At 34.4% G+C, this 72,089-nt stretch overlaps 1 protein-coding gene, 1 non-coding gene and 3 pseudogenes across 2 annotated transcripts; all 5 read left to right on the plus strand.

Annotated features, from left to right (window-relative positions):
* Positions 1 to 12,501: 12,501 nt before the first annotated feature.
* On the plus strand, positions 12,502 to 12,620 carry LOC112476373 (annotated as a pseudogene).
* A 24,308-nt stretch (positions 12,621 to 36,928) lies between these two features.
* Positions 36,929 to 37,047, plus strand: LOC112476401. The gene has a single exon (XR_003045051.1). It is a non-coding gene; the product is annotated as a 5S ribosomal RNA (ribosomal RNA).
* Positions 37,048 to 45,109: 8,062 nt separating this feature from the next.
* LOC102896418 lies at positions 45,110 to 45,406 on the plus strand (annotated as a pseudogene).
* Positions 45,407 to 48,939: 3,533 nt separating this feature from the next.
* Positions 48,940 to 50,787, plus strand: GK2 (glycerol kinase 2). The gene has a single exon (XM_006907620.1). It carries the CDS (start codon positions 48,941 to 48,943, stop codon positions 50,603 to 50,605), a length of 1,665 nt encoding a protein of 554 aa, XP_006907682.1. The 5' UTR covers position 48,940; the 3' UTR covers positions 50,606 to 50,787.
* Positions 50,788 to 65,132: 14,345 nt separating this feature from the next.
* Positions 65,133 to 65,489, plus strand: LOC102890397 (annotated as a pseudogene).
* The last annotated feature ends 6,600 nt before the right edge of the window (positions 65,490 to 72,089 follow it).

Genomic DNA, 72,089 nt, shown 5'->3' on the forward strand with positions numbered 1-72,089 from the left:
TTGAATCACCCTCCTTCCTTTACTTCTTCCTCCATGCCCTTGACACCGTCAAACTATAGTTGCCTGAACGAACACAATTTGTTATTTCAGGACCAACTATTCTCTCTGCTATAAATTCTATTCCCTCCATAACCAATTTTTATTTAAAAACCTCTTGACAACCCAGGTCTGTTATCACTTCTATTCAGTTTAGTTCAGGTAAGTAGATACATGTGGATCAATTTTTAGGCTGGACATGAGACTGGGTCTTGGAGGAACTAATAATCTAATGGAGTATTAGAAAATTAAAACTTCCACGGCAGTACCATGCCAAGAATTATGTGAGAAAGGCCATTAACCCAGATAGGGAATTCAAGGAAGATCTTCTGGAAGGAGTTTGTCATCAGTCAAAAGTAAGTCATGAATGAGTGGGATGATTTATATACTAGGAGAAGTTTAGTATTTAAATCATTTATCCCTACGTGTCTCTCTCTCCCATCTTCCAAGAATTAGTTGAACACTCCTTATGTACTATATCCTCCTTTAACATACTTTCATTGTTGTGTTTTGTACTATTAAGTGGATTCCTTTTGTTTTAATTACTATATTCTTTATTTGATTCTGAACTTTCAAACGTTAGGACTAAATCTGAATTATCCCTGTAGCTCCAGCAGTCAGCATGATTTTGGTAATTTTATAGGTGCCCAATAATTGCTTCTTCTTTTATGTAAAGTCAAGTTTATGAAGGTATAATTTATATACAGTAAAATAAAATTTACATACAATAAAATGCACATAATTTAATTGTACAATTCAATGAGTTTAGTTGCTCCTTGATTACATTATTTTGCAATCATTTGTCATCTGTTATTTCATAGATAATAGTCTATGCGTAAAAGAGTAAGGCCCAACCACTCACATGGCTATTTGTACATTGTAGGGGCTCAATATTTTTAATAAATAAACAAGCCAACAAAAATATTTTCATACTATCACTTCACTTTTTACAAAGTAATAGAAATAATAAAACTACTTCTATAACTGAAGTAAAAATTGTAAGCATTGTTACAGTATACAAGGAAAATTATCTTGAATAGTCAAAAATAACTTTCCTATGTCCCAGAATCTAGATTGGTCAAAATATTTTAAAATTATAATTGAATTCCTTGGCATTTATAAATTTATGTAGTAATTTGTTTGTAAGCTGCTTCAGAATCAAAATATCACTTACCTTCTGCTAACCACAATTTTAGAAATTATTCACAAGTAGAAAATTACCTGTGCCAAAAATCACCTACAAAAATTTTGGCTGGGTTTTTGCCAATCAGTATGCCAATTAATTATCCTAAAAGGGCTGGTTGGCCTTGGATCAAGTAAAGCCTTATTAATATGCAAAGCCACTCCTATCAGAGAGAAGATTTGGAGGGGGGGGGCGGGCGGAGAATAAGACACTTAGATCAAGGAAAGCTGTGGTAGAAGAAAAGCTATTTCTTTAATGTTCTTTAGAATCTTACAAATTTCTAAAGAGTCTAGTCCCACCTGAGTAATCAGAACTGGCACACAGACTGATCTTGCAGATGGATCAGGCTAACATCATCTGAAAGGAAAGCAGAGACCGTAGCTGCTACACAGGTGTTTGGTACTGGGTTTGCCCTCAAACAGAAGGTAAACTTGGGTGATGGTAGTGGAAGGAAAGAAATAAGCTAGTGACATAAATCATAATTTTTTAAAGTGATATATGTGTCAATTTTCCATTCAAGATAAACGAACATTGGGAACCATTATACTATGGGGTTGACCACCCTTTGAGTCGTAATTCATTTTTGTTATAATGGAAGTTTTGGATAAAAATGGTATAGCACTTTGCTTTTATCTAGTGTATACCTGGGGGAAAAAGACTAAAGTGGTTCATTTTGTCTATTCCCCTTCCTATATCATCATATCCTTTTATTCCTAGAGAACAATATTGTTCACTTGCACTGTTTATGATTTACCAGAGCCATTTTACCATTTTTACCAGTGCCTTTACATCCAAATGCTCCCTTGGTATTTTGAAAGGCATTTCATTTTAATAAAGTCACTGGAAACCAGAAATAATTCAACAATTCTGGCCTCTACATCCAAGTTACTCTAGAATGAAACCTAGAGAAGATATATGAATAGGTATAATTATAAGGAAAACTTTTATATTCTACCCATTATAATTATATAGAAATTAACATAAGGATGATTTATTTATGCATGCTGCAACTTATTTTTAATAGGAAACAACAATAAGTAATTTTCTATTATCAGTAACCTATTCCAAAAAGGGAACTTAAGAAATGTTACAGACTCCTCCACTAGACTGAAAATTTCTTAAAAGAAGAGAAAATGTGTCCCCAGTAATTTCATAGTTTTTATCATATAATAGATGCTAAATAAATATGAAAGAATGAATGCTAGAAGTGCATATTTAGACAAAAGGCAGTTTGTGCTTCACTGTACAATAAGAAAGTGAAATTAATAATGCTCTATGAATCAAAGACAAATTAAAGTGCAATGTATTTTTCTGACAATTATATTTTATCATCAGAAGATGTCCTTTACTTTATATACATATAACTAAATGCTCTATACAGGTGATCTTCTCATCACACACACACACACACACACACACACACACACAATCTGATCTAAAAGTATATTTAAGTCACCTATTTCTCACAACAGAGAGAATAGTTTGCAGTTTCAGAAAAATATATTTCATTTTTTCTTTCTTTTTACTATTTTCTTTTATTTCTTTATTTTTCACTTACAGTTGACATTTAATATTATATTAGTTTCAGGTTTACAAACATAGTGGTTGAACATTTATATAATTTATAAAGTGATCTCCCCCAATTAGTCTAGTACCTACCTGACACTATACATTGTTATTTCAATATTATTGACTATATTCCCTGTGCTGTACTTTATATCCCCGTGACTATTTTGTAACTGCCAATTTGTACTTTTTAATCCCCCACCTTTTTCATCAAGCCCCCTAACCCCCATCCCATCTGGCAATCACCAGTTATTTCTCTGTATCTATGAGTTTCTTTCTGTTTTATTTTGTTTTTTAGATTCCACATATAAGTAAAATCATATGGTATTTGTCTTTCTCTGTCTTACTTATTTCACTTAGGATAATACCCTCTAGGTCCATTCATGTTCTTGCAAATGGTAAGAATTTATTATTTTTATGGCTGAATAATATTTCATTATATATATGTACCATCTCTTCTTCAAGCAATCATCTATTGATGGACACTTAGGTTGCTTCCACATTTTATCTATTGTAAATAATGCTGCATCTATCTTTTCAAATTAATGTTTTGCATTTGTTTGGATAAATACCAAGAAATAAGATTGCTGGGTCATATGGTAGTTCTATTTTTAATTTTTTGAGGAACTTCCATACTGTTTTCCATAGTGGCTGCACCAATTTGCAATCCCACCAGCAATACACGAGGGTTTTCTTTTCTCCACATCCTCGCCAACACTTGTTGTTTTTTGATTTATTGATGATAGCCATTCTGACAGGTGTGAAGTGATATCTCATTGTGGTTTTAATTTGCATTTTTCTGATAATTAGTGACACTGAGCATCTTTTCATATGTCTATTGGCCAGAAAAATACATTTCTTAGCTTCTGCAATTTACATCAGGTTTTCAAAGATTTAGAGGGCCAGATTTCATCAAGGTGCCAGCTCAGATTTCCATAGGTTTCCTTATCTTCCTTTTTGTTTTGCTTGAAAGAAACTTCTTTCGAACATATAATCTAGGAAAAGGAACTGCACTCTGAGATAGTAACTGAAGTCTATATCCATTCTGCATCTTGCTCCACAGATATCTGACTTTTTCTATTTGTATTAATTTATAGAATACACAAAATTATGTAAGACAGACACAAAGTTATACACTCTAAAGGAAACATGTAGTAAAATTTTAGATGAGAATTCATGAAAACATATGCATATACACAACAACATACAAATTAGTCAGCATCATATAAAAGCAGAATTATCAGGCAACTAGAGAGGAAAGAACACTCAGGATTCTTTCGCAAAACATAAAAGAACAAGAGCCAAACTCAAATTACTTGTCAAAACAAGGTGGGCAAGTCAGAGTCCAATGATATGCAAGAGTGCAGATTAGAGAAATTAGAAGCTCATAAATTAAGGTGTACACACACAACAACCAAAATGTTCTAAATAACATCTGGCAGAACAATGAGGAAAATCACTCATTCAAGTATATCAGAACAGGACTAATCAAGCATTAAGATTAAGGCACTGGTAAGACATACAATGAAAGCTCAGTCCAAGAGCTTTTATTTACTTCTGTAAAGAAAATAACTAACTTGAATCAACCATGTAAGTGGAAGACTATAGCTAGAGTGAGAATGAGCCAGGGACAACAGAGTGAGCTCCAGGCAGAAGTAGGAACTGACAGGCTGGAGCACAAAACACTGACTCTGTTACCTAGGGAAGAAAAGGTAGCATAGGCTCAGAAAAACATTCTGCCCAAGGTGACACAACATGCTCACTAAAGCTGAGAAGAAAACTTTCAGTATTCTATCCCATAGATCACCCCATCTCACCTGAATAATGCTCTCCCAATAAAAACCCCTTTTTTTGTTTAATTTTAGAAAAAATGGAAAGCAAGATTTGAAAGAGAATTTTGTCATGACTAAGGACAACGGCCCTCCTCTGTCATAAGTAGAAAGGTACATTTAGGTAAAATGGGACTGAGAATTTATTTGATAGTGGTGTTAAGCACTAGTTCTTGAAATTGTTACTGTCTTCTGATGTAGTCTGAGAAAGATATATTGAAGCTATAAGCTCTGACACTTGGGTGATTAGCAGCCATTACAGGCTGTTTTGGAGCATTCACAGGGATCTTATCTCACACAAAACAATCTGCAAAGAAAATCACTAATAAAGATGATCTATTGCTGAAGACCTTGTCACCTGACAAAAAAATAGCCTCGTGTTGACATTTCCATTCAATGATTTATTAAAAAGTTTCAAGATCCTTTAAATCCTATTTATTTTATTTGTGTTTTAAAACACCAAATACCATTGGAAGAAAGGCTGCATTTTAAAAATCTGACTTTGAAATTGCATAATTCTATTTGGAATTTCCACTCTGCACCAAAATAAAGTTAGTAAAATTTAGTAACAAACGAGCAAATCTCACTCATATATCCTTCTGTACAGCCTGACTGTACAAGCAATAGTGCTATTGGGAATAACATTAAACCAGTCCAGTAAAATATATGGAGGGGATTATAGTGTAACAAAAAAAAATAATCATTTAATTTCAAAATACTTTATTTAAAATCGAAATGAATATATATATTTTTTTATTTCTACAACTGCACTATTAGAAACATAGTTGCCTCTAAAATGAGGCCATTTCCCCCAGCTTCCTTTCATCTTTCCCTTCTTCTCAATAAAATCCATCAGTTCCTGAAATGATCCTTCAGTGACTATGCTAAAGAAGTTGAAGCACTCTCCTCCGGCATCAAACTATGTGATTCAAAACCCTTCTCCAACAATTAGCAACTTAGGAGCTTTGGGAAAGTCACTTAATAGTTCCAAATTTATATCTGTAGTGAGAACTAAATAATATCAGCATTTTTTACATATAATAAATGTTGATCATTATAATTAGGTACTATGGGTTGAAAACAAACAGGGTTAGTTTGTGTTTGTCTTCTAGGAGGTTACTGGCTAAAAGTTTATACAAAACAGCATAGAAATAAGTGCAAATGAAATAGATAACTGCAAAGAAGACACCAGAGCAAAGAATGTTTTTTTCAATACGTGTGGTTAATTTAATCTTGGAGATCTTATTGAAGCTCGTGGGCATTCTTCCACAGTACATTGCTTCAAACTCATGACACCTGGCTTTTATTCTTAGGTTTGTCGACACTAAAGCTTGACAGGTTATAGGACATATTGAGATTTCACTCTGAGCACATACAAAAGATAGAAATGTAATGTCCAGTGAAGCAAACTGACTGATGGGAGATGGAAGCAGGTGGACAAATTTTCTTTCCTTCCTCCCACTGAATATGTGGATGCAGGACCTTGATAAACATCTCAGAAGAGTTTCTCCAAGACTGAGCAGTCAGTTAATCATGAAGTTATACACATCTTGGTACTACACGTATATTTGTTCTTTCTCCTTCCTACATCATTTCCATTTGCTCTCACACCTGGGATTGTGCTGACTAATGAAGTGTTACTATAAAACTTTTGACTCAGGTTCTAGTTTTAAGAAACCCAGGTTAAGACAGTGGAGAGCAAGACTGTCCCTAGAAAACAGATAGTCAAATATTTTGGATTTGACTCTCCCACTAGACTGAAGGATTAATATACCTTGTCACTAACAGTAGGTGAGGTGGTAATAACATTTGTCATTAAGTTGTGGGTAATTGGAATGAGAAGTTGAGTTTATGGGATATGCAGAGGATGCCATACTTGTACTTGACGGGTGTGGCAAATATTGTCACTGTCCCATCCTCAGGTTTTCAGTGTGCTCTGTTGTCTTCCAAGTGACAATATTTGCATTTGTGAGTCTAGATGCAATTTTTCCGAGAATGATGGGAAGCCTCGATGCTTTTGTGTGCGGCAGATCAGACATGTCAAGGAATGAACACTCCCACCAGTAGCTTTCAAACAAAGACTCTTGGAACTATTATATAATTACCTCAGCTTCCTGGTCTTTGGATGGACTAATCTGGGGCATGGATTCTGCAGTTTCCCAGAAGCTACCTATGAGATTAAGCTCCAAATGCCTACTGTGGTATTTGACTTAATAATACACCCTTTATTTTATATATTTCCTTTGCTACTGGTATAACACGTGCTCCTAAACAGGATTCTTTCACTCAATCCTGGTCTCAGGGTTTGCTTCTGGGAGAATCCAAGATAAGATAATCAGTTTGGGGGAAATAATGATCATAAGGAATGTGATGTAGGCTGACTGCTTCTGATGGCATTGAATGCTTTGTGGGAAAAAATATATACATAAACCAGCTATCAGTTAAGACACATTGAGAAAGCCTGAGGCCATCTACAATTGCTTGTCTTTTTCAGGCTGGAGTTGATTGGGATGATGTCATGGAATTAGGCTCCCTAATATCTAAACTCTTAATCATCATAACACTATTAAAGACACAGTGAGCTTCTTTGACATTCAATGTTAGTGTAAACCACACATAGGGAAACTGATCCAACCCATTTACTAGATAACTTGAAAAGCTGTCAGTTTCAAATGTGAGAGAGGGTTTAGTCTATGTAGGTTTTGTTGCAAGCTGCACTATTGTCAGACCATGTGATTTAGCATATTAATCATGCTGGAGCAATCTGTGATGAATAGGAAGCTTAAATCTCTGGCAAACCCCTATAGGAAAGCTACAGTATAGACATAGAGGGTTCTAGAGGAAGACCATGACTTCATTTCCATGCAGAAAATTCATTCTATAAGTAATTCTGGCTTGCTAATGGATCTAAATAGAACCTGAGAACCTGAAAATGGGATATCAAAGTAGAGTTGCCCATCATGAGCTGAGTATTATCAGTTTTACCAAGTCATAGCAGGAATTCATTGTATAATGAAACTGATACATTCATGATTAAATCTAGGCAATTCAGGTAGCATAAGTAACTTACATAACTAAGTTCCCCACTCTGCCTCTGTTGTGGCAAATCTCTTCCTAAACTTGTACCTTTGCTATCATTAAATGTTTCTGTGATGGAGGAAAGGCTGGTTCACCATTAACAGCATATATTTTCACTAGCTGAAAACCTCATTATACCTCATTAAAACCTCACACGGAGGTGGCCCAAAGTCCAAGGAAGAAGGAAATTCTGCCATTATCTCCTTTGTCAGAGATGTGGGCAGTACATGTAATCATTTACTTCATATGAAGATAGAATTGGTTAGAACACTATTCAGTTACTACTGAAAGCCCAACCTTTCATCACAGAGACTATTGCTAAGTCTTATATGGACCATTCCTTGGAGACACAAGCCAACCAACTGTCAAGTCAATTATATAAGACCTCTACCACCCAGAAAGGTGTAATAATTTGTCTTCATTGAAATCAGTACTCATATATGTTTGCCTTTCCTGTTCATATTGCTTCACCCATAACTGCCATCCAAAGGCATATAGAATACTTGATAAAGAATATCATATCTCACACAATAATCCCTTTGACCAAGGGACTCATTTTAAACTAAGAGATATAAGATAATGGTATTCACTGCCCCACCATTGTCTATCATCTAGAATATGCCAATCTGACATACTAGTGGAATAGCCTACTAAAGGCTCAGCTAAGATACTAGTTCAGGGACAACATGCTGCCATTTAAGATTTTGCCCTAGGATTTGGTAATGACCAATGTGTTTTGCTAATGACCAATATATATGAAATACTAAAAAGTATTGAGTCCAGAAAACAGGGAATGAAAGTAGGCTTGGTCTCATCTCATTATTACTCCCAATGTCCCACTTGTAGAATTTGTGTTTCTTGACCCCAAAGCTTAAGCATTGTCTGCTTAGAGATTTTGGTTCTGAATAGTATTCCTTCTACTAAGAGTCGCAGTAAGGGTTCCATGGAAATGGATGCTTCAAATACTGTCACCATTCTGGGCTCCATTGTTGGTAGCAGCCCAGCAGACAAAAGAATTACTGTATTGGTAGGAATGACCAGCCCTGGTTATCATAAGAAGCTAGGATTGCTAATACATAACAGAGAAAAGGAAGGGTAAGAGTAAAACCTAAGTAGTTTTAAAACCATTTTTTGCTTCATTGCCCAGTAATAACAGTAAACGAGTAACTGTAGCAACCATAGACAGACAAGGACAATGCAACTGAGAGGTCAGACCTCTGAGAATGAAGATTCGGGTTTATCCCACCAGGCAAGCAACTTTAGCCCACTGAAGCACTGGCGTGGGGTGAGGAAATCTTTAATGGGCATTTGAAAGAAGGAGATAATAATATTAATTATGTATTCAGGATCAGAAGCAACAGTGGAAATTATAACTTGATTTGCTAACTCTTTTTAAATATTATGAGGAGACAGGAAATTGCCACTTTCTTGGGAATTTACCACACACAGGGAAGAAGGGTGGTCATCTTGATTCCAGGCAAGACTCAGATATCATTAGAGGACAAGCAGACCTGAGTGACTCAGGAAATAGATTGTACCAAATTCAGTCCTTCAAAGTCTAGCCTGGCATTCTAGGTAACACATTCCTAAGAACAGTTCATATTATTCCCACAGTCATTGGGACCAGATGGTTGTCACTCCTGCCACAATTACAGACCAAGGGTCAGGCTAAGGAGGTTGACCTCCATTCTTTGATTTACAAACACACACTTGTCTCTTATTCAGAATACAGCAATATGTACTTATGTATGAACGTGGTTGGGTCGATATAAATTTTTGTTGATTTGTTTATCTTTACTCTGGGTTGCAGTTTCAAAAGTTTGAAAGCCATTCATTTGTTGCACATGGGTTCTCAACCAAAAGAAGGAAGCTATACTTCCTCCCACTTCACTCACCCGCTAAGATTCTGGCTGCAGCTCAGGATAATTGCAGTTTGTGATTATTGCAGACTTATGTAGCTTTGGTTAAAAAGTAGAAATGAAAATAATTGTGCTAGACTTTATTTTTTAATTTTTTTTCAAAATGTTCTTCAAGGTGGTTTTCAAATTGCTTCTATAATAGGGATAGGAACAAAAAAATAAAAAAGGAAGAATGACCAACAGTGCTGAAAGAGAAGACATAAAGGTAGTATAGTCTACATATGATAAATTAGAAGATGGGGTTGCTATATGCAATTAAAGACGTGACCCTATAACAGATTCAGGGAGAAATGAGCTAGGACAGGCATTGCTCTGTCTACTCTGCCACATCTGCCACAGATTCTTATAACTGCTGCTTCACAACTTCCTTCCTGTAATTTTTACATAATGGATAAGATAGATACCTCACAGAAACCAGAAAGGTAAGTAGATGGTTGGAGTTTTCTATTTAGCACAACTAGCAGTATGAGCTACTTCTGTGATTTGTAAGCTAGAATAATAATTATAGCCCTGGCTCAATGAGATCATACAGAGCAGAAAGGCAAATGTTTCTGAACTATCAAATGGTGCATTGGTCCATTAAAGCATTGGCCTTAATTGTAAAAACTCTGTAGTCCTTAGAAAAGAGAATTGGGTCCGAGATCACGAATATGTTAGACTCTGGGAAACCAATATGATTCTCTAGCTTTCCTTACTCACTCTGCTATTTTCAGGGTTATAAGGAATATTAAAGGAGACATTAAAGAAACTCTGAAAATAATAGAAATGTAAAGTTTTATTATCACTATAGCTTTCCTTACCCACTCTGCTAATTTCAGGGTTATAAGGAATATTAAAGGAGACACTGAAGAAACTCTGAAGAAAATAATAGAAATGTAAAGTTTTATTATCACTATGGAGCCACACTTTCCACAGTGCAAAAAGGCCTCAGATCTACCAGATTCTGAGGGATGTATCTGATTTCCTTATGCATTTATTCTCGACTTTTATTTTACTCTTTCATCCCTTTCATCCTTTCTTATTCTCTTCCTTCCTTCTCTCTCTCTTAATTCTTCCCATTGACTGAAAACAAAAAAACAAACAAACAAACAAAAAAAGCATATTTACCACTAACCTAAATAAATATATAATTCATTTACAATATATCCTCTCTCCATTGGTAACATTTAAACCTAAGGGGAGAGGGGAAGGACAGAGACAAAATAAAGGACACAAAAGCAAGCAAACAGATATCGACACTGCCACCTCCCTTTGGGGAATGTTGGGAAGAAAAGACCTCTATTTCTTTGTCAAGGTCATTTCATGTTTGTTAGCATTGGCTCAGAGCATGATAGCCTCCTGCTTCCCGATGCTTTTTTAAGTTTAAATTAGTTTCCAATAAAGATGCTCTTGCACCTTGCAGGGTAAAAGCATTGTTTTTAATACACTTGTAACTAATGCCGCTGGTCCTTGGGGAGTTTCAAAGGACCTCAAAGGCGATAGTTCTCTACCCGGGAGCAAAGAAGCCATTACAGCTTGTACTGGAAGATTTAATAGGTGTCATAATTTATCATGTAAACCGAAAAGTGTTTCTTAATTAAGTGCGTACGTTAATGAATTTTTTAATTTGATCCCTGTAAGTACCTTGCTATACTAATTGCAATATTCTACACATTAGTCATCCGCTGTTGCCCTTGGCTATTTTCTTCCCTGAGAGGGAGAGAAATAGAGCCTTTCAGTTAAAGTTCATTTAACTCTTTCCACCCAACAAATTAGATTTTGTCTTACTCACATTGGAGTGACAGCTGTGGTTCAATTTCACTGAGTTTTCAGAGCACTTGTATGTAGGATCAGCTTAAATGTCTGTTATTTTTCAAATCATAGGAAACGTGGGTAACTGCTCAGCAACTGAGGCCCTACCGCTTCCCAAAGGGGCATTTCCTTTGGTTCTTCTGAGATTGTAGGAGTTTATAAGGGCTAAGCTGGAAAGTGGGGTCATATTTCTTCTGTTCTGCTGTAGTCCTCTACAGTGCAATTAATGAAGGACTAAAATTTGTACAATACTTCCTAAACTCAAAAGAAATAAGGGAAAAAAATAAAACTTGGGTGTATCTACTAGACAGGATATAATATCTACAATGAATGAATTTATTACTTGTAATAATAAAGGAAGTACTTACAATATGTCAAGTTCAAAGCACAACATAACATTATGGTACAACATTATTACAGCTATAAAAAAATGTTTTCAGGGAAAAACATTTGGCAAATAATACACTCACTTTTATCTTCTGGTAATATGGTTATGGGTAATTTTGTTTTTCTTTTATATTTCTGTATTTTCCCGTGTGAAGAATACTTATGAGCTATATAATAAAGAAAACTCCTTTATTTTCAAAGAACTGATATACTATTATTGTATGAGAAGATTTAAGTCTTCAGGCTTTATTTTACTGAGGGATATTCTTTATTTAAATAGTTATTATATAGCTTTTTAACGTTTTTTAAATATATGTTCAAATTTATCCACAGTTGAGTAAACAGAAAATCTCCAGTTGCAAGGTATTATTAAAGAAGGGTTAAAAGCAAAAAAACCTCCAGTTCTTGGCTTTTCTCTTTAAATGGGCATATTGGGTTATGTAGGAGGAAATAACTGTATTGTAATAAATTTTATTTGGTTTTCTTGTATTTAGAGACACAATTTTCTATGTACTATCTATAATAACTGATTTACAAAACTGAGCTGCATAAGAAAATCAACACATGAAGAATATGAAGAAAAATATGTCTTACTTTTTGGACATTCATATTTTATAAAGAACTCTTGTACTCAGGAGAACTCAGCTTGAATCCTACCTCTGATATGTTTAGTTACGGGATTTTTTAAAAAGGCATTTAAACTGAAACTCTGGTCTATGGCCATGCTGCCCTGAACAAGCCTGATCCCATCTGATCTCAGGAGCTAAGCAGGGTCGAGTCTGGTTAGTACTTGGATGGGAGACCACCTAGGAAGACCAGATGCTGTAGGCGTTAAAAGATAAAAAAAATAAGGGATTGTAAACTGATAAGGGCCTTGGAATCTGTGAGGTCACCCAATGGTTGCCTCACCTAAAAAAAAAACAAAAACTGAAACTCTGTTGACATGTCAAATGAATAGTATTGTCGAATAGAAGTGTCAGATGAAATATAGGATGCCCGGTTAAATTTGAATTTCAGATAAACAGTGTATATTTTTAATGTAACTATGGTGCATTACTTGCTAAATCCAGTAATCCTACAAATAAAGGAATTAGAATACATTGGAATCAACTAGACAATTTTTGTTTGTTTAACACTCATGCATCCACTCCAGAATTCCACTCTTCAGGCTTTGGGGCCTAGTAATATAAAAGTAAAAAATCCCTACTCCAAGTGGTTCCTCATAAGAAAGAGAAAATCTAGTGTTTGGAGGTCACTGTTCCAGAGCGGTACTACTCACACTTTAATGTACCTAAGAATCGCCTGAGGATCTGGTTCAAATGTAAATTCTCATTTGTAAGGTGGGGTTGGAAGTTGAGATTCTGCATTTCTACAAAGTTTCAGAGTGATGCCAATAGTGCTGGTCCTTGGACCAAATTTTAAGTAGCAACACAGTTTAGATGATTTCTGATGTCGCTATGAGGTTTCTAATTTGTTGATTTCATGATTCTTTTATTTATTTGTATTATATCATTTTATTAAAATTTAATTTTCAAACAAATAACAAATTTTCTGTAATCTAATTCTTATTTAGTAGATTAGACTTCAGAAAATGCATTATAGTATCGTAATGAGAGACTTTCATTGTGATTCTTCTCTTGACCAGGTATTAACAATGTAAGTCCATCAGAAACATCAGAACTACAATATCATTTTCTTTTATGAGACTTATTTCTTGTCCATTTTTGCATTTAATATTGAATCCCTACTATGTACCAATACTGTTGTTGTTCGGCAAAGTAAATTCATGAGAGAAACTTCTGAGCTTATTTAAAATGGGAAACTGGTCTATATTTCTGACCTTGTAATCTCACCTCTCTTTCCTATCATCTTTACGGTCAGCTTGCTCCCTCCTCAGAGTCTTTGTATTGGAACTTCCTCTTCCTTTGCATCTTTTCATGGATGGCTGCTTCTTACCTCCGAATTCTCAGGTCACAGTATCAGCTCTTTAGAAAGGGTTTCTCTGACTTTTCTATCAAGAGTCAATCCCACGCCCACCCACCCCCATTCCTTATGATCTTAACATGTTTTATAATCTGAAATTCTCTTGTTTATTTTTGTAGGTACATATGTACGTATCCTGGACATATGTATTTTTCCTGCACCTCACTCCACTAGCATGTGACACTTGTGAACAGCAATCTTGAATGTTTTGTATACTCCATAAGTATTTCAAGATTAGATCAGTTCCTTTTGGTAATTGAAACTCAAATCAATTGAAATTAACATGTATGTAAGTAGAAGTAAAACTTTAATAATGATAAGGCAATCTTTGTGAGTTTTGTTTCTTTACACAAAATTATCTAGAGTATCTAGTAACTGTCTAATTCATTACCTCACTTTGAGAATTTGGATATATACTATTATTATTAGGACCACATAAAAATAAAATTTATATTAAATTGGCATTGTATAGTCATAATACTATCATAACTATTTTTGTGCAATATTTTCATAAACATTTCTAGAAAAAGTGAGGAAATTTCAATATAACCCAACATAGAGGTAAAATGTTCTTCTTTATACCAAAACCATTAGAATTAGATGTATTAGAGAAATATAGAAAGAGTAAGAGAGTAATAGAGAGAAAGAGAGCAGTCCACCACCACTGATGACTCTCATTTTTAAATGGCAAGAATAAAAAAGTATAAAAAGTAGTCTCAATAAGTGCAATAAAGTGATATCTGGCCTAATTTTCTTTTGGAAATTTGTTCAGTAGTCATACATATATTGTACAAAATGTAAAAAGTCACGTATGTTTTTAGGTCATGTATTTGGATATTAATGAGTATTTCTGGAATTAAGGCCATGGGCTTTGTAATGAATTGAGAAGACTAGGAGTTCCCCTAATTATTATTTGGGTTCTAATATATGGCAGCCAGATGCCTAATTCACTCACACTGTGAATCAGAACCCGTATCTCAAATCCTAACTATCAAGTTCCAGAAGCTATTGGCCTCTATTAATCGGGCCACCAAGACTCCCAAATAAATCAGCCAGCATACTCTGGAAAGCTGAAAACTCCATTATCAATGTCTTACAACTGTGCTTTGAATACATTATTGATTCGTTTTAGCTGGAAGTTCTCCTGACAAGCTTATGCGTGCAATTAAATGGATTACATGGAACGTGTTGAAAGCCTAAGAACTTCTTAGGCTGGAAAGTCTTTGAGCATCAGCACTGATTCACTAACTCAATTCACCCACTTATGGCAGGACATAGGAAATTAATAGCAAGCATACAACAACATTCTGTACTTCATGAGAGAGAAGCAATCCATGTGGGTGGTATCTCTTGCTTTGAAAAATATTCAGTTTTACCTGTAGCTCTCTGTTATAACAGATGACATATAGCCTGACACCATTGTCTATTGTACTAGAACACTTTTAAAAAGCATGTGCCAACTAAATTCTTACTATTTTTCTTTTCATTTTAAAACAGTTTATGTGACTAGGTATTTGATGTTCAATATAGTGCCTTGAAAAACTTCTCTGCTTTCTAAATATTTTAATAAGTGCTTTTACTCATTTTTATTAATAATCACACAATACATACCAGTAGGCTACTATAATAAGGCAGTATTAACAATAAAAATAAAGGTGAAGATCCTTAGCTAAGCATTTTGCTATGACATAGGCAAAAGTTTTGTTCCCAAGACTTTCTTATCTGTACTGAAAAGCCATCAATTGATCAATTAAACTAAAGTGAAAGTAAATCTGACCTGTATTATTAAATACACACACCACAGTAACAACAGGTTATTAAAGCACTTAATTAAATATAGTAAAGTCTAAAGACCACGTGAAGGAAGCCTCACTGACACCACACAGACTTGTAAGCCTTAAATAAGATCTATATAAAATGTAAGATGTTTTAGCATCTTCAGAAACAATAACAATATCTAGGAAAACGGGACTTTGATGTATACCATCAGCTGTTGTTGTTATTAAATGTTAACACAAGACAGAAAAGAAGCTACTTTGAATATAACGCAGTACAGTTATTAGTGATATGTTAAATCACTGCTACTCTCATGAGCTTTGGTGAAAGAGTAAGAAGTATTGCAACTGTAGCTGACTGGAAACTCCTTACAAAAAAAAAAGCCTTGAGAAAAATTATGTAACCTCTTTTTGGTTTACCTTTAGTTGTAATTAAAATGGTATAATGTGGATGAAAAACTGGGATAGTAGAAGGATAAATAATAATAGTGTCAAGCATATTGCAATCCAATATCTAAGATCTATACTTGAGCAAGAATTGTAGGAAAATACTGGATTGAGAGAGAAACTCTGACTACAGCCCAGTGATTTCATATGCTGTAACTAGGGTGTAGTCCTGTTTCTTCCTAACAGACCACATGAAGACTGAAAGTGCTATTGGTAACTAATAGCTTCCCTGGTCCTGAAGAGTAAAGTATTAAGATGGTTAAAAGACTCTCAGATTCTTCCCCCACCTATTTTGAAAACACTTAGTTGGCTTTCCTTCAGTTATTTTCACTATCTGATATGGCTATGCTATGGTTAGAAAATCAGGATCAAGGATAGAAGTTAATGTTAAATAGGCTTTTCTTGATAATTACCTTTGTATAAAAGTCTAACTAAATAATTGGTCTTGGTATCATTTTTAAAAATTAATTCCCAATTTTATTTTAAAATAAAAGAAGGAGATTTCTACTTGAAACAGAAAACAAGTAGGAACTAGAAGTTTAAGCCTACCCTGCTCCATCACTGGACTATAATCTTTGTCAGAGCAGGAAATATGTCTATCTTATTCACCATTGTATCTCTTAAAATTTTGATACTGGATATCAAAAATTTTCAATAGTATATAATCTTATTATACATACAAGTGAAATGAGTCACAAATTTTTGCTTTTATAAATCATTCTTTTATTAACTATGGTTTCCCATTGAATGAAGCCACTAGGAATATTTTGACATAATAAACCTAAATTATGTGCACTTTTCTGAAAATATATGCACGTCATCACAGTCAGTTATAAATGATACTTTTAACTCAGCACTATTGATAGAAAAAGTGGACAAACATTTGAAATGAAAGCTTATTGTTAGAGTTAATATTATATCTACTTCTACTCACCAAATAAAATAAAAACCGATGTTGATGTGGAATTATTAAATGGCGGGTTTGGAAGGAAATGCACTCAGAGAGATCTTTCCCTTTGGTTCATGTAGGAATCCACCTAAGTCACCCCAGGGATGTACATCTATCTATTAAAAGCCTTCTGGAAACATTACCCAGTATTCCTCAGCTGCTGTTGTAGAGTCCGTCAAACTACCTTCATAAACCACAGAGTTTATCGAGCCTTCTTGAAATGTCTGTAGATCTACATTAGATGCAAAAAGTAGACTTTTCATAGGTTCAGTTCACAGTCATAATAAAACTGCATAAAAATTGTAAATGTATGTTTTATACAAAATATATGTGGCCACACATTCTGGTGAAAAGTCCAAAATCAACTTTCACTCTACTCTCATTGCCCGTGGGACTCAAAGGAAGTTACAACCTCTGGAAATTTTATTCTCCTCATCAAAATGATGATCGTAATATACCCAGCCAATGGGATTAGTGTGAGGACAAAATGAGGTCATATAAGAAAAGGATTTAACACATGGCCTGTTATAGCTCAACAAAAAATTGGTAGTAATTATTTAAGAGTAATTTAAATTATTATTTTGGTATTATTTATTACTAATATTAATTGGTAATAGTAAATGTTAATTTGTTCATAACTTTTGTTACATCTCTCAGAAGTTATTTCTCTGAATATTTAAGTCCACTTTTATTTGTTTCATATTATCTGATGATTAGAAGAATTGGAAAGTGAAAACTTTCATGATCTTGAGGCAAAAGTTTAGAGAAAATACTAAACTAAATGATATCATGTAGAATTAGCAAGTGACAGTAGGTCTTTCCTCTCAGGTTTCTTCCTTAATATAGGCCCCTGGCCTCTCTTAGAGCATTTACTTTAGATAACTTGCCATTATAAATTCTTTCTTTTTCTCTTTAAGATGTAGATCTTATCTCGGCCTCTTGCCAGGTTTACAACCCAAGAATGTCCTTCTCAAGGATTTGGGAGCCATCTCTTTGAAATGTGCTCATAAAAAAAGATAGGGCTCCAATCTCCCAGTTTCTGCGGGAGGGTAGGAACCTAAGTTTGATAAGCACTAATTAACAAACACAGATGACCTAATCAAATTGACCATCCTCTCCTCTAACATCCTTCAGGACTTTCCCACTAGCTTACCCGAGTGCTTAACAACTCTTCTGCCTGTTGTTTCAATAGAGGCGAGTTCAGTTTCTCTTTCCTATTGCTGTAGTCTTGATTCCTATTGCAATAGTCTTAAAGACTTCCTTGCCTGTTTAAATCTGTGCAGTGTAATTTTTCTTTCGAAGTGCCCTGAAGAGCTTCTTTCAAACTATATTTTGCTGAGGTGCAATAAAACCAGTTTTAATGCTCTATTTGAGTAAAATCTGTTTGATTTTGTTATAAAATGTATTTCATTAAATGAAAAAATATTTCACCCATGAATGTTTGCATTATATAAAAATTTAAAAATCAAGATAGCAAAACCAAAAAAAATGTAGGTGACAATAAGATATCCTAAGATTTTGGCATTATGAAAATTCATCCCATATGCTTTGTTTAAATTTTCAAACACACTCAAGCATTTGATATCCTGCAAAGCTACAACAAAGGATACCTGAAGTTTTTGATTCATTTTATTGACATGAAAGTATTTCACTTACAAAAATATTAATATGTACTATATTACATAGTACATATTAATATTTATAGGTAAATATCTATCTAGAAATCATTTTCTCTTCTTTGCTTTTTCATTAACAAAGTCAGTGCTCTCTTTCTTTGCCTGTTATTCTGCTTTTTGTTATATTTTCCCTTTAAATTAAAAAGTTAAAGTAGCAACTACAACCAAGATCCTTTAAATATATCAACACTTCATGTATAATATAGCTATTCTAACATATTACCCCAAATATGTTCATTCTCAGTGTTTGACATAGATTGTAGTGGAATTTATGTTTAATCCCCAAAATTTGTGAAACCAAAAAAAAAAATCCTCATATTTAATCCTCATATACCAAATTTCCTGGGATTTAATATCAAATTAACAATTAAGACATATTTGCTGTGGGGCCAACAAAAACTCAGTTTAGAAATTGCTATCAATAGATGAATGTCACTATCTTCCAAGTAGTTGAAAATCATTGTTTCCCCATGTGGATGTGACTGTGTTCCTCTGCTTACTGTAAATCAAGGATCCAAATTTATTTTAGACATTAATGGGTAGTCATGGTCCTTGGGTTACCGGCCATCAGGTGCCTGTATTGTGGAAGTTGGAGACTCAGACCTTGGATCCCCCATGAAAGATTTGTGTGGAGGTCTGATGCTCGGAGAAGAAAGAGCAAAGAGTAGCAAACAGAAGTGATTTTAAGCAATGCAAGCAAAGTAAAGTACACTTGAAAGTTCAAGCGGGCAGCTCAATAAAAATTGAGTGTGCTGAGAAATTGGGGTGTTGACTTTTTGAGGACCACCGTTTCTTTGTTCTCTTTCTGCCCCTCGCATCTCGAATTGTGCAAATTTCCTGTTCCTCCCTGAGATGAGCCTACTCCTGGCCTGGGTATGCGCAGTGGGTGCCCGTAGATGGGAAGACCTAAATAAGCCTGTCCTGTGGGAATTTAGAGGGTAGGCCCCTGCCCAGTTAACTAATTTTGCCGGTACTAGTCGAGCGCCCCCAGAGTAAGGTCATATAATGGTCATCTGCAGTTAACTGACAGGGATGGCGGGGAATGGGGCACTCAGCAGGGGGTGGGGGTGAAGAAGGCACCAGGAACCACAAATGGGTCTCTTTTCTGCCTGTCTGGCTTCTGACCTTGGGGGGGTGGCGGGGGTAAGAGAGGCTCCAGAAGCCTGCCAAACACCTGATTGTATATATTCTTCTGCTGAGCTGGTCTCGGGGCCTTGTTAACCCTTCATTGTCCCTCTCCCTCTGGCTCATAACTACCCACCTTCCCTGTCACTTCTCATGGGTCTCAGTTTCACTGTTTCATATTTGAGCCAGAAGCAGCCCCAATTGCTTTCCTCCCCTACCAAGAACTGAGACATTGATTAAGTCCCAACTCTCCTCTGGTAATCATTGTCAGAATCCATACTTTTTATCTTCTACATTTTATGGTTATTAGGGAACAGGAGAGAGTTATCTGTTCTGCTCCCATTAACTTTTGATCCTTCAAATTTATTCACCGCGGAGACCTGATAAATCGTACTTATCTCTGAGATAGAGCCAGTCGCATTCACACTGTGAAGCCACAACAAATGGACCTACACATCAAACACATACACATCATGTTCCATTCTTTCTCTATTGTCAACCTGATTACAGCTTTTTTAATGGAAAGGAAGGGAAAAACTCTAAAAGATATTGATAAAGTCACTAGGTTGGATGAAGCTATAGTTTTTGTTTTATCAGTTGTTTTTAATTAAGAGTAGAGAACAAGGTATTAATTATGCAAAGACCAAAGGGACCTCAATATACCTTAAATCTATAAATAAATATTTAAGCAGATTCCCTCTCTCTGACTCTTCAGCATATGCCAGTGTCTCCTTTAGCTCATAAGAGCCATCCCTCCCGCGGCTCCGGAGCACCTGAATCTCTGTGTGGTGATTAGGAGATTCCGTGCAGCCCCGGGCCTGACTCCAATCACTTTCTCCTTGAAAATTGCTGAACCTTGATGTAGTAGCACAGAGCAGAGCAGGCCTTGTGACTGGGGCTTGGTCCTCATTACAGCCCAGAGACTTTAGGAGATTGTTTGTGTGGCTGGAACATCTTCCTTGCGGGTGGTTAATTAGTGTTTCCCCAGGGCTTCTGCGCTGTGAATACTTAAGGGTAATCATCACCAGCTAACTGCATGGGGAGTGTATCTAAGCAATTTTACCAAGTCAACTGACAACAGCTTGAAGTAATATTAGCCCTGTTACATGAAGACAAGTGCACTCCACCCAACGACGATGGAGACTGGCACCACTCAATAAATCACGGCAGCATCCTTGAAAGCTTAGCATCGGTTCTGAGCCATTAATTTCAGTGAGGTCTTTTGACAGGATGTTTTGAGAGCATGAGAACATGCATTGAGAGTATGCCCCTTCTTGAGCTAAATTATAAAGAGCAAATTCTCCTAGCTACCAGCCTGGTAAAACATTTAAATCTTAGGATAATCAAATAAATCTCTTAATATTTTTTCATCAAAGAGTATTATAACTCAGAATATAGAGAATAACTTTCCTTTAAATAAAAATATAATATAAATGTCTATCTAGACTCTACTTTCACAGCATTACCCGGAGTTTCAGAAACACTAAACACTTGGATAGAACTAGACGTAAACATATCCTCTATTGGCCAAACACTAGATAACGTTACTAATATTGTCACTTGATGACAAAATAAGTTCATCCAGGAAACTAAAAGTGAAATGTAGATTGAATAAACTTATAAAAATTATATTAAGAATGTGTTAAGGATGAGAACAGTATTATAAGGGCAATGACCAATCAGAACCTTTTTTAAATTTTTAAATTTTTATTTTATATTTATTTTTCAGTTAGCGTTGACATTCAATATTATTTTATATTAGTTTCAGGTCACAACACAGTGCTTAGATAGTTATATAATTTACAAAGTAATCCCCCAATTAGTCAGTTATTAAAATATTATTGTCTATATTCCCTCTACTTCACATCCCTGTGACTATTTTGTAACTGCCAATAGGTACCTCTTAATCCCCTCACCTTTTTTACCCAGTCCCCTAACCCTCTTCTATCTGGCAACTATCAGTTTGTTCTCTATATCTATGAGTCTGTTTCTATTTGCTAGTTTATTTTGTTCTTCAGATTCCACATATAAGTGAGATTATGTTGAATTTGTCTTTAGAGAAAGACTGACTTCACTTAGCATAATACCTTCCAGGTCCATCCATGTTATCACAAATGGTAAGATTTTGTTTGTTTGTTTGTTTGTTTTTATGACCAAATAATATTCCATTGTATATGTGTACCACAGCTTCTTTATCCATTCGTCTCTATAATGGGCACTTAGGTTGCTTCCATATCTTGGCTATTGTAAATAGTGCTGCAGTGAATATAGGGGTGCATATATCTTTTTGAATTAGTGTTTTGGATTTCTTCAGATAAATAACCAGAAGTGAAATTGCTGGAATCTTGCATTTGATTCAGTGAAGCCATGAAACATCTTTTGTTCAAAAAACAGATGTCTTACTATCAACAGACATTCTAATAGGTGCTGGGATATAAAACATTTCAGAGAATATTGTAGGAGTGATACGTTATTCCAGGAAGTCCCATGACAACCTTCTTTATGAAATAGCCAGTTCTCATTTCATGAAACTTTTAAAGAGTGACCACTCTCCATACCATGAACTGGATGGTAATTTTGGTGAAGAAGAAATGGATGTTTGTAAAGAAATGAGAGAAACAATATACAAATCTATCTATCTATCTATCTATCTATCTATCTATCTATCATCTACCATCTATCTATAAAAAAGGGATGAGAGATATTAGCTTTAGAGATTTAAAAAGTGCTAAGTACATATCAAAATAATTTACAAAAGTTTTCATTTAAGGGAAGGTCTGATGGCCCTGTATCTATTCCTTTTAAATGATGTAAAACAGAAAAAGTCGAAAATCACATGATATCACTTTTATGTGGTATATAAACCTAAAAGCAACAAATGAACAGGACAGAGATTCAGGGACATGGACAATGGACTAGTGGTTACCAGAGACTAGGGGGTAGGGGAGGAAGGAAGAGGTAGATAGGGTAAAAGGGGTCAAATATAAGGGGGTTGGGGGAAGGCAAAGTGGATAAAGGGGATCAAATATATGGTAGCTGAAGGAAACTGGACTCTGGGTGGTAATCAGACAATAGACTATATAGACGTCAAATTATAATGTACAACTGAAAATTATATAATTGTATTAACTAATGTTACCTCGATAAACTTAAAAAAAAGACAATGCCCTTGAAAGAGAAAAAAGAGTAAAATAAAATAAAATAAATGATGTAAAACAACCACATTTCATATTTCAATTAATTGAAAAATAATTTAAATGTAAAACTCTTCTTTGAAATACTAGGTTCTGCAATTAAACAAAACTATTATCAGTTTCAAGTTTCAAACAAAAATAACAAATGTTAATATTCTAAGGCATCTTAAGAGTAGAAGACACCTTAACTTTAGTCTCATATTTTATAATATAAATGCAATGAAGCAGGACTGAAATGAAGGTGAGGCAAGTGATTGGACAAATCTAAGCAATATATAATAATTTAATGGTGAAAGGAGTATGACTTTGAAAGCTTTGTAGAATGAACACAGTACTAAGATGATTAAACGGCTTTGATGAATTTAAGATATCCATAGATATGATAAAATTAAGATTATGGGATCATATTAAGTCATATTAAGTCTGTAAAATTCTTGTACATACTTACGCAAAAGTCATTTACAGGTTTTTTTCCCCCCAATTAAACAATACTTAAAAAATGCATTTCATTTTGCCATAATATTTTATATATATTAAATTAGTAGAATACAATTTAAATATAACAACTGTTTTGTTTCTTTAATAAAAACAGATTTAAAGTTACTTTTTAACCTGTTACTATTTTAGTTTTTTTCTTTTCAGAAAGAAAAATAGTTTTGAATTTGTCATTTGTTCTTCTAGATGCCAGATAAGAAAGTTTTCCTTCAGATTGTCAAAAAAAAAGCAACTTTGGAACACAAAAGATAAACATATTGCTTTACTTTCAATATTTTTGCAAAGACTTCCAAAACACTTTTTTTAATATAAAGAAATTTTAAATTAAGATAAATTCATATTTAGAAATCAATATTCACACACCCCTGATTCTCTGGCCTCTTGAGCATTTGAGGAGCTTCCAATATAATTGCTCAGGTGCTCATAATCTCTGAGATCTCCTCCATCTCCACCCATAATGCATAATGGGTACAACACATCTGGGACAAGTGAAGATTCGTGCATCGAATGCCTTTACTCATCTACATATTTCATAAATCTGCCGATTTTTCCAGAAATACATGACTAGTGACTTACATAACAATAGTGACAGCACTTCAGACTTTTCAATTCCTTGCAAATCTTATCACTACTAATTCTGAAAGATGTGAATGACCAAGTATATGTAATGCTCATTCACTTTCATTTTGATTTTTGTTTCAATTCTATTAAATTTTCCAGTGACTTGGTAGTACCATTATAAGCTAGAGCTTTCACTTTAGGCAGATGAATTTATGCAGATATATTTGCTGAAGATGCATTTTATAACTCTGTAAATTGGACTGAGATGTGTAAAAAATGTCAATAAAACTCAAAAATATCAATTTAATTGACAGTTTTATGTGACAGCTATTATTTTATTGCAGCATCAGTTGCTTGTGTCATTACATACTACTGAATAAGCTGGGGATACACTGATCTCCTTTCTTTATTATTCAAAATATTTAATGTAGAAATTTATACACTTTTAAGGAATAAACTATGAATTCATAAGAAGAAATATTTCTTATCCTTTCTTTTTTATTCTGGTTTCCAGAAACTGCAAAAATTTGCCTTTAATCACAGTTGAAGTAAATTTGGCTGCACTTTTAATAGAAACTGTTTTCTTACTAGAAATAAACTATTTTCAACTGTGAATTTCACGTAAATTTAATTTTTCACTTTGTTTTGAGTGAACAGATATAATTTAGCAGATTTCTTCCCAAAATGCAGTGATTTTAAGTACATTTCACCTCTTTCATGCTTTTTTAATTTTCTAGAATTTTTATTCCAATTATAACTTACTTATGCGTTTATTTATTCGTCCCTATAATTGAATTTTTGTTTGAAGCAAGATGATATCTTATCCTTTAGGTGGCCATATATCTCAATTTTCTGAGACAGTCCTAGGGTATATCTATTGTCCAGGCATCTATCCACATTAACATTTTTTTCTAAATTTTATATTTTAAAAAATAATTATCGTTATTAATAGATGCATAAAATAAAGCAAGGTGGCTTATATTTCTTCCTAGTTCTAGCTCTTGCCATGATCTCACCTAGACGTTTGTGAGAAGCATGCACAGCAACATTGTGGTTAAGTCTAAAAGATGATCAACTGAAATCATAATCCGCAATATTTTCTACATGCCATATAGCAAACAACAACCTTTCAAGGACAACATACTGAGCACTCACAAAAAAACAGAGTTTGCATTGAAACTCTTAAAAGCTAAAGACAGCCAATACCTTCTGGTCTTCGATGGTAATAGAGAAAGTATTTGACATGGCTGCACCAGATGTCCACTGAGGGTCCTATCCAATTGTTTTGAGGCCCACACCACAGCCTGGAAGATGCATGAAGCTATCAGGTCATGAATAGGTGAGGTCAGAGGAAAGGTACAGGTTAGCTATACGTGCAACTAGCTTGTAACTAAAATGTGTGTAGGAACTAGATGCTGAGTAAGCCTGTCGTTGAGTATATAGAGTTGTGCTGTCCAACAGGTAGTCACTAGCCACGATTATTTAAACTTAAATGTATTAAAATTTAAATTAAAATAAAATTTAAAATTTAGTTTCTCAATCCTACTAGCCCCATTCCCAGTGCATAACAGCCACACTTGGCTAATGGGCTACAGTATTGAACAGTGTAAATATAGAACATTTCCATCATTTTTGCCCAAATTTCTATTGAACGAGGTTGATATAGTGTATTCTCTTTTGCTAGTTTTATAATTTATTGTATGTTTAAACCCACAAGTGTTCATATTATATGTTTAAATCCACAAGTATTCACTTTATTTTTGGGTAAAAGCACTTGTATTTTGTAATAAACTCTATGACAGTAATAGACTCAATAAAATCGAAGTGCATTGTACTGAAAAGTTAAGAACTATATTTCTCTTTCTAAGGAAAGTTAATGAGTAACATGCAACTTTTACCAAAAGTTGTTGACATTTTTCACCCACCATAGGAGCCATGTAATGTTACTGACCATGAAAACAATAAGAAACAAATCTAGTGAAAAGCATTAATAATTAGTAGTTGCTGTTAAAATAATGTATCTGAAGACTATTTTAATATATGCAGCTGTAAAAATTGCATTTTCTATAACTTCATTGAGCATGTTTTCATTTAGCCCAAACAACTATGTGTCTAAACTAATGTAGTTCATTTTTAAGTTATCTTGTATTTCTACTAAAATTTAAGAGTGGTTGGTTAATGCATTAGTTCCAATCACAGAAGAATTTCACAAATAGGTAATGATACCAGGGCCTGAATTAGGCAATCTGATGCATGTATCAGTAATTCACTCATTTTTATTGCTAAATAATGATGTATATACCACAATTGTTTCTTAAGTCACCTATTGATGAATATTTGTGTTATTTCTCATGTTTAGACTTTATGAATTAAAATGTTCATGTACAAATCTTTTGTAGACATATGTTTTTATATCTCTTCCAATGTCATAGGGCAGATGTGTTATACCATTTTACACTCTCGCCATCAATGTATGAAAATTCCAGTTGCCCCACATCCATAACAGTATTTAGTGCTGGTATTCTAATGGATGTGAAGTGGTATCTCGTTGAGAATGATGATATTAAGCACTTTTGCACTTATTGGCTACTTGTACATCTTCTTTGTAAAGTGTGTGTTCAAGTCCTCTGCCATTTTTAAGTTAGCTTATTCAAATTTTTTATTGTAGACTTAGAGAAGTTCTTTATACATTCTGAATATAAAACCTTTTATATTTATTTTTCTTCTGGTATATTTTGATGAAGAGAAATTTTTAATTGTGATGAAGCTCAATTTAATTTTTTTTCTTTCATGGTTAGTTCTTTGTCTATCTTCTCCAAGAAAGTTTTGCCTATTCTGGGGTTGTGAATATATTACATTATGTTTTCTTCTAGATTTATGATTCTAAATTTTACACTTAAGTCTAGGTCCATTGCAAGTGATTATTTTATATAAAGAGTGACATAAGAATTTTCCATACAGATGTTTAGTTGTTCCAGCAGCATTTCTCAAAAAGACCTTTATTCCCCAATTGAAATCTCCTTTGCTTTTTTTGAAAGATTGATTGATCCTATATATGTGAGTCTATTTTGAAATCCTCTATTTTGATCCATTTACTTATTTATCTGTCTTGTATTCCAAAATCACACTATATTCTTTCTTCTAGCTTTATATTAAATCTGAAATTAAGCAGTGAAAGTCTTCTTTAATTTGTAAGACTCGTTATTCTACATACTTTGCATCTCCGTATAAATTTAGAATAGCTTGTCTATTCAAAATAACCTACAGAATTTTATATATAAATTTAGGAGAAATAACAATATTGAACCATGCAATCCATAAATGGGATACATTTCTCCATTTCTTTAGAAACCAAATAGAGAAGGTCGTACAATGAACATTGCTATATTTTTCCTTCTGCCTTTTTTTTTCCGCTGAGAGATATAAAACCTCTGAGAACAATAACCCCTAACTCCTGGGTCAAATTCCAAGCTCTGCGACTTATTAGCTGTATCTATTTGAGAAAACTACTTAATCTTTCTGTGTTTTAGTTTTCATGTCTGCAAAATGGGGATAATAAACTCTCATAAAGTTGTGAGAATTAAATGAGAGAATGCACATGAAGCTCTTAGAATATTATTTGACATAGATTAAGCCCACAGTAAATGTTACCTGTTATTCTTGCTAATATTTTTATTCTTACTGTTTGCTAACTAAATCCTCCTCTCAGCTTATAGGTGTGGCAACAATTTAACTATCCTAAAGATATTTATTAATCTTAAACTTTACCAAAGAAGGCGTTCCTTAATACTGCAGTAATAACAGCTTAAGATCTGTTTTCATTATGTCTTACTTTCTTAAAGGTGACTAAGTAACTGTTTTCAACATGTCTTTAAGTACCTCTCACTGGAAAAGATAAAGATTATTATTTGAAATCATGATTCATACTGTCACACTCTTCAGTCATGCTGAAATAAAATACTCCTTTTGATGTATTAATGCAATAAAGCTAGGCATTTGCTAGGGCCTTATATCAGACCCAGCTGGATAATATTGCCTCTTGGAGGTCACGTAGCCTCAATGAGGCCCATTCAGCTTGTAATAAAATAATGTCTATTCTAATAGACAAAGGAGTTATAGATGCAAAAACATTGGGAAAATATGACGAACATCTGAAAAGGTGCCAAAACCAAAAATCCTGCCTTGAGTAAAGAGGAACCAGTGAATTTGTAAACACAGAAGTTGTCAACATTACTCCATACTGCTTTGTAAATTGTAAAACGCCTGTGATGAAGTTGTGCCAAAAGCAAGCATTTCAAAGTAACAGTTTACATTGTGTCTCTCCATGCATTGACTGTATTTACTGTATCATGCAAGTTAGTATCCCAGAAATACCAGTGGGCTAGATTCTCCCAGCTGTACATCTCTAAATAGCTCATATTTTTTTTCTTGTCAAGGTACTTCAAGGAGAGCATTATAGAAAAAAGATCATTCAAATGAGTTGAATGATAGCACAACTACTAATGGATGCATGATGGAACTGAGAAATTTCTTCACATTTTCAGAAAAAATTAATTAATTTAGAATATCTCTTTTTAAAAAAGCACTCTGAACATTCACTTGTTTTGTGGATGTATTAGAGTTCCTTTTTAACAGATTTATTTAATGTAGGTGATTCCATATGAGAAAAGTCTAATGTGCATTTCCCTATGTGTTTTAATCTCTTCATGTATAATCTTTAATGTGTTTAGTAGAAAGAAGACCAGCATAGGATGTCTGGAGTCTTATTCTCAGTGCTATTCTGCAGTATAAACTTGAAAAAGTAACTAGAACTTCTCTAAGCTCTTGTTGATTCATCTTTGCAATAAGAATAATAAAGCCTTCCTCAGCATCTTCATATAGTAATCATGAGTTTTGGCTAAAAAATACAGATGTGTGAAAAGTAAGAAATGCAGGTATAGAAAACATTTCATTTCTTGCACCTGGAAGTAGGCTTCACACTTAGACTATTGCATGGCACATAGTAGCATCTCAACGAATATTTGCTGATAGGTAATTTACTACTAAGACTTGAGAAAAATGAAGCGAAGTTACATCTATGTTATGCTATCTGATATTTTAGCAAAGTCAATGGAACAGTGGGGCAATTATTTAAATAATGAAGGCCTAAAAGTGAACTATTATCCACAAAAGAAGTTTTCTATTTTGGGATCCATTTTCTGCATGGATTTCATTTGCAATAACTTGACAAGCCACTTGACTTTTTTCAGTGACTGTAAGATCAATATAACTGAGACTCAAACAATGAGAAATTGGGTAAGATAAAAAAGGCCAGAATTAGTCTATCCCAAGGGACTATAGAATCAGTAAACAAACAAAGAAGCAAGACTGTGATCAGTCATTCTAGTGTCAGATGGATGAAAACATAAAGGAAGAAGGAGAATTAGGAGATCGATTCACAGACAGAGGGGCAAAAGGCAGTTAGTTGAGTACCTTTAACAAATATTCCAAAATACAGTAAAAACTAGCCAGAATATCTGCCAAGTAGGGTAGGTAGCTGGTGATTTCATTATAGGCTCCCCTAGCTGTGATCACTCAAGCAGACAGCAGCAATAGAATAAAAATGGAAAGTGGTAACCAGATGTCTTGGCCAGGAAATATAATTTCTGTAAGAACTGGGGACAGACAGGAGCCAAGTGACTGAAGAAGTGAGAGTATGCCAGAAGTAAGCCACTAAATGAGGCCCAAGGTAGCAACCTACATGAGGAAAGTGGGAATAAACGGAACTGAACTGACTCAAACTGAACTGGCCGATGCACCACTGCCAAGACCACCTTATTATATCCTTTTAATGCAGGCCAGGGTAGGGCCTTGGGCCAAGAAGAAGCAAGGACCACAGAGGAGAGTTAGTGAGCCTACAGGCTGAGAATAGTAGGCCACAATATAGTCTTTCCCAAATAATTTTAAAAAGAACTTGTACAAAAGGCTGGTTACTATCATGATAGAATAATGAGTCCAGAACAGGAAAATAATCATGAGCTTTCTTTTCTCTCGAATACAGGAGAGAAAAAAAATCAAGAATAAATGTCTCCTAATAAGGAAATTTAGAAATTTCTCATTCATTCATTTTTCTAAACTTTATTCTAAAATAATAATAATAATAAGTTTACTAGAATCTAGTAATGACATCTATATTTTCAGATACTGAAAGCATAAATTAATCAATAGCATGTTAATTGACTATCACAGAAATGTATTTTTATTCATTTATCCAGTGGACATTAACATCTTTGGAGAGTCACTTCAGTCTGATGACTAAGAATACAGGTTCTGGAACCAAATTGCCTGGACTCCAACACCAGCTCTACTTACCAAATATGAACTCAGAACAAGTTATATAACCTCTTCACGCCTTGGTTTTCTCATCTGTGAAGTGGGGATAATAATAAGTCTTGCCTCAATAATGTTATTATATTGTTATTGTTATAACAATATAATTATATATAAATAATAATATAAATATACAATATGTTATATAATGTATGTTATTATTATATGTATAATATGTAAAAGGTACTTAGAGTCTGGCACATAGCAGACACTTTACATGTTGGCTATCATTGTTATTATGTGATAACATAATAAATATTCAATAAATATTTATTGAGTCTCCAAAAGGCTAAATGCCACAGGCAAGATTCTCTGGAGACAGATACTGAGACAGTGTCTGGTGTGTCAGATATTTACTAGGACTCAACATAGCTGGAAAGAAGGAGGAAGAAACAGAATTGGGTGGAGGAAGAAGCTGAACTTTAGTGCAGGCCCAGCAAAGCCTTGGCCAGTGTCACCGGGCGTTCTGAAGTGTACACAACCCATGAACATTGTTTCACCATGAGCTGAAATCATCATACATTTATGCCCCAACTGTGACCAGTCAATAAATGGGGAAACAGTCCTTAATTAAAGAGAGATCTTGACAGTATATTTGCGTGCCAGGTATAGAAAACATTTCATTTTTTCATAAACATTTCATGATTATGATTGAGAAGGATGGTGTTTCCCAGGCTTGTCTGTATATAAAATTCTCCTGGAATCTTTGTTTAATTCTTTGACACTAACCCAAACCACTGAGTTGGAATCTCTAGAGAAGGAACAGTGACCTACACTTTAGCCACCCCCCCAAATATGCTAATGATTCTTATGATCAGTCACAATTGAGAACTACTCCTGTAGTGAAAACATAATGGTAAAACATAAAACAAGTGGATAGAGTCTTGGTTCTGTCCCTGGATGACGTGATGACCTGAGGCACAGGTCCGTCCTTATGATTATGGAACCAAAGGCAAAAGAATAAATGGAGGCCTGTACCACATGTCTAAATATTTAAAATTATAATTCAAATTTACAAGTTATCAAATAAAAAATTGCCTACCCTATTCCACTTTGACAGAAACACATTATAACAACCCAGAAGGCCAAGTCCAAATTTAGATTCTCAGACTCCTCAGATTTTTCTCTGGAGCATGGAGATATGGGGAAGATTGACTTCTGGACCCCAGCCCATTGGCCCCTTCTCATCTCATTCTCAGTTCCTGTCCAATGTGAGGGGCCTCAAGGCACAGGTATGGACTCCTGTCTCATGTCTAAGTTCAGTTCACCTTCTTTGAAAACAGCTGTCCTTGGCCGCACCTGGCATGGGGTGCAAACACCAGCTGTCCTGTCTGCCCTGAGGAGGAAAGAGCCAGGAAAGAAGGCCCAAGCTGGCCTTGAGAGTGAGCTTATAGCTATACAGGCAAGAAATTTCAGAGTCCCTGGAAGAGAAAAGGAGGGGGGATGGGCACAGACTCTTCTAACCTAGAAGATTCCTCACCCCTTGGGAAGAACATAGCCAGATGAAGGCCAGACTGGAGCCCATGACAGGCACATCTCTTGTCCATGTCCCAGGAAGTACTGTTGTGGTCAATAGGTCAATCACTTTGACTCTCAGTTCTTCACAATAAAGTGGATCTTATAATGTCTTTTCACAAGATGGTTTGTGGGCCTAAGATAGGGTGGTATTTCTGAGAGCACTATCTAAGTTTATGGTATTTACAGTGTTTAGTATTAGTTGTTGTTATCGTGGTCCAGGTATAGAAGAAAAAGATCAGAAAGTCCCTCTATAGAAGTTGGAATGTAATCTAAATGTGTACGGGATAGCATTTTAGGCCAAAGGAATGGAGATGGGAAATTACTGTGTGTTCTACAAACAGGGAGCCCAAACTGCCTGACTTGGAGAGCTTTTGCTCAAGGTAGTGTTATTTATGACAAGAAAGGTGGACTGGGTCAGGATTGAGGTAGGGAGAGTGGGAGACTGGGCGCGTTAGGGGAGAGTGGTTGAATATCAATCTTAGAAATTTTACCAAACTCTAACTAAATTAAGACTGCCTTTATATTTTCAGTTTCTGATTTTATGTGCACACACACATATCAAATGTAAAGTTAATTATTTTAAACACCACTATAAACTTTCTCAACATTTTACATAAGTATTTCTTAAGACTATAGACAGCGATGAATCTTTTGTTATATATTTTTCTCTTCCTCCTTTTCTTTTTCTGTTTTGTGACCCTAAGTTCAGCTCTAAAGATAAGAGATGTATGAACTTAGATCAGTTATTTTACGACTCTGAGCCTTAATTTCCTCTTTCATAAAATGAAGATAATCAGGTCTACATACATATTTCATGAAGCTATATTATTATTCCCATTTTTTCTTCATTTAGGTACATTTTCTACTGCCAGTTATCTTCACTTTTCTCATTCTGTCACTTTCCTACCTCCTTGATGAAAATTGTGTTTATGTTTTTGTTTTCTTATTCTTCTCAAATTCTTGGAGGAAAATGTAAAGATGAAAAGATGAAAAAAAATGTTTTTTTTTTAAAGGTTTATAACTGAATACTGGGCGAGAGGTTATGGAGTGGGAGGCCATTGTGATGGCAAAGATACAACTGGTCTAACAATGAGTCTGGGGGTGTATAACATGAGCCATATTTGCAATGAAGTTTTAGTTACGATATAATTACAAATCATAGTCTTGAATCAAATTGATATAATGTCAAAATAGTGCTTTGAATATCTGGCAAAATAGGCTGTATGGAAGCAATGTCTATCTATCTCAAATCAACTTTTTCAGTACTTAATCTTTACTGCTTTTCTGCCATTAACACTTTTCACCTTTCTCTAGTTTATAAACTAGTGACTCTCTGTTTGCCACATCATTCCTACGTGACCGTCTGCCCTTGAAAGGCAAATTTATGTTTTAGTTATCCTTGTAAGTTCCAACACTTAACACTCTACCTTGTAAATAACACAAATAACACTACACAAATTAAATGTTGAAGAAAGCCTTGGATAATTCTTTCCACTCTAATTCCAACACTTAACACTCTACCTTGTAAGTAACACAAATAACACTACACAAATTAAATGTCAAAGAAGGCTTGGATAATTCTTTCCACTCTACCCCACCCTCCCACCCCGCAGAAAAATTAAGGCGTATGAAATGCCAACTTATTTTCAAACACTATGCTATATAATGATAATACAACGGAAAATGCAATGGTTATAATAGAAGGAAATAGAGGGGGGAAAGCACCTAATCTAGACTGGGGAGAGCTGCAGGGAGAAAGCTCTTTATCTGATTCTAACTGATGCCAAAGCATCTGGATATGTAGAGGACTGGAGGATGTTATAGAAGTAGCAGGAACAAAGCCCAGAAAGGAAAAGGAGTTGGACGATCCTTATTTCTTAACTCTCAGTTCAGTGTTGCAAAAATGTAAAATATAATTCTAGAGCAGCAGGAAATGAGGCTGAAAAAAAAGACAATTTCCCCATTTCAGAGAATGTTATACAGAATGTCTCTTGATCAAAGCAAAAGGTTTCTTAAAAGGGGGATGGTGGCTTTGGAATGACATTATCAATTTCAGGAAACTGGTGACCTAAATTATTCACAAGTGAGGCCAATTGTCTCATGGGTCTGTGTCTCACCCTTCTGTGGGGGATTATCTCCTTCCCTCTTGGGCTTTCATTGATCTTATTCTCATGCAACACTGAAATTTGAAGACTTTCAGAATCCTCATTCACAGCTCTGCTTATGGCTCAGTGAACCTTTCTCACTATATCAGTTATATAAAGCCTTGTCTTACCATACACCCTGCGCATTCATTCAATAAATATTGGGTAGCTGTTAAATAACAACAAAAACAACAACAATAATAATTGGTACGGTTTCTCTTGTTCTGACTTGATTCAGTGATAGATGAATAAGGGCTATTTAACCCCTCTGTTCTACTTTGACTGGTCCTTCTGGAAGCAGCTGTATTCCTCCAAATTTCTTTGCACATACTCTCACTTCATGATACCATCTTCTGCCAAACGACCCTCCTCATAGTTCTAGTTCCCTTTAGTATCCCTGGCTTCTGGACTGTGAGAATGTTACCCTTTCATGCTTCTCTTCATTCCTGGGAGGGTAGCAACTTCCTTTTTTGTTAATCTCTGAATTTTCTCACCATCCCCTATGAGGTTTTTCAGCTCATTCATCACACATCATTAATTCTTAATATTAAATTTCATGTGTTTTAAATATCTAATGTGGCCCTGTTTTCTTAACTGAACCCATACTGATACAGGCAGTGGAAGTATAGTTTAGACACTCAATCATGAGATTCAGGCTGGGTCAGAAAGAGAGAAACAAAAAGAGATCTATCTGATGATAATAACTTACAGAAATCACAATAATAACAATCTTCATGGGGTCAAATTACGGCACCTGAGGAATAAATAAACTACTGACAATAGAAAGTTTCAATAAGAAAGTGAAATAGTTGAAGTTTTGTTTTAGAATGATAAAATAAAATTTAACATATTTTCTTTTAAACTTATTTAAGGACATTTTATTTTGAAGTGAGGAAATCAACTCAAGCAGAGCAAATAGGAATAAAATTGCCTCTTTGCAAATTCAATTTTAAATGAAGATTAAAATTGTTATTTTCCAGCTTTATCAAATTGCCATTTAAAACATATTGAAAAGGAAACTGCTACCTGCTCTTACCAGATGTTCTGCAAATATTCAGCATTACTTGATATGTATTAAGTCACTGTGCAAAAGCAGCACAGGAACTCAAACATATTTCTCTTGCCAATTTTTTTTTTAATTAAAAGCAAATTTTGTCCATCAAGATTACTATGATTATTTTTAATTAACTTTCTGAAGATTTAAAAATTATCCATTTTGTTTTTAAACTCATTATAAGATATCACTAGATACTGATAATAAATTATAAAACTAGAACTATAGATGTCCTGATTTTCTCATTCTTTAAAAGACTTGTAACAATTCTGCATCGAGTGACAGGTGATACAGTAATGCTAGTTATTTTGTTTAAAAAAAATCTATTTCTGAGTTTATTGAAGTGTCTGACCAACTGCATTTTATTTATTTATCTTTATTGACCTCTTTGTCAGTATTAGATAAAGTAGATGACCTGCTTTTCACTGATCTTGCAGAGTACCACACTCTCTTGGGTTTTGCCCTAACTTTAATTTTAATTTTTCGATTAGAGTTAACATTCAATATTCTTTTATATTGGTTTCAAGTGTACAGCATTGTGGTTTGACATTTATATAATTTATAAATTGATCCCCTTGATAAGTCTAGTATCCATCTGGCACTATACATAGTTGTTACAATATTATTGATTATATTCCCTATGCTGTATTCCACATCCCCTAACTTTTACTTTCTAGCTCTTTCTCTTTTTCCAAACTCATTCATATTGAAGTGTCCCAAGGTTCAGCCTTTAAATCTTTTCTCTCTCCTATTTATATTTATTCTCTAGAAGATCTCTTTCGTGCTATGGCTTCACATACTATCTATATATTCTCATCATCCCAAAGCACATCTCAATCCCATGCCTCTCTTCTAAACATCACACTCATATACCCGGCTGCCTAGCTGACATCTCTACTTACATGTCTAACTGACATCTGAAGTTGAACATGTCTAGAATGGAGTTCCCACACTGGCTTATCTACAGGCTATCTTACCTCTCTTAATAACAACAACTTTTTCCTTCCAGTCTCTCAGCCCCAAAACCTCAATCACCCTTGACTCTTCTCTTTTCTTCGTATTTCACATCTAATCCATCAACATATTTCACTAGCTCTATCTTAAAAATATATCCAAAATTTTTCTAATCCTAGCACCTCAACCAAGGTGAGTCCCCAGAAGGCACACACAGTTCATTCATTTAAGAATGAAAAAAGTAATAGCTTTCTGTAATGTGTGTGTTTTACTGTTGCAAATAACTATTGTTTGAACAAAAATACTTATTAAGTTGCTTGTGACAAACTACTTAATGAACAGCACTATTAAGTGTTTCTTCAGGTCTAGAAACACTAAAAAAAATTACTTAGACACTGTGAGCTCTATGAAACTAAAAAGTTTGAGAACATCTGTTCTAGGCATTCTACCACCTTAGAGCTTTTACATTTTCTTTTCTCTGCCTGGAAAACTCTTCCAGACACCTGTATTGCTAACTTCATCACCTCCTTTAAGTCTGTTCGGATGTCACCTTCACAAGAGGCTGACTCTCTCCACCCTATTTAAATGACAATCAGCCCACTATCTCTATCCTGGTACTTCTGATCTTATTAACCTCATTCTATTTTTGCCTCATATTATACTTCACCTCAAGTGAACTTACAATTTATTTTTTAGATTTATTGTTATTCTTACTAGAATATAAGAAAAAAATGAGTATGTTTTGATTCTTGATATATTTCAAATGCCTAGAGATGCCTGGCCCATACTATATAATAAATGTTAGTGGAAGGAACAGATTTATTTCAAGATCTACAAATGTGATTATTAAAAGGCGAGAAAATAATAGAAAAGATCTGTTTGCTTAAAATACTTAGTCTACAGCCATACCACCCTGAACATGCCCAATCTCATCTGATCTTGGAAGCTAAGCAGGGTCAGACCTGGTTAGTACTTGGATGGGAGACCACCTAGGAACACCAGGTGCTGTAGACATTAAAAAATACTTACTCAAAATTTTATGGCAGTTCTTTGAATGCCAGGCTAAGGAGTCTCATCTACACAACCATTAAGTGAACTATATCTTCCTTTAAAAAGAAATCAAAAAGAAAAAAATTCTTGTGTTCTACTAGTTTTATTATCCAGAATGGTAAAGATGATGGAAAAATTGTAGAAAAGGTACTAAGATTAAAGATATTAAATGAAAATACTGCCAATATTGTAAGAGTTTTCTTAAGCACCATTACTCACTAGACATACTTATTGATCATCAATAATGTGAAAGCTGCAGGATTAAAAAATGTGTGAAATATAAAAACCCCAGGCCCTGATCTCGAAAAGTGCATAATTGTGCATATAAGTAGCTGCTAATTTGGATGGGAAAGTTCTTAGTGCCTTGAGACCAATATAGACAGAGTGTAATGGGGATTAACAAGACAGAGGAAAAAAGAATTTGAAAAATTTCAAGGAGAATTTAAGCAAGGTTTTAAACAATGTTTATAATTTAGAATTGCACAGATTGTGGGGTGGGAAGGGATATGGACCTTGTAGGCAAAGAAGAGGAGAAATATTTTTAAAGAAATTATAAGAATAAAATAAGTCTTGGTTAGCCAGTAATAAAGCCAGTTAGATTTATATAATAACAGTCTCTAACCATCAATATGTAAATCTTTCACTTACTTAAAGGACCATTTTGAATCACTTGATGATGTTCTCTTTTATCAGTACTTGTGCCAGTCTTTGACTTGTTTGCCCTCAGATTCACTCCTTGCCTCTCTCCTGTTCTGTCTGTAAAGCAGAAGGGCAGACCAAGCAGGTTTAATTGTCAGACTCCTATGTCGGATTTGGCCATTAAGGGGTATTGGCAGGAAAATAGAGAGTAGGAGAAAGGGAGAAACCAGGGTATTCTCCATTCTCTCTCTACCTTGGGCACTATCTCTGGTAGCAGTCGTGTTCCTTCTTTTGGCTTTAGTGTTTCTGGCCCCCTTAGATGGGCCTACGTGTTTCCAGCTCCCACCAGGTAATCCTATCCCTGTCTCTGTTAGTACTTGGTCTCTCTATTCTAGGCTTATAAAGAATTTCCTAATTTTAATCCCTGTGTTGCCTCACTACCGCATTTAGATTTGCAACTCTTCTATCACCTATGAAATCATTTTTTTGTTGTTTTAAATTCTCTCTGTTGTAAATAATTGAAGTGGTTTCTAATTTCCTGGTTAGATCCTGACCCTGATTTATTTAATAATTGTTATTTTAGCATCTGTTGTGTGTTTAATTGTGTCCACCCACCCCCAAATTCATATGTTGAAGTACTAACCAGCAGAACATCAGAATGTAACAGTATTTGGAGACAGGATTTTAAAAGAGGTAATTAGGTACAATTAAGTCATACAGGTGTGGCCTAATTCAATATGACTGGTGTCCTTCTAAGAAGAGAAATCAGGACACAGACAGACACACACAGAGGGAAACCCTTGTGAAGACAAGGAGAACATGGTCCTCTACAGGCCAAAGAGAAAGACCTCAGAGGAAATAACCTTGCGGACACCTTGATATAAGACTTCTGACCTGCAGAACTGTGAGAAAATAAATTTCTGTTGTTTAAGCCACCCAGTCTGTGATACTTTGTTATGGCAGCCCAAGAAAATATAGTATCTCTATAGATATTCTATTTTCTAAATTTATAGCTATGATTTCTTTACAAGTTCTTCATCCCTCTCAATTTTTAAAATTCAATTTGAAAGCACAGTATCCTTGAGGGTCTACCTTTTGCAGAATGTAAAAGCAGATTATTTGATAGATTTACTGGTATTTATGTGCAATCGAGAATCATGTTCCTTTATTTAGTCATGAGCCCATATTCCATATTTTATTTCTTATCGATTGTAATGTGTGTGGTTTTCAGTTGAATTCACATAATAAAGCTGTGTATCTGTTTATTCTTATCCTAAAACAACATATGAAGATATATAGTGACCATTACTACAAAACCAGGAGGATGTCCAATGGCATATATAACCAATCTTGAACTAGGATAATCAATTAAGGAGTAATAATAATTTTCACCCAGAGTCTATCATTCTGCTCTTCTATACATACACATCATGAACCTTCTGTGGGATTTATAAGCATGGCTTAGCTCATAAAAACTTCATATTATGAGGATATTAACGATAGAGTACCATTAAGTATCTGAAAACATGTTTAACTTTTTAGTGTTAGCAAAGCGTATTATCTGCATTCTAATTTAATCAGAATTATTCTATACATAATCTGTTGAATGTGTGGTATTCTGTAAGGCATACTATTTTATGTTGAGGGTGTCTGCTTATGCACACCCAGGAGAAGTGTAGTAGAAAGAGAAAAATGACAGAAGTGGTTAGCCTTTCATTGTTCTTATTCTACGGACATATACCCAAACTGAAAGAAGACATTTGGAATATTTGAGTTGGAAGAGGAGATAACTAAGATAAAAATGGACAAGAAAAATAGCACAAAAAACAGAGGAAAGCCAATCACTTCTCCCATCCCAGTTATACCCAGTCTTAGCCATTTATTCTGATATTATAATTTGTAATGAGTTTACCTCTGTTTATTCAGTTTTTGTCTGATTTACCCACTAGGCCCTCATAAGGACAAGGATTGTGTCAGTCTTGTTCACAATTGTCTCCCAGAAGCTATGCCAGCAACTATAAAATAGTTGATACTTGGTAAATACTTCCTGAACAAATGAGGGAAAGGAACAGGAGAAAAGCAAAAGTATAGGCTATTATTCCTATCCGCAAGGCACTACTAGGACTATGAAACACCTATAGTAATCTTCTTTCCTCAGTATCTTACACTGAAATCAGAAAAAAAGAGAATAATGGATATTAAAAAGGAATTGATAGTGCTGAATGAGAAGCCATTGCATGCCTCAAAAGTTCAAAGGAAGAAAAGTAAAGGGTACTTACTGATAGGTAGAATTACCGAAGATATTTAGAAATAACCAAAAAAAGAGAAAAGAAATAAGTCACAGAAGGACAAATACTGCATGATTCCACTTACATGAGGTATTAAATATAATCAAACTCATAGAAGCCAAAAGTAAATAAATAAATAGAATGGTTGTTGCCAGGAACGGGGGCGGGGAGAGGGAAATGAGGAGTTGCTAATCTGCATCTATAAAATTTCAGTTATGCAAGATGAATAAGTTCTTGTGATAGGTACAACATTATGCCTATAGATAACAATATTGTATTATATATTTAAATATCTGTTATGAAAGTAGCTCTCATGTTATGTTCTTACCACAATTTAAAAAAAAAAAATAGGAAAAAGGAAAACACTACGATTCTTCATCAGCGTCAACCTCAGAATGTTTTCCATACTGAAAATCATCATTCTCTCTAATATGTTATTTCACGTAAAAACCTGGCTGTCACAGTGAAAGTTACACTTTCAACACTCTCTGTGAAGCTAGGGGAATACTAGGTACTTCAGTGATGACCCTCTAGGATATCACTGAATTCCTGGCTTCTCTAGGTCTATTAGCTTATCTGATGAAAAGAAGGATTCTCGTGGCACCAGGTGCTCTGAAGTGTGTTACTCCTGTCCCCTAGGGCTGACTAGAGTGCCCATCTGCCTTTGTTTTCAACAACTGCAAAGAAGCCCAGCATGTAGGGAATGAAATATATACTGGGTAAGGGGGACTGTCAATTCTGAAAATGCTTATCAGTTTGTACAACTACCTCTAAGAGTCTGAAGTAATTTTTATGATGCATTGTGGCAAAATACTCCCAGCTTAAGTCTATAAACATTTGATAATTTCCTACAGAATAAAACTGAGTATCATTTATTACGACCATTTTCTGGTTTTACTTACCTTTTTAGATGATTATCACAGACATTTTCGGTTCTGGTGGCTGTTTTTTCTAGATATTTAGTTTATAAAAACAGGGCTATAAGTATGTCACTTAGTATTGAGATTACTTATTATTAAAAACATTTCAGTACATAAGTATTAAAATATTAAATATACAATGAATTAAGCATGTATATTTCTGTATAATATATGTGACTGTCTATATAACAATAACTTTTGGGAGGACACCACTAACTCATTTCATCATTTCAAATCATACTTATTCACTTGGTCAATTCATTTCATTCTAAACAGAGCAAGGTTACACATGAAGAAATATATAGTTCCTACTTGAAATTATAAAACATATTTCTTTGCTAGTTTTTATCTCTGCAAAATTAAGCTCATATGTTGCCCCCAAGCTGAATAAAACTTGGTGAAATGATGAACTCTAATCTACTGAAATATAGTTTATTCAGGTATAGTTTATTCAAGTATGACCAAAAGCTTTGGTAGATTCAGACTATTGGATCAGCCCCAGGACCGGCTAAGGTCATCTAACTAGGTTAAGCGGTCAGAAAAGGTTTCCAGAAGAAAGAAAATGATCTGAAGTTACCTTGGAAAAGAGATGGTATAGGAGAAAAGGAAGAATGTTCCAGAAGGTGAACCAGCATATGACCCAAGAAGAAAGGAGAAAATTAACAGATCTGTAGCTGTTCATCAGTAGACAGTGAGTTCTGTGTCCAGATCGTCTGAGAAAACAAAAATTATATCACTTAAAAAAAATTCTAAAGAATAAAAATGTAAGTCTTTGTTCATAAGACCTAGTAATGACTGGACTAAGGTAGCAGATTCTATACCTAAGTCAGGAATACATGGTAACATTCACCCTTAGTAATAGAATGCCATATCCTTGTAACAGAAGAAAAATCTACCAACACCTTGGTAGAAAAATCTACCAACACCCAACAAAACAGATCCCTCTCCAAATGTCACCACAACTTGTCTAGTCATTGCCTGAATAAAAGTTGGAAATCCTAATTCACACTTTACTTTAAAGGGTCATTCAGGTTTTATGAGTTAATACTACCAAAAATGGCTGCCTCTTGTACACCATTGTTCTTCCATTAACTTAAAATAAAAATAAAGCTTCACTGCACACTTTTTTTAATCATTAAATTTTAGTGGAGGAAAATTTCTTTAGAAATTTACATGATTGTATACAGATATTTTTAAGTTATTTGTATATTGCTATTCTCTAACAAATGTGATAATGACTGTACATAGACCAACAATCATAAACAGGGAATAACTATTGGTCAAGTTATTAAAATTCAATTACATGACAACTATAATTTTGTAAATAGTGAGACTGAGACCTTGATATTAATAATACTAACAATAATGTGGGTTTAAGTCATAAATTTGCAGTAACAATAAGCAATGACTATAAGAAACTAGAAAGCATACTGTTACAGCAAAAAAGTGTATTAACATGGCTCTAATAATGACTCAATGACAATAATTCCAATTTTTCCAAGTTCAGTTTGACCTGCAGCCTCTGTAGTTTGTTTATTTATTTTGCTGACACATGTAAACAACACATGCAAAAAAATAGTGCAATAAAACCTTCCCATCACATTGTTTAAATATGTTTGTTCTCTTGTGAAGTATATGCAGGCATCTCACACAAAAGCCACTAGGAAAATACATAGCAAGAACACTGCAGACTAAAGGCAGATGTCCATTAGACATTCAAGAAAAGGCTACAGCCAGTGATTCTCTTCTATGGCAGCATTCTGCCATCCCACGCCTTTCCTAGAAGGGTTTGAATGCTCTGAGTCTTATACAGGGACATCATTCAGACAAACTTTTTCTCTCCTGCATCTCTTTTTCTCCATCCAGGTAAGAAGCTATAGGTAACATGGTGGATAATAAGTGGACAAAATCAAAGAACTCATTCATTCCATCTCGTTCACTTAGCAACAACGAACCACAGCAAGGCTTTAAAATGAAACACTTTCTTCCCCTCAACCACACCACACACACGCCACACACACCACACACACACACACACACACACACACACGCACACACACACACACCAAGGAGAAATTTAAAGTCTGTATTCTTTTTTCCAAGGGGAAAAAAAAAAGATGGAGTGGGCAAGAAAGAGCATCTTTCACATTCTGCATTTTCAGAGTAAGTATCCAACGCGACTTGCCATGATAACTAAATTTATTATTAACTGTGTATTTCATGATGTTAGTGACAATATGTTAATGTGATTTTTCACGTCCTCCTGCAGTGAACAGATGGCTCCTTTTACTTTACTTTCCACATCAAGTGTGATTATTTCTTGGTGCCAAAAGCCACCTGCCGCTCCTCGGTCTCCAGTCTAATTTTTTATGTTGGTAAAACACAGCAGGACTTGTTATCAGTTGGATGGCATCTTAATAAAAGGAGACATGCCAACATATTGACATCATGTTCAAGGGGAAATTTCAGCCCCTTCAAACCCCTAACCCCCTTCCTCCTAACCCCTTTCAAAAAGTGAGGGAGAAAAAGAAAAAGAAATAGATGCAAAGACCCCCACCAGATTCAAGATGTTCCATTACAATTGTTGGGCCTAGAGCCAAGATGCTGAATTGGTCTCCCTTTGTTTCCAAACCCAAGCACCCCACTCAGGGCTCTGATCTTTCATCCTGTGTAATGATAATTAGCCGTAACATATTCCAAAGTCAAATGTAAGCAGGAATACATTAACATTGAGATCAGTGTCAGGGCAATTTTCACTGGGAAAATGACAAAGAACACGCACGCACGCACGCACACATACACACAATCAAAAATTTCAAGATTCAAACATTCATAAAATCACTTTCATAGTGGTGAATATTAAACTTATTGACTTGTCTGTTATAAGTGCTTACCTAGAATGCCAAGGCTTCCTAATGTGGATTCAGTGACTCCCACAGCCCATGCTTAACAGAGAAAACATGAGTAATAAACCATGGTAGCTTGCTTTAATTTTTCCATTCTTTATTAAAACAAAGAGGGATAGTATGTTAGGTGATTTGTGGTCCAAGAAGAGGTCTTCAAGGCGATTGGATGGCATGGCTCTCAACAGCTGGTCCAGCACATTTGGGAACAGCATGTAGAGAAATGCGTCAGTGTTTTGAAGATTACCAACTGTGATGATGCATTGGCTATGACACAATCTAAAAAAAAAAGTTAAATTTCCTAGCCACAAACTATATAATTCAATGTCCTCACCATCAGGGCACACACTGTTAAATTAAAGGCTAAGTCCAAATTTGATAAAATTGAAATTTTCAAAATTGATTCCCATTCTTTAGAGACTGGAAAACGTAGCAGCATCCTTGAATGCCTGATATTTCTTGTTAAAAGCCAAGGAGTTAAACATATTGGCTTCCTAGGATTCACAAGGATTACAAAAGCAGAAGAAAATTTCTATAATAAAAGTGCAAATATCTCAATGAAAAGAATTCACAATTAATGGTTTTCTTGAGATGAATTATAACTAGATTATTCCACCACAGAATCTCTCACATTAACGTAAACTGGCAGTGACTCTTTTATTCCTTTCAACTGCGCCTTCAAACAAATGAACCTGTATGAAATAGATCTTTATTCACTGTATTTTCCAGCTTGAACAGCTTTGTATTTGCACTACATTTTCCCAATATTTTGTTATAAAAATTTGAAAACATAAAAAAGGTGAAAGAACTTTACCAACACCATTGTATCTACCACATCGATTCTACAATATTTTACTATACTAATTTTATCATATATCTTTTTATTTCTCCATTCTGTCATCTCATCATCAACCTACTTATTAGATTGTAAAATGAATAACCAATAGCTCATCCAGAAATTAAAATTATCTTGACTTTATGATAATTACTTAATAAAGTGAGAGTTATATATAGTGGTGTTCATTAACTCATTCAACAAATATTTCTTGAATTTCTGCTTTGGGTCAGACACTGTTCTAACTGCGAAAGACACAAAATTGAATAAAACAGCCAAGATATCTGCCCCCATTGAATTTATAATTTAGTGAGTTTTACAGGGGAAAAGCAATTATTAAATGAGTGGCTCTCAAGTTCACATGCCCAGACGGCCGGACTGCAGGTCTCTCCTTGTGACCGCAGCGCAGAGAGCAGAGCACGAACTGTGGCTACAGAAGTCATGGCAGGACAGGCATGTAGAAAGTTTCTTCCCCTCTTTGACCTAATATTAATTGAAAGGAATGCTGCGGAAACTGCCAGAAAAATCTCAAGGAAAAGTTTTGCAAGCAACTGCAAAACTTTTTGTAAAGTAGCTGCTGGATGGAGCTCTAAAGGAAAGGGTGGAGAGATTCAACCAGTCAGCATGAAAATAAGAGATAAAGTTCTTCTAGAATATGACAGCACCAAAGTGGTTCTAGACGACAAGGATTATTTTTTATTTAGAGATGGCGACATTCTTGGAAAGCATGTAGACTAAAATAAATCACTACTGAAATGGCATCCTGCCCATTCCACTGACATTCTGCAATCTCATCATGTAAATAATTTCCACGTCTCTCTTTTGTAATAAATTAACTATATCCAAAACTAATGATATCCAGTGCTTCTTAAAATTTAGTTTCACTGTACTAATATAAACATTGCCAAATAAAAATGTATAAATTAAAAAAAAAATGGATGGCTCTCTAAAACATGATGTGCAAAGGAAGATATGTCACTATACGCAAGTAAATTTAGTTGGGACTGTTAACTTAGATGTAATATAGGGGAGAAAAATGTTTATGCACCACTATAATAAAGCCCATATGTAGCAACTTCTCAAAACATATCCTCCAAATTACTAAATGAATTAATGCATTTTAAACCTTACAGTGTGGACATCACTTAAACGATTGTACATTAAGAAGTAACTGCACTCTAAAATTAGAGTAGATTTAAAGGTAAATAAATAATAATAGAAAGTCAATTTATTTAAGAACTCTAATTTTAACAATTCTATAGTAAAAGACTTTTTGAAGAAATATCTGATTTGAGGGGGACTATTATGAATGGTATGTCCACCATTAAAGCATTTGCATTTGTATGGAATATAATACAAATGAAATAACAATTTCTTATAAAGTTAAATGTATTCACAAATAAGAGAGTGCCAGTCCTTATTACAGAGGTGCTTTAATTAGAATACAGGAAAGCTGTTATAGACTAACAAGCAAAAGATTTTTAAATTTTTCTTGAAATGAAAAAAATAGTGGAGCTAGTTTAAGCTTCCTCATTTAAAAAAAAGAAAGAAAACATTAGTCAGCTTTGGTTAAATCCATCATTTAGTTTGTAATTACTTTAAGAAAGTTAAATTGAGACATTTATCTGATTATTTAGTAGCTACAATTTATTAACAGTAAAACTAATATATAAACTAATACTAGAACTAATAATTTTATAAATAAGTTACTTGTATTAAACACAAAATACTTAAAAGTATGCCTAGGTTCAAAAACTAATAGGATTGGGAACATTTATGTGTATATATTGATGTGCAAGGGTGAAGGGATGTAGAAAAGAAATTTGGGGTCTACCAAATACTTGGCAATAAAAATTAACATTTAAAAAAAAATTTAAAATCTGTTCCATGAAAATTCAAACATAGTATGGTAAACTGACATAATGGTAAATGTTGCCTCTAAATTTTTGCTATTAGAGAATCTCTGATAGAAATTTAAAAACTGAAAAAAGATATGATCAGAAAAGTCTGTACCATTTACTATTGATTTCAATTCTTTACCATTCAAATCAAGTCTGGTTGTTAAATTTTCTTTTCATAAAACTCCTTGGAGGATTTTCACTTAAAATGGAAAATATGAGCCAGTTAAAACAGTAAAGTAACAATATTATTGTTGATTTCTACGTTATTTTCCATCGTGTTCTTTTAGTTTCACTAAGAATAAATGAGCTTCATCCTTGAGCTAACTCAAAAGCGTAGTTTGTGGCCTAATGCAGAAAACTGCCATTCATTGAATGCATATTTAATAAATTTTCATTAGTGAGAAAATGGATATTTATTCACCAACTTTCCAATCTGAAATTCTAGGTGGACTTTCACTCTGGCCAAGATGAAGTAAGAGAAATTAAATTTATCCTCATTTATCATCTGAAATGATGAAAAATGGACAAAATATATAAAACAGTTTGCATAATTTAAAAATATATAATGACAATTCACAAGATACTGGCTATTAGGCAATGAAGGGCAGTGATCCCTAGGAGGCAAGAAACAAATGGCATGAGTATTATGACTTCTCAACTTATTGCCTTGAGAGAGTTTTGAGGCCACAGCACTGGGAGAGGAAAGTGAAGTGCAGATCTTGTGCTGAGGAGATGGGAGCTCAGGATCCAGAGAGATGACGACAGCTAGAATGTGCAGGACATGGTACTGGAAAGAAAAGAGTTGCACAGGAAGAAGACTCTGGAGATCTCCAGAGAGTATCCCTAGAATAGTCATTTGATTATTGATCAGTGCATGTGTGAGAGGAAAATACTTGAGGCTGAGGAAAGATGCACATGAAAAATTAAAGATAATAGTATCCAGTGTTAACCCAGGTTTGGGAACATGGCCTATTCCCACCAACCAGGAAAACCTCATTCTCATGGGCCTTGGGTAGAATACAGTGAAGGATCTCATCACAGTAAAGGGAAATAATTAGTCCCAGACTGAGCACTGTCTTGTTCCAAACAAATCTTAAATGCAAGACCCGAAAGAATCAAACTATTTCCAAATAACTTAACTGTATTCCAAAACAGAACTCAAGATTTATATGATTACAAAAATATCCAGCAACCCAACCAGGTAAAATTCAAATATTTGGCATCTAATCAAAAATTATCAGGCATACAAAGAAGCCGTGAAACATAAGCCATAATGAAGAGATAACGCAATCAGTCAAAACTGAACCCAAACTGACACAGACATTACAATTAGCAGAAAATGAGATTAAAAGTTATCCTAACTGTATTCCATGTGTTCAAAACATTAAGTAAATATTTTGAAAACTTCAGAACTTCTTTGAAAGAAAGTACAACGTGTGAGGTGAAAAATATAATGGATGAATTAGCATATTAGATATTGGAGAAGAAAAGATTAGTAAACTTGAAGACACAGCAATAGAAACTGTCTAAAATAAACCATAGAAAGAAAATTATAATAATGAGTAGAGCATTAGTGATCTGTGGTATAATGCTAATATGTGTGACCAGAGTTCCTAAAGCAGAGAAAAGAAAATTATTTGTAGGAATAACAGTCTAAAGTTTTCCAAAGTTTATGAAATCTATAAATCCAAAGATCCAAGTAGCTTCATGAGGCCCAAGCACAGGAAATAAGAAATTACACCAAGTAACATCATTACAAAACTAAACGAAACCACTGATAGTTAAAAAAATTTTACAAGCAGTGAAAGAAAAATTGACATGTTAAAAATAAGGATGACAGTGATGTTCATACCTGCAACAACACAAGAGAGATGGTGAAGCAAGTTTAAAGGTCCGTCCCCGAAAAAAGTTACTTAGAATTCTACATCGAGAAAATATTTTAAATAGTAAGAGGAAATACTTCTCAGATCTTCAAAAGCGGGAAGAATTCATTTCCAGTGGATCCACACACACTACAAGAAATGTTGAAAGAAATCTTAAAAGCAGAAAGAAAATGATAACAGAAATATGGACCCATAATAGAATGAAGGTAATGGTAACAGTAATTACATGGGTAAATACATGATTTTTTCAAAAACTAAAACCTCCTAATAGAGTGATTGGGGCGGGGCGGGGCTTGGGACGGAAAAGCTGGGTGAGAAGGTGTAGCGCCAGTTGAAGGGCAAAGGTTGCCTCGAGCAGCTTCAGTTTCAGCCCAGGCAGCTACTGCGCCTGCGCCTTAGACTCCTGCAGCGTGCCCCTCCCCCTCCCCATACGCACCTCCATCACCTGGTTAACGGCAGCAGTTTGGCTGAGTCTACCAATTGATTTCATGGCAGCCCCGAAGGAATCAGTTGTGGGGCCGTTGGTGGGCGCAGTGGTCCAGGGGACTAACTCTTCTAGATTTCTGGTTTTCAATTCAAAAACAGCAGAACTACTTAGTCACCATCAAGTACAATTAACACAAGAGTTTCCAAAAGAAGGATGGGTGGAACAAGACCCTAAGGAAATTCTTCAGTCTGTCTATGAGTGTATAGAGAGAACGTGTGAGAAACTTAACGAAGTGAATATTGATATATCCAACATAAAAGCTATTGGTGTCAGCAATCAGAGAGAAACCACTCTTATCTGGGACAAGTTAACTGGAGAGCCGCTCTACAATGCTGTGGCGTGGCTGGATCTGAGAACCCAGTCTACAGTTGAGAATCTTAGTAAAAAAATTCCAGGAAATAATAACTTTGTAAAGTCCAAGACAGGCCTTCCACTTAGCACTTACTTCAGTGCAGTGAAACTTCGTTGGATTCTCGACAATGTGAGCGAAGTTCAAAAAGCCATTGAAGAAGATAGAGCTCTTTTTGGTACCATGGATTCATGGCTTATCTGGAATTTGACAGGAGGAGTTAATGAAGGTGTCCACTGTACAGATGTAACAAACGCAAGTAGGACAATGCTTTTCAACATTCATTCTTTGGAATGGGATAAAGAGCTCTGTGACTTTTTTGAAATTCCCATGAGCATTCTCCCAAATGTCTGCAGTTCTTCTGAGATATATGGCTTAATGAAAGCTGGGTCCTTAGAAGGTGTGCCAATATCTGGGTGTTTGGGGGACCAGTCTGCTGCATTAGTGGGGCAAATGTGCTTCCAGGAAGGACAAGCCAAAAACACATATGGAACAGGTTGTTTCTTACTATGTAATACCGGCCGTAAGTGTGTATTTTCTGAACATGGCCTTCTGACCACAGTGGCTTACAAATTAGGCAGAGAAAAGCCAGCATTTTATGCACTGGAGGGTTCTGTTGCTATAGCAGGTGCCGTTATTCGCTGGCTAAAAGACAATCTTGGAATTATAGAAACCTCAGAAGAAGTTGAAAAACTTGCTGAAGAAGCAGGTACTTCCTATGGCTGCTACTTCATCCCAGCCTTTTCAGGGTTATATGCACCTTATTGGGATCCCAGTGCAAGAGGGATAATCTGTGGTCTCACTCAGTTCACCAATAAAAGCCATATTGCTTTCGCTGCATTAGAAGCTATTTGTTTCCAAACCCGAGAGATAGTGGATGCCATGAACCGTGACTGTGGAATTCCACTCAGTCATTTGCAGGTAGATGGAAAAATGACCACCAACCAAATTCTTATGCAACTACAAGCAGACATTCTGCATATTCCAGTAATAAAGCCCTCTATGCCTGAAACAACTGCACTGGGAGCTGCCATGGCAGCAGGAGCTGCAGAAGGTGTGGGCATTTGGAGTCTTAAACCCGAGGATTTGTCAGCCGTCATGATGGAGCGGGTTGATCCACAGATCAAGGCCACTGAAAGTGAAATTCGTTATTCCACATGGAAGAAAGCCGTGATGAAGTCAATGAGTTGGGTTACTACTCAGTCTCCTGAAAGTAGTGATTCTGCTATCTTCTCTAGTCTGCCCTTGGGCTTTTTTATAGTGAGTAGCATGATGATATTAATTGGAGCAAGATACATATCAGGTACAGCATATTAATACCAAGAATGGATTTCCAAGATGTGACCTTTTTATATTATGAAAGAATCCAACCATTCTGTGTTTTAATAGAAGATGCCATAATAGACTCTTCATTTATTTATAAACCGCTTCCTGCATGACTTATGGGAACCTTACAAGTGGATCTGTGGCTTGAAATAAATAAATTACAGAAAGAAAAGAAAAAAAACCACTGTGGAAACATTTGGTGTACTTTTAATATTGTCAGTTAAGTTTGGGCCAGCTATTTCAGATGTTAAGCCCCTCCATTGTCATAAAATTCTGCCCCATGCCCTCTAGAATATAGGATGTTCGGATTCTGTCTGTGGAATCTTTCACCAAACATTTTCTAACACTATGAATCTGGATTTGGTTCTCTGTGTCATGCACTTGATTAAGAGGTGTAACTAACTGCCCAAACTGAGGGACTTGTTGTTTTTAATAGACCCCCAAAACCCTCTTTGGTACTTATGAAGGAGACCACAATATCTTTACTGAATGTTTAATGGACACATACATTCTTACAATAGAAATTTAATATTCCCATAGCTTAAATATATTCCTGGAAAATATTTGCCAAATTAAAATTCTTCATTTTACATGATCTCACTAATTACAACAGTTTGCTATATAGTTCCTAAAGGGAAAAGGACACTTTTTTCTTAGTTTTTTTTATCTCTCCATTTTATGTACTTTACTTGGTATGTATAACATATATGCTTATATATTTCATATAGAGTAGCCCATTTATAAAGTTTATAAAAAGAGTAGTCTTAAGTAGACCACAATATACATGAATATTTTAGTGTAAATATTTGTATATATTTTTGGGCAATGTGTATACATATTATTTACCAGGAGAAACTTTTTCTTAAAGAGACAGTATTTAAAATTTAAGCACATGTTTTATATTGTTATTAAAAAATGTAATTTCAACTCTATTTCTTATGCTTTACCTTTTGATTTAATTGTATTAGATGAACATATGTTGAAAAAAATGTGGAATACTACAGTAAGCATTATTTTCAAGCAGAAAAAAAGAATTGACTGCTCCAACAAAAATAATCAAGTATGGAGTTTAAGCATATATAAAAGAAAACAAAAAGAAAGCAAGAAATTTCGAAGTGGATAAATGGAAGTGCAATAATATAAGAATTTCATATACTATATGAGAAGTGGTACAACATCATTTCAAGTTGTTACACTGATAGTTCAAGATGCATACTCTAAATCCTAAAATAACAAAACAAAAATTATAATTAATAAGGAAATTAAGTACATAAGCTAAAACAATAAAAATATTCGATTGATCCAAAAGAAGGCAGAAAAGAGATGAAAAGGGAGAAAAAAAAAGATAGGACAATAGAAAACAACAGCAGAAAAATATATTTAAACCTACCCATATAAACCACATTAAATATAGATGGTCTAATTATCTTGATTAAAAGGTAAAATTGTCATCAGATAAAAAAGCAAGACTCAAAAATATACTGCCTCCAAAAAATATATTTCAGATACTAAAAAAAAAGTTAAAAGAAAAAGGATATTAAAAAGATATGCTGTTAATATTAATAGAAAGCTGGAGTGGCTTTATTAATATCAGAAAGTAAATTTCAGAGCAAAGAACATTACCTGTGATAAATGAAGACATTTTGCAATAATAAAGGGGCCACTTCGTATAGAGAAATAATCTGAAATACTTATACAACTAAAACAGAGCTTTAAAATATACACAGCAAAATCTGATAGAACTAAAAAAACAGTAGATAAATCTACAATTATAGTAGAAGATTTCAACATCTCTTCCTCAACATCTCATGAAACAAGTAGACAAATTTAATAGAGAAGATTTGAACAATACTATCAAACAACTTAATTGACATTAATAGAACATGCTGCCCAATAATAGGAGAAAACACATTCTTTTCAAATGCATATAAAACACTTACCAAGATAGACCTTATACAGACCATTAACCAAGCCTCAATATATTTGCAAGGATTTCATTCAAAGTGTGCTGTCTGAGCACACTGGACTTATAAATCAATAAAAATTTCTTGAAAATATCCAAATATTTGGACATTAAATAACAAACTTTTAAATAATCCACGAGTGAGATAGAGAAGGAAAATAGAAAGTATTTGGAACACAATGAAAATAAAAACAACAAATCAAAATTTATGAGATATTACTAAAGCAGTACTTAGGGAGAAATTTATAAGACTAAAGAAGAGAGAAAATGGTTCAAATAAAAAAACGAAATAAAAGTGGCATTAAATACAAAGTAAATAGAAGAAAAGAAATAATAAAGATGAGAACAATAATCAATGGTATGGAAAACAGAAAAATAATAGCAAAAATCAATAGAGCCAAAAGTTAGTTCTTTAGAATAACAATAAATTGATAAACTTTTAGCCAAACTGACTAGAAAAAAAGATGACAAAAACGATCATTATCAGAAATAAAAGTGATATAGATTCTAAAGATATTAAAACAATAATACCGGGATATAAGAAAACTTAATGCCAGTAAATTTGACAACTTAGATGAAAGGAAAACAAAAAAAAAAAAAAGTAATTTAAATGGCCCTATCTCTCTATTAAATAAGTTAAATTTCTAGTTTAAAATCTCCCCACAAAGAAACTCCAAGCCCAAATGGAGAAATAATAACCATTCTACACAACTCTTCCAGAAAACTGAAAAGGAGGGAACATTTTCAAGCTAATTCTATGAGGACAGGATTACAACATTACTCTGATTCCAACACCAGACAAGGATATTACAAGAAAAACTGCAGATCAATATCCTTTATAAATCTAAATGCAAAAATTCTCATCGAAATTTTAGCAAAATTAATCTGACAATATATAAAAAAGATAAGACATCACAAACAAGTGGAGGGATATAAAGATAGGATAATGAGTAAGTACTGGAAAACTCAATCAATGTATTTTACCATATTAACAGACTAAGAAAGAAAGCCTACATTAGACATAACTACACACTGACTAGAATGGCTAAAATTCAAAAGATAATCAGTCATACCAAGAGTTGGTAAAGATGGGGAACTGAATATTTCATATGATTCTGCTGGAAATGTAAAATGGTACAAACATTAGAAAACAGTTTAACAGTTTCTTAAAAAATAAACATTCTAGGTATTTGCCCATGGTAAATGAAAACATGGCTGTACAAAGATTCGTTCATAGCACTTTATTAGTTATAGCCCCAAACTGGACACAATTCAAATGTCCATGAACAAGTTAATAAATAAACAAACCATGTATATTCATACAATGGAAGACTACTCAGCAACTATTAATACACACTACAATGTAGATGGCTTTCAAAATAACTAAGCCTAGTGAAATAAGCCAGACTATCTACATAGTGTTTGATCCCATTCATATTCAATTCTAGTAAATGCAAACTATTGTGTAATGACAGAAAGCAGATCAGTGGCTCCCTGGGAATAGGGCTGGTGGGGGCGGGGGGAGAGGTAAGGCAGGGGGATGAAGAGAAGGCAGGAAGGGGTAGAAGGCATAACCATAAAGGACCACAAAAAATATTGGGGGGTAATGGATATGCTCATTATATTAATTATGGTGATGGTTTCAAGGGTGAATATTTATGTCAAAATTAATCAAATAGAACACTTCAAATATGTGCAGTTATTATAGGATAAATTATACCTCAATAAAACTTTTTTTAAAAAGAAAAAATTTTATCTTCAAACTCTCTCGCTGATTCTACAGTCTGCTAGGATGGGGTGTGTCAGTTACTCTCTCTAAAATGTCTATGAGTTTTACTTGAAGTCATTTGTGTGATTAGGCTGGAGAAGTACATGATAATATCTAGTATCATTTAAAACAAATTAATTTCCCATTTCATTTATTTGGTCATAACTCTCAGTCTGAGACTTGCTGCAAATGACCTTATGAAGAGTCACAAACAAAGATATGAGAAAATCAGACTAAAATTCCTCAAACTCTGTATTTCATTCTCACTCCTTCAATATTACACTCCTGTGATTATCAGCTTTCTTTTTTTTAAATGCCTTTATAAGTCTCATTTTCATAATTTAACTTAACATGATATTGGTAAATTACAGTACTTTGCCCAGAGGCTATACAAGAGCTTCTGTATATTCTATTATAAAATTAGCTAATTAATAATTTCTCTATATTGCCACTAAGCAGAACTACATGGTTAAATTATGATGATGGGGTCTCATTGCCTGCATATTATAAAACAGCAAGTCATCGTTTAATGTCAGGTGTATGTATGAGAGAGCATGAACTCAAACACTAACTGGGAGAATGAAAAGCATCTAATTCTGACACTATTTTCCAAAGATGCAGTTTGTGAATTAAAACAAGTAAGTCGTATCTGGGAGGGGAAAGGGTGCATAGGAGGAAGAGAAAGAGAAGAAACAAAGAAGGTCATGAAAGGAAAGGAATGTTATAGGTATCCAGATAGGAACAAGCTGTACTATTAAATCTAATTAAAGATACCCTATTGTAGTATCCACATAGAAGCAGCACTAAACACCCAAGGCCTTTCTAGCTTAGCTCTAGGAATGGAAACTATACACATAGGTTTTAGAGGGATACACATCTTTCCCTCCTCACCCTATAAAGAATCTTAAATTATTATGTGTGTGCCTATTTCTAGTGCTTATATTATCATTTTGATATTAATACCCATAATATCACAGAGAAGCTATTGTTTCATTCACTGGTAAGCCCTGTTATCATAAATATAAATGTTACATTAAACAATCATCATTTAGGTGGAACATTATGCACCAACTCAATGACGATTAGGTATGGAAAATTTGTTTTCATGCTTTTTTTTTTAAATCATGTGAACTAATAAGATCCCCTAGGGTAATCTTCCAGCAGGTCTAGAGTAAATTCCAGATCATCTCAGTCAGTTACCTACTTTAACCTCCCACAGAAATGACAGCTCTACAGTCTATTCTGATTATTTCAATCAAAACAAAATGAATAAATTTGATATTTAAATATTCCCTCACAGTTCCCATCAACAACCTTTACAGCCCTATTTATCTGAGCCTTGGAGAAATTGCATGTGATCCTTGTCCTCTGTGTGTTTAGCATACATTACAGTTCATTATCATATCAGCCCTCAACAAACTGATTTATGTTACAAAAAAAGGAAGAGGGGGAGTGGAAGGGGGAGGCAGCAGCAGCCCAGACCTTTGGTGGGAAAAAAGTAAAGAGTGATAAGACTGTCTTAATAATTTTATATTAAACTACCTATGAAATTTAGTTCACTGTAAACTCCACAAGTCTTTCTTATACTGGGTTATTAAAGTATGTTTTTCAAGTGTAATAAGAAATTCACATTTGGAAAACATTTACAAAGCCAAAAATAAATAGTAAGGAGAGTCTTAGTATATGTCTATCGTAGTAGCTTCAAAAGAGAGCTAGGCAAAAACCAAGACAAAAATGTTCTAGTGATTGCAAATAAGGATAACTCTGATTTGTCTAGGTTTTCTCTGAACTGAAATAGGCAACCTGTTTAACAGTACCTCCCTGTTTCCACCTTTGTATGGCCTTAGCAAAGTAACCAGAGCAGGGAATGAAGAATGAGTAGACGTCCTGGAGCAAAAAGCGCTCGCGCTGTCTCTCTCTCTCTCTCTCTCTCTCTCTGACCAGAGCAGGGAATGAGTAGACGTCCTGGAGCAAAAAGCGCTCTCTCTCTCTCTCTCTCTTTCTCTCTCTCTCTCTCCTCTCTGGTTATAAGATAAGGTTTGTGTGGCCTCAAATTTATTTCTCTGAATAAACTGATCGCTTCTTCCCAAAGCTATCTCAAATCAGCCATGGATATCTATGATTAGTTCAGTTCCACATTTGAGAATATTGAGGAAAAGAATAAGAAAATCACCTTCGTAATTGAGAAAGAGTATAGCTTTAGAATGCAAGAGATGATTGATCTGGGGAATATGATTATTTGCATAGAATTTAGTATTTTCAAAAAAGATGTTCTCAAAGAAAACTGCAAGACTACTTCCTTCAATGTCAGGAAAGCCTGGAGTTGAATAGGGCTTAAGAGACCATCTAGTCTAATATCTTCAAATACAAAGAAGTGAAAAATTTAAATCACTTAATTGATGTCACAAAGATGTTGGGAGCAAGATTAAAATCTAAGTTTCTATCTTGTGAATCTAATGTTCCTTTAGCTCCATCCAACTGACAGGGCTTTTCTTGAACTTTGTCTGCCTCAAAGAACTCTGTTATGACTTTTTTACAAGATGAGAGTAAAGGTAATAATGCTTGTGAATTTCTTACGAAAGTTAGAGTTATGTCTTGGCCACCATATATTTGGTGAACAATCACATACTCACACATGCATACAATTTTTATGGCCACTTAAGCCAGATACATTCTGAAAGATTCCTAACTATGATAAAATCATTCTCTAATCTCCAGTGATATTTTATTTCTGAAAAAAATAATGTTTACAGACTCTTTGGGGAGCCATTTCCTTAATCCTGAAACATGCTAGAAATTTAGAAGTGAACTGGTAGATGTACCATTCTTTTCTTGATACAAAGCTTACTACTCACCATCCTAACACTGTTATCCTTTGAACCTTACCTAGTGCATTCCTTCATATCAGAGAGGGATGTAAATTTCCACCTTCTTCCCTTCTTCATACTCCTCTTTGTCTTTTTTTTTTTCCTGAAACAAATTCATTGAGTCATATCATATGGTATTTACTACTCGTATTCACAAACATCAAAAGGATGGCAGTCTGTTTAATATCCTGCAGACGAACATGAGCTAAAAGTGGCATTGGCAATTGGGCACTCGCTGCCTACTGGGCACCAAGCAGTGATGTGCTAAAGATCTGGCGTTTTGTTCCATAGAGAAGAATGACATTCATTACAATTGTATCAAAAACAAATTATATACCAAATGTTTGCCTTGGTAAGTACTTGGACGATCATTTATCTATCTTTCATTCATCCCCTCACAGCCTCTGCTCTTCAGCTCTATTGTTGTCAATACTTAGCCTGTTTATGTGTGTGTTTCTCTCCCATTTGTTTCTGTGGTTCGCTATCATTTTACCTTCTTATACCAGCCTCAGTGCATATTACAAGAACCATGCAATGCCTACAGATAAGAAGAACATAGATAAACAGTGCATAAATCTTTTACAAAACAGTTTCTACAGAATCTCACAATATCTCATTTTTGTCATATGATTGATAGCTGTCCCTGGAGAACAGGAATTTACTTTTCATTTTTGATATGTTAGAGACGGCTATAAGAAGATAACCTAAGATTTAGAAAGATAAAACTTTAAATTTAAAATAGATCCCTCATGAATTTTAGCTAGAAATTGGAGATCTTATACGTCAGTCCCTTATGTTAAATATTAGAAACTGGAGTCCAGAAGAGGTAATGGCCCAAGGTTTCAGGGGTGGTTTGTGCCTGAAAATACTGGGATTAGAACCTAGGGGAACTTTCTTCTATACCATGGGCCAAATTTCTTTAAAGATTTCAATTCTAACACTAAAAATTACTGTTTTTCTCTAAAATAAGATTAAAAGATATTTAGAAATGCAGTGGTAATTGCATAAGATTTTCCACTAAACACTCAAAATTGTTTCAAGCACTGAGAAATTATTTTAAGATAACTGAATATAAAAGGTTTCCTATCTCTGTTTCTTCCTTTTATTTCACATTCTTTTAGTTCAGGCATCACCATTATCTCCCGATAACGGTATCTTATACACTACAATAATCTAACTTTTCCTGTCTCATATCTCTGATTTATCCTCTGCATTTCCACCATGATTCTCTTTCCCCTACTGTTTCCTCTCCTTTCCATCTTTGTCTCTCTCTGACTTTAACATAATTTATTGTTTTTTTCCAGGGCCCTAGATCTGGCTTGGAAATCTCCCCACTCCTCTGGCCTTCTTAACTTCAAACAAAAGCTTCTAGGTCTCTCAGCTGCAGGAGCTGTTCAGAGGCAAAGAAGGAAAGGAGGACCCGATCTCAAGATCCTCATTCTCTCAAAATCCTCCTGGTTGTTCTTATAAGCATTTCTTGAGCATCTCCTTCCTCTGGTTGTTGTTCATCATCAGAAAAGGGGTTAGCACAGGGGTTCTTAATAATTGCAGATATAGATGGTCAAGGGAACACTTCGAACCTCTGTTGTGATCTTGTTCATCCACTGCTCATGCCTGATTTTCAGCTATGTTTTCCTTTTGGCATCTTCAAAAATGAGTCTATTCCCAACATTCTAATCCTCTCATTCCAGGTATGGTCTGGTGGTCTTGGAGCAGTGCAGGAGGAGAGCCATCCTTCTGGCTGGGTTTGTGGGCAGAACAGACTCTGGGCCAGTCCCTCAGTCGCACTGGAACTCAAAGTCCTCTGCTCAGTGCTGCCCAGTGGCCCTGAGCCCTCGGGCCCCATGTGGTGACTTCCACTACCAACATGTTTTCACAGGCATCACCCTGTCAGCTCAGGTACCCTACATGGCCACACATATCTTTTGAATACAGAAATCTGATCCTTTTACCTTACTGCTTTAAAGGTTGTGCTAATTTCGTCATTCCCCAGATAAGCTAATTAGCATGGTTTTTAATATCTGAATATATGTATAGTCAGCCTTCCATCTATTCTTCTAGGTTTACTTCATCCACCATCACCACCAATGATGTGGCATCCACTACACCTTCTAGGTATTCTGGCCCTCTAATAAATACTGAATGCCTAATCATCTCTCACTGGGTCCCATGACTGAGAATCTTGTGATCGTTTCACTTAATCACACAGCCAGATCTTCCTGGAAGCTGTCAAAGATAATCTCTGCAGATTTCCTGGGCAGTCAAAATCAGAGACATAAAATAACACTTTGTTCATGGTATTTTTCCTTTCACAGGATGAATCTCATTCTTTCATCTTAAAAAGTAGACATCATCTTCATTATTTAGGGGTGAATAAGTGGGATTCTTGGTGAGATTTAAAGATTTGAAAAGTTTGGTAACATGTCTTAGAAATCAGTTATTGGATTATAATTTTTCAAAATTCTTCTCAATACCAAGTTACTTCAGTTTTTAACATTACCTGTTCTACATGTGGCTTTTCATGATTTCTTTTCACTTAGCCCTACTACATTATTCTAGAGATAATTTCAACCATATAAGTCAGATTAATTGAATTTATTTTTTGAAAAAGTTCTTATATTCAGTCCACAATGCCCACATTTATTCCAAGTCAAGATTCCATTGTCTTTTGTCTTTTTTTCTTCTGATTAGTTTGATGCCTACTTCAGTATAAAGTAGTCAATTCATATGTGAGTTTCCTTTTCTAGTCCTTAGTTTCTTATTGATCGTAACAAAAGTTTCTGAAGAAATAGGGTTTATCCTCATGGTAATAATCTCTGTGCAAATGAGTGGATTGCGTATGCTATAAATAATACAGAAAGGAAAGGCCAGGAATTAGAAGAAAATATTCTAATGGCAGAACCAGACTTCTAAATGTGAACTAGACTTTTAAGATGGATAGAATATCAATAGATATTCAAAGGATAAAGAGATGAAAATAAACTTAGTTGTGGGAAATGCTATGAATGATAGCATCAGAGACAAGTTCTAGAGTTTATATCTGTTAAACAGAGCAGATAATGTTGGAAGAAAGTGGATAATAAAAGTTAGAACCAGATTTTGAAGAATCTTGAATGTCAAGCAAAGAATATAGATCTTATTTTTTTCTGTAAGACTAGAGTTCCGTGAAAGGTTTATGTTGAGGCAAGTAACATAATAAAAATCTCATAACCCAAAATCTCAACAACCAGAGGCTTCAGATCCGGACCCTACCACTTACTATGTGACCTTTGCCAAGTTACTTAACCTCTCTGTGTTTCAGTTTCTTCCACTATAAAAAGAAGATGAGGATATGGATGGTGATAATGATGATAATGATAGTTGTAAGGAATAACTGGATTGTTTGTGGAGTAAATGAGTTAATGTCCTTAGATCAACTCTTTGAAATGGGTAAGCTCCATGTAAAAGTTTGCTATTATTGCTGTCATTATTATAAAGACAGAAGAAGAGTTGAGTGATTCTTTGGTTTCTATATTTTTAAACAGAATAGCAGAAGGATTCCTAAAAAAAAAAAAAAAAAAAACAAGAAAGAATAGTCATAGACCAGTACAGGTTTAATTATGTATATGATAAACATTGCTTTATAAACTAAGGCATTATTTGGCAACCTGCATGATAGTTCTATTTATCTTTTGTGTTATTAAGAGGATGTGAAGAGTACAACTCAAAAGAATAAAAAAAAAAGAGAGAGAAGTTAATGTAATCAACTTATTTCTAGGCTATTAAAACACATTTAAAAAAATCTTACATTGGATTTGACAATGATTTCTTGCACATAACACCAAAAGCACCAGCAACAACAACAACTAAAAGATTAATTGGGATTTATCGAAATTAAAAGCTTTTATGCTTCAAAGGACATTATCAAGAAAGTGAAAAAACAATACACAGACTGGGCAAAAATATTTGCAATTAATTTATTTGATAAGGGATTACTATTCAGAATATATTTAAAAATCTTACCATTCAACAACAAAAACAAACAAAACAAACCAAAACAAAAACAAAAACAATTAAAAAATGAGTTTAATAGACATTTCTCCAAAGAAGATATAAGAATGGTCAATAGGCACATATGAAGATGCTCAACATCAATAAAATAAATAAATAAACTGGCATTTTAAAAAATTTTAAATTCAAAAAATAAATTTCCGCATAAATGCAAAAAAAAAAAAAAGATGCTCAACATCGGTAGTCATTAGGGAAATGAAAATCAACATCGTAAAAAAGGTACCATTTCACATCCATTAGGACTGCTATCGTTTTTTAAAAAAAAAGAAAGAAAAGAAAAGAATGTAAATGTTGGCGAGGATGTGGAAAATTGGGACTCTCGTGCTTCGCTAGTGAGAATGTAAAATGGTTCAGGTTCTGTGGAAGACAGTATGACAGTTCCTCAAAAAATTAAACATAGAATTACCACATGATCCAGTAATGCCACTTCTAGGTATATACCCAAAAGAAATGAAGCACAGACTCATACTTTATGAGGTACCTAGAATAGTCAAATTCATAGGGACAAGGAAGCCAAATAGTGGTTACCAGGGCCTGATAATAGGGACTAGTAGAGTCATTGTTAAAAAGAAAAAAAAAAAAAGAGTCATTGTTTAACGGCTAGAGTTTCAGTTTGAGATTATGAAAAAGTTCTGAAGATGGACAGTAGTGACAGTTGTATAACAATGTGAATGTATTTAACCGTCGCAGAAGCACACAGTTAAAATGGTAAATTTTAAATCAAAAATACACATGTTGTGTATATTTACCATAATAAAAAACAACTTTAGTCCAAAAAAATACAGTCCAAGTGAAATTTTCTTACCACTCCTACATTACATTGGCATACTAGTTTACTTGCATTGATATGAAAGTATGGCTGATTATGAGCAATCAGAGAATAACGAAGGAGAGAGATTGTATGATCCATGGCAGAATTCTCACTAGAATGTCCCCAAAGAAGTTGTAGTACATAGGGTTCATCTTGCTAGTTCAATCATTCATATCTTCTTTTCTAAGAAAACATATTCTAATAATGAAGAACTTGCATTTCATGTGCTAAAATGCACTCTGTAAAGCTAGTTAATTTATTTGCCTTTAAACTTAGTATATTAACCATAAAACAATAGTTCTGAATTTCAGTATTCTTTGCATAATGAACTTCAAATAATATGCATCTTAGTTTCTAGAATCTTTAGGACTCTGAGGAGAGATTTTCACCACAAAGAGTGGTGAGTCCTTCTCCCTCATTCTTTTCTGTTCTCTTTCTCATATCTCCTGAAAACAAAATGGGCATGACCCCAAGAGTGGCTCTGAAATTGTTGCTTTGTAAAGATATCCATCTGTTCCTTTTATTGTCTTCCCAGTCATATCTGACTGGGTTTGGGATCTCCAAACACATATCTGTTACCGTCAACGCTACAGAGCCAAGAACTCTTTGGACAAGTAAACTGAATTACAAGCTATTGCCTTATGTGTCCTCAAAAGAATTGCCCTTGCCTAGATTGAGAACCTTTTTTACTAGAGGTAATGTGGAATACTCAGTAGGAAAAAACGTATTTGGTATTAGACCTGCTATCAAAATGAATTTTAAAGATGAATACTAGGCAATAGAAAACAAAACATGTCAATGTCTAACAAATGTGGCATTTTAAACTTGACTATTCCTAATGATATTTCAGAGGTTATTATTTTTCATGAATGTTTTAAATAGAATATGTAAACTATACGAAGAGGCATAATTCCTGTTTATTCTCCTCTAGGGTGTAATCACATAGCCAATGAAAAACAATGTAATGAAAAATTTGTTGAGCTGGAGATTTTTTGGTTTGTTTGTTTTAAATGAACAAGCATATACATGAATTTTATTGTTTTCATTCCCAGAGATTTTCTGGTCTATCTTGAATTATAACTTGCCTCTGAGTTGCTACCTCTTAAAGCAAAATATTATAGAAGTACATTTTGTTGAAAAGTATTTCTATTTTCACAAATAGAATATTTTACAGTTTTTTCCAATAAATACAAATAACTACAGGAAACTTGAAATAGAGCTACAGCAATACTAGATTTATTCATCTAGTTGTCATTTATTGAGTGTCCAGTATGTGCCAGGTATTGTGTCTGCTTGGCAGTGGGAATATAAAGATGAGTAAAATATTTTACCTTTGAAGAATATACTGTTTTGTGGAATAAACAAATAATGTAAAAATATGATCACTATCTCCCCCATGCCCCTGGGCTACATCACACTGGGAATAAAATCAAAGGTAAGATAATAATGTGTTTCTTTGAAAGCGTCACATGAAATGCCATCTCCCCAAGCCCTTAGACTCTGGTCATTGTGGGGTTGCTCCAATATTCACATCGAGGTTATTCACTATCTTGGAGCAAAAACGAGGAGTGCCTGTTCACAAGAATGCCATTTGCTTTGTTCTTTACACATTCTTGCCTGTCCCCTTTCCTCTGTAGACAAGAAGTCTCTGTGCCATGTGGGACTAGAACAACCACTAGGTTTCTTTTTATTTCCACATTCGAAGAATATTTTAAAATATCCATGCCAGAGCCCCACCACCCAAAATTCTAATCTAATTCTTCGGCTTTTTTTTAAATTATGGAAGTGATTCTAACCTGCAGTCAGGTTTGAGAACTGCTATCCTAGGTGACTCTTCACTATGATAAATTCCTTGACTCAACCAACCAAGCCAGAGTATAAATAATACAGCCCTTTGGGTCTGAAGTCATTGAAAGGACTCCTGGTTCTGGGCCTTCACTTCTCTTCTTTCTGGGTTCTGAAATTTCTTCTCAATAGGGCAGAAAAGAGACTGAGGTGAAAAGCCTGATCATCACTCAAGTCTGCTAAAATGGAGGGCATTATCCCTATCTCATCACAGTTTCTAGTAATTGATGAGAGCAGTTCATCCCAACTAGATGTAATGGCAATTGCTCAGTTACATAAGCAAATAAATCCAAGTTTGGCTAACACTAAGTTGGAATTCTATCGTATACAACTGAAAAGACTCCTAGCCAATATAACCTCCTTCCCAAGCTGAAAATTGGGCCACCTGTTCAGAGTTTCCCTAAAATGTTATACACTCTTCTAAGAGCAATTAATAACTTATATCTTAATTATGTGTTTGTTTCTTTCATCTACTAGACTACAAGCTTATTTAAGGTAAGAGTTCTCTTCTTCCTTTTTTCCTTTTTGCTCCCTTGTAAAGTCTGGCAGAGAATATGTGTTCAGTTGAAAAACAAAACAAAAAAACATGATGGATGAATGAGCAAAAAATAAATAAATATTATCCTCATATTGAAAGTTCTTATATTCTTCCCTCAATAGAAATAATGCCCAGAACTCAACGATTCTGAAAAAACTCTGTTTTAATTAAAAATTTAAAATAATATTAATTTAAAATAATATTAATATTGCTCAGCACATCAACAGTGGATCTCAAAAACCACCTAGGCGTCCCATTCCTCTATGCTCTTTACCACATTCTAGAACCGCAATATCTGTCAGAAAGTTGGCGGTATTTTAAATCAGGTATGAAACAAACCCCTCCCCCAAAATCTAAGCCTACAATTCTGAAGACATTAAATTTTAATGTCTTGAATTTTAATGACATTAAATATTGCATGTTTTGAAGAATTGTACCTATCACTGAATATGTTTTGTGTTAGTCTTTATTTAAAACTTGAGTCCATAAAATTACTCAAACTATGGCCAGCTGTAGACCAGAAGAAGGTTGATAAAATACTTTGTTTCATTTGTGTTTATTTTTGTCTGAATTTTTTTAATACCATACGTACCACATTTCCTTAATGAATTACTTTGTGATTACACGAAAGAACCCCTGTGTATTCTTCCCGGGACGGTATGTGCCAGCATTCAGAATGGTCCAGCGTTTGACATACCATTGAAGGCTGTCCTACAGTACAGCTTCTAATAAAACTAGTCCATCCCAATCCCCTGGTAATTGAACTGTTTACCTTTTTACCAAGAAGGACGGGAAAGCACCAAAATCTTCAGGAGATATGTGCCCAGGCTGACTTTGTGGAGTTTATGCTATGAGACCTGAAGTTCTCATAAGGTTGTCTAAAATGAAAAACATGTCAACCAGGGCCTATGGCAGATCCATGTGTGCTAAGTGTGTCTGTGACAGGATCAAGCATGCTTTCTTTATTGAGGAGCAGAAAACCATTGTGGAAGTCTTGAAGGCACAAACAGAGTCAGAAAGTAAAATTTTTTAAAAAATGAAGCTTTTTTGAGTAATAAACTTTTTGTTCTGTTAAAAAAAACATGACGTAAAAATATCATATTTGAAAAAATCAATATTGCCAAAATTGGAACTATTGAACAATGGAGCATTAGCAGGGGACTTGTTTGCAATTTAAGATCCCAAAGTATAATTTCTTTCATTACATGAACTAGAAAAAAATCTTCGTGTGTCTGAACATGTCATCACTCTCCTGAGGCAATCATGACAAGTTCTTAGAATGCCAACTGCATTAATATATGATGTGAACAATAAATTTGAATAAACGGGGGAGTTTTGAAGATAATTCAAGGTAGTCCATCTTTTCTCCAATAGCTAGAAAATTCTAATATAATGAGTATTTTCCAATTTTAAGGTTAACTAGAACTTTTTCTAACTTTTAGCAATTATAACAAATTTATTCTGGATTTACTTTTTGGCTCTTTTCAAAAAGTTAGACTGAAAACAAATATATTCTTGTAATGACTTAAATATCAAGTAAAGTAAAATATTTGGATACCAACTAGCCAATATTTTTGTTAAAATTGTTGTATTAAAATTGATAAAATAACAGATGACTTTTTAATCTTTTCTGCAGTTTTTTTTTTTTTTAAGCAGTGGACTGGACTACCTTTATAATAAGGCAAAAATCTAGCAAAAAATTATAGAAGTAATAAATACTACAAACTTTAGATGAGAAAGAAAGACAAAGCAGTTAGACCCATCTCATTCCTGAACACAATTCTTTTGCAGTGTTTTCTGTCTGTCAATGGTATCACTATCCAGTCTTGGAATCCAGAAATCTGACAATCCTGTTTGACATCTCTCTCCCTCTCATCATATATCTCATTGTTGTCTAGACCATGTCTATCTTTTCACAAACTCCTGCCAATCTTAGGTCATAAACATTTCTTAAATCCATTCACATTTACCCAGTTCTGCTGATTGGTACCAATATCCTAGTTCCAACTACCATTGTTTCTCACCAGATATTTACTTTAATAGTATCCTCACTCTGGTCTTCTCATCCTTCCAGGCCTTTTCCAGACTATATTCACTTTAAAACTAGAGTGATTTGCATGTTAAAATGCAAATTTAATCATGTCTTACTTTTTTTCTTTTTCCCACTACTCTTAGGTCAAATACTAAAACATTCAACAAGACATGGTCTGGTCTCCCCTCACCTCCCACCTAGAGCCCCCTTACTTGTCTATGTTCTAGACACACCACTTTCTTCTAACTTCTAAAACATGGCATTTGTCGATAGTGTTTAACTGTGTGTTTGATTCCATGGCTAGCACAGCCTGGGGCAATAAACATCCTGGTGAATGTGCATGAATGATGAATGATGGATGAATGAATGCATGAATGAATAAATATAATGCTGCAGGATAACATTATACTAGGTAGATATGTAGTACTAGAACTCTTGTTCTGCCATGCAAAACACATATTTTAACTTGTTTTCTTCATAAATAAGCCACTGGTCAGCACCATTGCATAATATGTAAAGAACTCAAGTTACAACTCAAAGCAATATTTCTTTGATTTCCATAATAGAGATAGGCTTCTGCACTATGATTAGAAATACAAAGACTAATTTATTAATCATATGCATTAGTTAAAATATCATTCATTTGTACTTTTCACTCATAGAAAATATCTTTACATAAAGTTGTTAAATAATAAATTCATACATACGGAAACATTTGCATTTTGACTGAGAAAAGTACAGATGCATTTGACAGTAAAAATAACTTTAATAGCAATTTCTTTGAAAGAACAAATTTTAAAATAAATGTGCAATTTAGGCTGTTTTTTAAATGGGATTGCTGAATTGATTCTGAACGGAGAGATGTAATTTAATCTGGTCAATCTATCCTATGATGCAGTAGATAGAAAGAAACTCAATAGTGTGGAAGAGGGGAAATTAGGGGAAGATTAAAATCTACTCTGAACTACACAACATATTAAGAATTTAATATACACTATTTCTCTTAATCTCTTACCTGCCTTAGAATTGTCCTCCCTTATCTATGGGAGATGTGTTCCAAGACCTCCAGTGGATGCCTGAAACCTCAGATAGTATTGAATCCTATATATATTATGTTTGTATATATTCTATGTTTTTTCTTACACATACATAACTTTTCACTTAAAGGAAGTACTTTACTGCTTCTCTTTGGCATACCCGAATTGCCAGGATTACTACTCTTGCACTTTGGAGCCATTATTCAGTAAAATAAGGGTTACTTGAACACAAGTATTGTGAAATCACAATGGTAGATCTGACAACCAAGAGGGCTACTGAGTGACTAACAGATGGGGAGTGTGTACAATGTGAGTATGCTGGATAAAGAGATGAATGCACATCCTGGAAGGGATGGAGCAGGATGGCACGAGATGTCATCATGATACTCAGAACTGCGTGTAATATAAAACTTATGAACTGTTTATTTCTGGAATTTTCCACTTAATATATTCAAACCACAGTTGACTATGGGTAACTAAAACTGTGGAAAGGGAAGCCGTAGATAAGGGGGGACTACAGTATCCCCAGTTTACTGTTAAGAAACAGTGCCTGGGAAGTTACACAAATATTAAGGGGCAGCCAGAGTATTTGTCTGACTCTAAAGGCATCTCTTAATTTACTGTGATAATTGCAGAGTTCAATAACCACCACACATCTTTCTTATTGTTTGGGATACACATACACACACACACACACACAGAGAGAGAGAGAGAGAGAGAGAGAGAGAGAGAGAGAGAGAGAGAAAGAGAGAGAGAACCCTGTAATTTCTTTGATAGTATGGACAATTATTTGTCAGACAATTACTGTGTCTCTTCGGATGATTACTTTTGTGATGTATGTCTAACACACCGAGTGTTTGCTATTTGCAGACTTTTCAGATCAAGTTCTAAACACTTTATGCTAATTATCTTAATATATGTGCTTTATTTGCTTTGAATATGTTATTTTACTTTTTTTTTTTTTTTTGCTCATTTCTAATTATTAGTCAAATGTGAAGCAATGAGATGAGCTACATACTGGAGATTATAAAGCAGTGTGGCCGTGAGGGAATTGTGGAGCAAGCCAAAGTTGTCAGCAGACTCATTTGGGCTTGCTGTCTCCAACACTTCCTCCCAAAATATATTATTTTCTCATACCATTGGAACGCTTTCCTTGGTATTCTTACAGCCAGTGTTACACATAGAAAAATGCTCTATATCCATTGCAACTGGCCTACTATTTTTTCTTCCTCCTTCATTCTATTATTCTAGCAGTATCAAATTCACCACTCACTATTTTTTTCTTCAACCAAGCTCAATCTTAGAACAAGAATTGAAATACAAGCGCCCACAGGGATCAGATATATGACATTACAAGTATACCAGCTTTGATAAGCCAGTCTATTTCTTACATTAAAAATACAACCTTTTAAAGATCATATACTGAGACATTTTTCTCAATATCGTTAGTCAAACACTAAAAACAACTGAGTTACAAACCAAAAAATATATCATATACACACATTAACACACACACACACACACACACACACAATAAATGAAGTATGAGTAACAGAGACAATGCACTAATCTCAGTGAAAGAAGGAACTTACTATAATGCTAAACCACAAACTATTAACCACAACCAAACACTAAGAAGGCTTTATGAAGCAGAAGCAGTATGCAAAGAAGCAATACATCACACTTCTGTCCAAGAAGGACACAATTCTTCCCACATAATAAATATCTCCATCCTGAAGGCATACTTAATCATCTGTCTATCTATCTGTCTGCCTGTATATCTATCTATCATCTGTCTATATTATCTATCTATCATATATATTTTTTTTTCAGTGCTTCCTCTTCCCATTGCTGTGGTTTACATAGTCACACTCACTTCTTTAGAAAAATATATATATATTTTTTTTACTTAAAGTAGGGAATATAAGTGATATCACTCATTAATCCCAATTATCTTCTGGTATAGTAGTTGTCAATATTTAGGTCTCAGAGCTGTTTCTCATATGTTGACAGATCTAAGTTAGAGCATGAGTTCCCCTGACAAATGGCATAGAAACAAATAAACATAACCTTTCCTTTCCACTTTGGATGAAATGTTACTAATTTGAGGTGACAACACTGATTTCTAACACTGATCTGAAAATCTGGATGGCAGTTACTATGATTTTGATTAACTTTTACGTGGTATGGCATCTGAATTATTTGTTGACAAATTCAATTTATTTTATAGACCAAACTTTTCAAAGCAGGGGCCCATATTCATTATACCATATCTTATTATAATAAATGAAAATTTAAAATCAATGTAAATGTCCAGCAATATTGAGGAATAGAAGAAAATGTTAAACAGCCATTAAAAATAATGTTTTTGAAACATTTAATAGAACATAAAAAGTTTAAGGTATAATCATAAGAAGAAAGAAAAATGGATGTAAAATCATTTACATTATCTCAATTTTAGAAAAAAATATATAATATATACATAAACTATGACAGGAAATATGTTAGTCTGTTAACTGTGATTATCTCTGGGTCATGAAATTTATGCATGATCTCTAATTTTCTTCTTGATGTTTTCATTGAGTCTTCTATGTTGTCTCCATTAGAAATAGGTTTTATAATAAGGACAAACAAAATTTTTTAAAAAGTGATCTGTAGAACTAAAAATAGAAAATAGCCATTGGTAATGAAAAAGTTTGGAACTACTGCCTTAATGCTAAAATGGAAAGTAGCAAGGTAAAAGGAGAGGTAAATTTATCATTTCATTTCTTTCTTCCAAGATGACTCCTAAGCCTTTCTTTAGGCTTTAACTCTCATTAACCTTAGCTGATCATGTGGGTATTTGACCGCTTAAAATAATGTTCAGTCTAAATATAAAAAAGAGATGTGTGTGCCTCCTTGGATTCTAAACTCAAAAATGGTAAAATGAATAAAATTTATGAAAATAATCAAAGAACTATAATTTTTTTAAAAGTGAGCACTTTTTACCTCTAGTACATTTTATCTTTTAGTATTTTGAATAAAATACACTCAGGTAAACTGCTGGGTTTTCTATATCCTCCAAAAGTTATGTCGTAATTGCTAGAAATAATAATAATAATGATGATGATGATGATAATAAATATGGTATATCTCAAGCACTTTTGAAATGAAAATCATATCATATGATTCAGTTTTTATTTAATGAAACAACTAGAAATTCTGAAATACTATATATGTTCTCAATTGAAATGAAGAACATTTAGTAAAGAAATAATTTAGTTCTTAGTTGAATTTGCTCTAGAATAACAAAAATTATAGATTTTATATGAAAATGAGCAAGCCTTCAAATTTAATACGACTATTATTACATTTCTAGGTTTTAGGTGAAGAAGAGTTGCCTAAGCTCAAACTTTAAGCTTTACCAATTCTCAAAATTCAATAAAGAGATAAAATTGCAGCTGAGGCCAAAGAGAAAAGTTAGCACCCTGGTGAGAGCTGTTTATTATTGTGCCTAATATTAGTCAGAATTGGTTATGGTTCCAAAAAACCCTCTGAGAAGTATTTGATAAGTTATTCGAAAGAAATTCTTTAAATAGCTAATTTTCTGGAAAAGCATAGTAACTATATTTCTCAAAGGTAAGACACTCTTTAATAATAATTGTTTTGTTAGGCTCTTGTTCTCAGTCAGAAGCAAAGGTGAAGTCAATACAGGAACCTCAACATATTCGGCATTCAGGTCTTTGTCAGCTATCACCAACAGCAGAGTTTATGACAAATGAGGAGCCAGGCTTCCAGCTGAATTTCAGTGTAGTTATTTTTGTTTTAATGTATGTGTGAATCAATTAATCCTGTCATAGAAGGGCATCGTAAACTGTGTGCCAGAGTTAATGAGTCAGCCATTATCACATCATTACACCAGCTGGCATAATGTAGCATGTGTTGTTTGTCATAATATACACTGCCATGCTTAACAACCATTAATTGTTTACACGAGCAGTCATATTTTTCTTCAAAGAACCTTCAGCGACTGGTTAATATTTTGAAGGCTTTTTAAGTGAATAACTACTACAAGGGAAAGATTTTCTCACCAAGATAGACCACAATGGGAGAAACAAAAACAAGGCGAAGACATTTGGAAGACAGCAAAAATCTTGGGGATCTTTTCAATGAAATCTCAAATGTTGCAGAATCAACTAAATCATAAGACTGATTGCATGGCTGATTCAACTACCACTTAAAAACAACTCCCTAAATCAAAAAGAAAAATACTCTTTTAAGAAAAAGTTGGTAAGGTAGAATTCCCCATTAGTATGTTTTTAGAGAGTCAATGAGGCCTATCCTCAGGATTTACGTGTTACCACCAGGACTTTCTGAGAAGATATAATCATGGATTTATAATCATTATAAAAAGCTTGGCTATTGTGGTTTTCTTGGCTGATGTAAGGCAGTGTGTGGCCATTACAGTCCAAAGTTACAGTTTTCCAGTTTTCTGAGGATTAGTTTCAGGTGACTTGTGAACATTTCATAGGACATATGGCTTTTCCAGCCAAACACAGATACCATGAAAAAAGTAAAGTTTCCA

This window comes from Pteropus alecto, unplaced genomic scaffold (assembly GCF_000325575.1).
Source record: "Pteropus alecto unplaced genomic scaffold, ASM32557v1 scaffold161, whole genome shotgun sequence".
Classification (NCBI taxonomy): Eukaryota; Metazoa; Chordata; class Mammalia; order Chiroptera; family Pteropodidae; genus Pteropus; species Pteropus alecto.

Bases quoted from the DNA above. Each gene is read 5' to 3' on its own strand.
- GK2 (XM_006907620.1), top strand. From the start codon at position 48,941: ATGGCAGCCCCGAAGGAATCAGTTGTGGGGCCGTTGGTGGGCGCAGTG.